The sequence below is a fragment of the Mesocricetus auratus genome, unplaced genomic scaffold (genome assembly GCF_017639785.1).
Source record: "Mesocricetus auratus isolate SY011 unplaced genomic scaffold, BCM_Maur_2.0 Super-Scaffold_100037, whole genome shotgun sequence".
In the NCBI taxonomy this organism is placed as follows: domain Eukaryota; kingdom Metazoa; phylum Chordata; class Mammalia; order Rodentia; family Cricetidae; genus Mesocricetus; species Mesocricetus auratus.
In genome coordinates, this window is record NW_024429215.1 from 8,322,690 (window position 1) to 8,390,266 (window position 67,577).

Below are 67,577 nucleotides of genomic sequence, written 5' to 3' on the forward strand. Positions count from 1 at the left end.
TCCACTGGGTGACGGTCTGAACTTTTCTGCAAGTTTGCAAGGTTTCATAATAAGATGACAAGAATTCATAGCAGAGATGCAGGGTGATCCCTAGGGGAGCAGGGCCTGAGGGGAACGTGGGGGATAGGATGAAGTATTGTGTGGGAAAATGCTGAGGCTAGCCACCCCTGACCTAGATATTCTAGATTGACGCAGGGCTCATGGGATAGTGCTTTTTGCTACCTGGGCTGCCCGAAAGGCCTATGAGTGGGAGGCCCTGGAGCCCTGAGGCAGAGCCCACCATAGATGGGTATGCCTAGAATTCTAGGGCAGAGAGCTCGACTTTAAAAAAAATGAGTTATTATTATTGTGTACAGGTGGGCGTGAATGCCCACCAGGACGCATGTGTGGAGTGCAGCGGCCTGCTCTAGGAAGCTGCTGCTCTCCTTCCATCTTTATGTCCATCTTGGGGATTGAACTCAAGTCATCAGGGTTTGTGGCAATCCCTTTTTGTCTGCCTAACCAGCTAGTGCTCCCCTTCAATTGTTTTTAACTTTTTTTTTTTTTTTTTTTTTTTTTTGGTTTTTCGAGACAGGGTTTCTCTGTATTGTTTTGGAGGCTGTCCTGGAACTCACTCTGTAGACCAGGCTGGCCTCGAACTCACAGAGATCCGCCTGCCTCTGCCTCCCGAGTGCTGGAATTAAAGACGTGTGCCACCAATGTCCGGCTTGTTTTTAACTTTTTGTTAACTTTTTTTTTTTTTTTTGAGACAGAGTATCTGTGTAACAATCCTGGTTGTCTTGGAACTTGCTTTGTAGACCAGGCTGGCCTCGAACTCACAGAGATCCACCTGCCTCTGCCTCCTGAGTGCTGGGGTTAAAGGTGTGCGCCACCACCGCCTGACTTTTATTAACTTTTTATGTAGCATACAGAAGGCCCTGGGTTCCATGGTGGCACATGCCTATAATCCCAGAATTCGGGAGGGAGGAACAGATGCAGGAGGGTCAAGAGTTCACAGTTATCCTCACATATATAGAGAATTTGGAGGCCATCCTGGCATACACGAGACCCTGTTTTAAACAAATCAAAACACAATAACCCTCTTGATAAAAGGAGTGCTTACATGCCCCAAGGACGCACTTACCGCCATGTGGCGACTCACAGATTTCTGCTTCCCAGCTTTCCCACCCGTTTCCTCTCAGTAGCTGCTCAGATCTCCAGTACAGTTTTCACATGCCTTTCTGAGTTTGTTTTAATTTTCTTTTTTAATTGTTGAGCACAAAACCCTGCAAAAGTCACCCTGTGTGCCTGGGGACAGGAGTGAGGGGAACACTCAAAGAGCCCGGGAGGTTGATGAGGGTGTCCAGGGATTAAGAGGTCGGCTCCGGGATGTCCAGAAAACCCGTTTTCCTCTTGACCAATAGGAGATGATGATAGTGTAGGCCGGGCTGGGCATCCTGGGAGAAGGAGGGCTTGGGGTATTGGGCCTCTGTGAACTCAAACTTGGGTCAAAGATTGCCTGAGGGAAGATTCTGGGCTTGCTGGGACAGCCACCTCTTTACAGAAAAGTAGGTCCTTGGTCAAGCCCTTTTCTTCCCTGTGGCTAAGTTTGCTAACCTGAAGTGAGGATCAGCTAGCATCTGCCTTCCATGGTTGGTGGGGGAGTTTAATGAGTTGGTACCCGTGGTGAGGGAGCACTAACTCCTTATAAATCATTCTTAAGGTGCTTAGCACTATGTCGGGCTAGTGCTAAGTGTCACGGTACTGGAGGTACCATCACCACGGTGTTATAATGATCACTGTAATTGTCACCACCATATTTATAATCATCACCTCTACCATCATCATCATCACTATCTTGTCAGCGTCACCGTCACCACCATCACCACCGTCATTCCTAAATCATTCCGTCACCGCCGTCGTCATCACCATTATCATCATCATCACTAATATCAACATCACCACCATCACCACTGAATGGAAGAGGAAAAGGAGAGGAAATGACTGCTCCTATGCCTGGTGGAAGGTTTATTTATTTATTTATTTATTTATTTTTTGGTTTTTCGAGACAGGGTTTCTCTGTGGCTTTGGAGGCTGTCCTGGAACTCCCTCGGTAGTCCAGGCTGGTCTCGAACTCACAGAGATCCTCCTGCCTCTGCCTCCCGAGTGCTGGGATTAAAGGCGTGCGCCACCAACGCCCGGCTGGTGGAAGGTTTATTATAGACGTGTGGCCAGAGGCAGGGACATCTGGGAGAGTCCGGAGTGAGCTGTGCCATGTGAGGAGGGGGCGAGGGGGGCGGGGACCAGCTGCCGCAGGTCCAAAGGTTCAAAGACAGCAGGTAACCGAATTGTCTGGCTCACACAGGGAACAGCAGCCCGGTCCCCTGCTTTGGCGCTCGCTTCTCAGCTGTTTCTGCCACGGCTTCACGTTGTCCCATGGCCCGTGGTCCCGGGAGACCACAGAGGATGCCCGAGGAAGGGAAGGTGAAGGGAGGGTTCGTCTGTGCAGCTAGGGGGAAGTCAGCGTTCATGCTGGGGTGAGACTTGGTGATGGGGAGGCTGTTAGGGGGTCCCCCCAGGTCCTGTTAGTAACCCCTCCCTCTGCTCTACCAGTAGATCCAGTAATCCCTAGGCTCACCGAGATGACGTGAAACTGTGACTCAGTCTTCCTTTGGAGCCCTGTTTGGGGAGGGGGAGCAGGTGTTTATCTCTCTTGCCCCCCAAAAAAAGATTCATGCATCAACCATCACCGTAACTACCATTATCATTGGAGGGCCCAGGCCCTCACCCACCCCCCTGCTTTGGCAGCTATGACAGGCTGCAGAAAAGACCCAACAACATGTGCTGAGCCCCTGACCTTGCCCAATCTTGCCCTAGCCACTAGGAAGCGAGATACCCTCCATGTTGCAAGGAACCAATCAGGAGTTTGCTGGGGAGCTCTGGATGTGCTTTACTGATAGCAGTGGGATGCAGAGCATAGCAACCACCCAGGGAGGGCCTCTAAGCATAGCAACCTTGCTGCAGCTGCAGCTGACCAATCAACACAGGACAGGTTGCCCAAGCCAGGAGGGGCACCAATCCTGAGACTGTTGCTATGCAACTAGCAGACCCCCCAGACACTCCCCTTGCTCTACCCCAATATATTCCCTGCCCCACTGCTGCTCAGGGTCCCTCCTGCTCCACCCGCTGTGTGTCACAGACCTGAGTTCATTCCAGATAATTCATTGATTATAAAAACACTTTGCAGCCGGGCGTTGGTGGTGCACGCCTTTAATCCCAGCACTCGGAAGGCAGAGGCAGGCGGATCTCTGTGAGTTCGAGACCAGCCTGGACTACCAAGCGAGTTCCAGGACAGCCTCCAAAGCCACAGAGAAACCCTGTCTCGAAAAACCAAAAACAAAAAACAAAAAACAAAAAACAAAAAAAACCACTTTGCTTTTGCATCAGATCTAGTCTCGTGGTGTTTTTGTGGGGTTCAGAGTCTGGGCACAACAGGCACAGCAATCATTACCTTCATCCTCACCATCACCATCATCAACAAATCTCTGGGGATTGAGTTGGTAAGGAAAAAAGGGCTCTTAGTCAGGTATAGTGGCCCCCACCCACAATTTTAGCATGTAGGAGGTGGAGGCAGGAGGACCAGAAAGGAGCTAATCATCACCATTGGACAGGAGTAAAGAAAGAGACAGGGTTTCTCTGTGTAGCCCTGGCTGTCCTGGAACTCGCTCTGTAGACCAGGCTGGCCTCAAACTCACAAAGATCCGCCTGCCTCTGCCTCCTGAACGCTGGGAAAAGGCTGGGGCCACTACCGCCTGGCTTCCAGGGCAACTCTTAAAAGGGAAACCATTTAGTTGGGGCTGGCTTGCAGTTTCAGATGTTCAGCCCATTATCATCATGGTGGGACAGGCAGACATGGTGCTGGAGAAGGAGTTGAGGATTCTGCATCTTGATGCACAGGCAGCAGAGGCAACTGTGACACTGGGCATAGCTTGGGCGTAGGAGACCTCAAAGCCGCCTGCTTCCGCCCTCCATCCCTTCACCCCCCACCCTCCACGACACACTTCTTCCTCCAACAAACCCACACCTACTCCAACAAGGTCACGCCTCCTGATAATGTCTTTCCCTATGGGGACCCTTTCCTTTAAGCCACCACACAACGCCGGTCCCTATCTCACCAGGAGAAGTCCTGACACCGTGACTTGCTGTTTGAGGGGTTGGTATAGAAAGTCAATGCACAGAAACGGAGGGAGGGGGCTCTCTGCGCATCCATCACTCGCGCCCAATTAACACATATTTGAGCCTGGGATATGAAACAGCGGTGCGTGCGTGCCCAGGCAGAGAAAAACTCCCGGAGATAGTCAATTAAGGGGACAAAAGCCTCTTTAGCAAGGCCAGGCCAGGCGCAGAGTCAACCTCAGCAATTAACGTTGAAGGAGACTGGGAGGAGTGGGGGGTGGGGCTGGGGAATGTTACTGGAGGTTAAAGAATGGCCAAGTCTCGGGGTGCCAGCACCTCCAGGTGTGGGTCAAGGGCTCCACCCCCTGGGTTCACACCACCCCCAGGGTTTCGTCTTTGCGCGAGGTCCAGCATCTCAGCGGGGAGCTGAGGCCCGGACGACTCCAGGAGGCAGGAACGGCTGGCTTCTGTGTGGAGGTCGTCCACGGAATCCTGTCGTTGACACGGTGGAGTGATTAGGGGGACAAGGAAGGGGTCGGAAAAAGAAAATACTGTGTTTATTTTTAAATTTTCACCTATGTATTTGTTCTGGGTCACCAGTTATTCATTTTGCGGTGCGTGCCTTGTGTGTGGCTGCCTGTTTTTGCGTGCGTGTGTGCTTGTGACAGGCTCTCACCATGGTCTTGAACTGGCAATCCTCCTGCCTCAGCCTCCCCAGAACTAGGATTCCATGCGGGTGCTATCACCTTTAGCGCAGATTAGGAGAACCGGGTTGGAACCCCAAATCTTCCACTAGCCTGGGCAGGGCTAAAAGCATAGCGATCTGGCAGGGGCAAACTGGTTATATCTCCACCGACCTCCCCAGTTAGACTCAGCTTTTAGCAGCGACCGCCACTCACGTCCTTATCGGCTCTCTATTGGTCCGATACGCTATCCTCCCGCCCCGCCGCGCTTGTGCGGACCAATCGGATTCTCTGGATGACACGCCTTAGGCGCCCCGCCCCTCACAGGGCGCTTGCAGACGCTCCGGACCGATTGGCTTGCTCGGGAGGGAGGGGCGGACACGTCAGGGGCGCGGACCACGTGTCCAAAGCGGGCAAAAAAAAAAAAAAAAAAAAAACGGTGACCCAGCCCGGAACCTGGGAGAGTCCAGCGGCGAAAGTGCGCAGAAGGCACCGGTTGGAGGGGCTGGCTGGACTCGAACCTGGTATCTCCGGGTAAGTTCAACCGCCCCTCCTTGCAGACCGGGAAACGGAAGCCTTGCGGGGTGTCCGGCCGAGGCGGGACTCCAGTTGGTGTCCGGATGGACGGTCAGGGAGGGACTCGAACCCTCTCCAGAGCTAAGTTTTGGATCAGTGTCCGGGAGTGGAAGAAAAGGTGCCCAAAGAGGGGGTGAGGCCCACTCAGACTCACACAGCCTGCAAGTCTGGGTTCCGGTAGTGTGTGCGCTTGCCGAGTTAAAGTCCCAACCCTGTCAGCAGGAGGACACTCCGGACAGACACCCCCTCTCTTACACGCCCCCCACTCTTTCTCCCTCTCAGATCGGTTATTTTCTGTCCCAAACTCTCACCCCAGGTCCCAAGTCGTGTTCGTACCATCTTACCCAGCTGGCCCGAACGTTAAAAACAAAAATGATATATCTAAAGTTGTTATAAAGTTGGAATAGAAGCCAGGCAGTGGTGGCGCACGCTTTAATCCCAGCACTGGGAGGCAGAGTCAGGTGATTTATGTGAGTTTGAAGCCAGCCTGGCCTACAGAGCGAGTTCCAGGACAGGTTCCAAAAGCCACACAGAAATTCTGTCTTGAAAAGCAACAACAAAAACAACAACACAAAAACTGGAGTAGAGGTTGGGGGCATGGTGACACATGCTTGTAGTGCCAGCATTTGGGAGACGTGAGTTTGCCAGGAGACAGAGCCAAGCGCTGGAGGCCAGCCAGGGATACCTAGCGGGACCTTGTCTCTCAAATAAAAGAAGGTTGTGCAGTGTGTAACAGGTGTTCAGTGAGGAATAAACAGAAGACTTGGTCCCAAGTTAGCAAAACCAGCCTGTGGTGGTGTGGCCGGGGTCTTCTAGGGGAAGCTGGGGTCCCAGATGTCCACACCCACACCTGGCTGAGCTCGAGTCTTCTCACATGCTTAGCAGTCTCTGTGGATTGAACCACACGCCCAGCCTTCTTTTTATTTATTTATTTATTTTGAGACAAAGATCTACTAGGTTGGCCAGGCGAGGCTTGAACTTTGGATCCTTCTGTCCCAGCCTCCCGAGGAGTGGTTAGGACGACAGGCCCGTGACACAAAACCCACCTTATTAAAGTTGACGTATTTTACAGACAGGATGTATTACCCGAGACTGGGAGATGGTTTGCACGCAAGCATGAGGTCCTGAGTTCGAATCCCAAGGACTCATGCTGAAAGTCAGGTAGCAGTCTGGCCAGACTATCTGAATCTGTGAGCTCCAGCTTCAGTAGGAGACCCTGTCTCAAAAAAATATGATGCACAGCAATAGAGGAAGACACCGGACACTGACCTCCGACCTCAGCACACATACAAACAGAGCATGTTTCTCTTTAAGATTTACTTGTTATTTTTATTTATACGTGTGCATGCTTGAAGGTGCCCCACATGGAGGCCAGAGGGCACTGGATCTCCTAGAACTGGAGTTGCAGGAGGTTTTAAGTCGCCCTGATGTCGGTGCTGGGAACCTGGGTCCTCTCGTCTCTAGCCCATGGGAACATATTTTTTAGGATAGACACCTTAATGGATTGTGGGGCAGGTAGGACCAGGTCTCATAGTGCCCAGGCTGACCTCGAACTCAATGTGTAATTGAAGATGTAAGGGATCAGATCATCTCCTGCCTCCATTTCCCCAGTGCCAGAAGGAGGCGTGTCCCGCCATGCCCAAGGTATTTGGGTTTGGGGGTGGAGCCCAGGGTTCTGTGTGTGTTAGGCAAGCGTTCACCAACTGAGCTACAGCCCCTAGAGTGGTTTCTTATTTGTTTTTCGAGACAAGGTCTCTCTCTGTAGCCCTGGCTGTCTGTCCTGGAACTCGCTCTGTAGACCAGGCTGGTTGCAAACTCACAGAGATCCGCCAGCCTCTGCCACATGAGTGCGGGGATCAAAGACGTGTACCATCACACCTGACCTGAGAGTTTATAAACAGTATCTGTGTCCGCACCACATGACTTAAAAAGATAAGTGTCACTCGGCACCCTCCCCCTCGGTGTCCCCCTCTGTTGGGTCCCTCGGTGTCCCCCTCTGTTGGGTTCCCTCCTCCCTCGGGGTCCCCCTCTATTGGGTCCCTCGGTGTCCCCCTCTGTTGGTTCCACCCCCCTCGGTGTCCCCCTCTGTTGGTTCCCTGTGTCCCACACGCCACTGAATGAATAAATGGTGAACGAGTACAAACAAATCTACACACAGTGGGGAGGCGCCGCAGAGAAAGCCCAGGGGAACCCCAGTGATGTAGCAGTTTGAGGACCCAGCGTCAACATAGCCTCCCAGGAACACTGACTGACGCCTGCCACGGCTTTGGAAGCTCAGATCCCGTGTGGATGTACACACATGACACAGGCGAAGCCCGGATCCTAGCACACAGGTTTCTCTCTTGTAAAAGTGTCAAAGGGCAGGTGACTTTGCCAGCCTTGCCTCTTCTTTTCCTGTTTTGTTTGTTTTTTGGTTTTTATCCCTGGAGCCCACATAAAGATAAAAACCAACTCCTTAGAGTTGTACACACACACACACACACACACACACACACACACACACACACACCATGCACACAAGAACAATATAATAATTTTTTTTGACTTTTCGAGACAGGGTTTCTCTGTATTGTTTTGGAGGTTGTCCTGGAGCTCACTCTGTAGACCACGCTGGCCTTGAACTCACAGAGATCCGCCTGCCTCTGCCTCCGGAGTGCTGGGATTAAAGGCATGTGTCACCACGGCCCGGTTCTTTTTTTTTTTTTCCTTAAATTGGGGGAAAATATCTATAAAATTAGCCGACGCACTTATCTGGGGAAAGGGCCCATTCGGCAAAGTGCAGCCGTACAGGCATGAACACCACGTGGAAAGCCAGCGTTGGTTCGGATGCCCGGCGCTGATATAAAAGGCTGGGCATGGTTGCATGTGCTCGCTGCCACAGCATTGGACGGCACAGAGACTGGTTTCGTGAGAGACCTTGTCTAAGGCAGTAGAGTGAGGGGCAAAAAGAGGAAGACCCCGGATAGCCTGCTGCAGCCACACGGCCACACACCCTCGGTCATGCGCGCGCATGCGTGCACACACAAACATACACGTAATGGGACAGCACCCAAGGAACAACATCAGACGTTGCCCTCCGGCTTCCACAAGTGACATCCACCCCTACCCCCTCCACACACAGATACAAAGAGAAATGGCCAGGACAGGCAAAGCCACAGACTGACGGCCAGAGGACAGGGAGGGAGGGGTTTGAGGTGACTGGATGGATGAAGGCTTTCTACTTGCAGTAATGAAAATGCCCCATACCTTCCTAGCTAGGTTAATGGTGACGGGCTCACACACACACACACACACACACACACACACACACACACACACACACACACGAATGTGCCCCCTGTGCGTTTAAGTTTTATTTAAAACATTTTAATTCATTTTGTATTGTTTAATAGCCTTTGTTTTTTTATTTTTAAAATTATGACTTTATTTTATGACTATGGATGGCTTACCTGCATATATACCAGTATACCACATGTGTGCCTGGTGTCTGCAGAGGCCGGAAGAGGTTGCTGAGTCCCCTGGAACTGGAGTTACAGGTGGTTGTGAGCTGCTGCATGGGTGCTGGGAATTGAACCCAGGTCCTCTGCAAGAGCAACCAGTGTTCTTAACTGCTCAGCCATCTCTCCAGCTCCTTCACTGGCTTTTTTTTTTTTTTTTTTTTTTTTTTTGGTTTTTCGAGACAGGGTTTCTCTGTATTGTTTTCGAGGCTGTCCTGGAACTCGATCTGTAGACCAGGCTGGCCTCGAACTCACAGAGATCCGCCTGCCTCTGCCTCCCAAGTGCTGGGATTAAAGGCGTGCGCCACCAACGCCCGATACTTCACTGGCTTTTTAAGACAACGTCTTATTCTAGATTCCAATACAGAGAAACCCTGTTTCAAAAATCAAAAAAAAAAAAAAAAAAAAAGAGGCAGGGAGGGAGAGGAGGAAAAAGGAGGGACGGAGGGACGGAGGGAGCAAACCTTTGGCCAAGGAAAGGGGGAGAAAAGGCCTGGAAATAACAGCAGGAGCACGAGATGCATGGACCACAGGACCAAATATGTGAGCCCTGGGTGTGTCCTTGAAGCCCCTCTCCCTGCCGCGTTGTGCAAAGCTCCAGTGACTGACCTTACCGGGGCAGCAAGGGCAGGAAGACACCGCAGATACCCACTTCCGGTGGGACTGAGGGTTTGCTTTTCTTGACAATGGCCGTGCAACTGTCAAAAGTCCCCATTTCGCCGGGCGTTGGTGGCACACGCCTTTAATCCCAGCACTCGGGAGGCAGAGGCAGGCGGATCTCTGTGAGTTCGAGGCCAGCCTGGTCTACAGAGCGAGTTCCAGGACAGCCTCCAAAGCCACAGAGAAACCCTGTCTCGAAAAACCAAAAAAAAAAAAAAAAAAGTCCCCATTTCCTAAAGACTTCACTTGAATCCCTAGCCATCCCCGCCTGACCCTGCCCGCTGGCCCTCTGTCCACCCCTAGGAAATGGCAGCAGCCAGGGCTAGCCTGGGCCGGCTCCTCCCCGAGTCCTCCATCCTGTTCCTATGTGATATGCAGGAGAAGTTTCGCCCCAGCATAGCCTACTTCCCACAGATCGTGTCAGTGGCCGCTCGGATGCTTAAGGTACGAACTCCGGTCTTCCTCTCAAGACCCAGGGGTTCGGGCCCAAACCTTGCTCCCTGAGCCGCAGGAGTCCATCGGCCGGCCCTCATCCTTGGGATCCAGGCCTGGTTCTTTCCCCACACAGGTGGCCCGGCTGTTGGATGTCCCTGTCTTGCTGACGGAGCAGTACCCACAAGGCCTGGGCCCCACAGTTCCCGAGCTGGGCGCTCAGGGCATTCGGCCAGTGAGTAAGACATGCTTCAGCATGGTACCCACCTTGCAGAAGGAGCTGGATGGCCGGCCCCAGCTGCGCTCCGTGCTCCTCTGCGGCATCGAGACCCAAGTCTGCATCTTGGTGAGGCCCCCGCCTGCCCCCCGGGTTCCCCATCGGCGCCCCCGGCCCTCCCTCCTGCCCTGCGGCGCTGGCTGCACCTCCTCATCCTTATTCCAAGTCCTCCCTTCCCACTGGGGCTCCCTGGTCCCGGGCTGGAAGCCCTGGTCGTGCCCTGGGTCTGGACCTGGACCTCTCTCTGCCCTTAGAACACAGCCCTGGACCTCCTGGAGCGGGGCCTGCAGGTCCATGTGGTGGTGGACGCCTGTTCTTCTCGAAGGTGACAGGGCCTCCGTGCAGGGGTGGGGGGTGGCCCCTGCCCTGTGCGTCAGGCACACGGCAGCAGGGGGACGCCTGCCCTCCCTGCTCTCTCCCTCTCTGCTGCAGCCAGGTGGACCGGCTGGTGGCGCTCGCGCGCATGAGGCAGAGCGGGGCTTTCCTCTCCACCAGCGAAGCGCTCATCCTGCAGCTTGTGCGGGACGCTGCCCACCCCCGGTTCAAGGAGGTATGGGGTCCTCTGGGAATAGGAGAAGGATCCCTCCCGCTTGACAAAGGGTCTCCTGCGTGCCAGGCTGGCCTCGGACGCACGGTGTCTGCTCCCAAGTGCTGGGATTACAGCACCACTACGCCCAGCTGGCTTCTCTTTTTCCTTCTAGAGCTCTGTACAGGGGGGGCTTCCTATTTTATTTACAGGGTGTGTGGGTGTGTGTGGGTGTGTCTGTGCGCACATGCCACAGCATATAGATGGAGGTCAGAGTTCAACTTGAGGGAGTCAGTTTTCTCCTTCACTCCTAGGATAGAATGCAGATCAGGCTTGAAGACAAGTGTCCGAAGTGTCCTTGTTCACTGGGGAGTCTTGCTGGCCCTGGCCCTTTGTTTTTTTTTTTAATTTTTAAATTTATATTTTATGTGCATTGGTGTTTTGTCATGGGTATTGGGTCTCCTGGAGCCCCGAACAGGAGTTATAGACTGTTGTGAGCTGCATGTGGGCTCTGGGAATCGAACCCGGGTCCTCTGGAAGAGCAGTCAGTGCTCTTAACCACTGAGCCATCTCTTCAACCCTTGCTGTTGTTTTTTTAATTGTTTTTCCCACCGTTTGAGACACTCTGTAGGCCAGACTGGCCTCAAACTCACGGCCTGCCTCCTCCTCCTGAGCGCTGGAATTATAGGTGTGCGGCATTGCGCCTTACCGAGAAATAGTATTTTCTGGAAAAAACCCAGGTGCAGGGCAGGCTGGACTAGCAATGTTACATCAGGTAGGGTAGAACAGACAATCGTGACCCGTCAGGAGTTCCCTACCCCCAGCCCCCTGAAATCAGTAGCGGTTATCAACTGGGAAGAGTTTTTTTTTGTTGTTTTTGTTTTTTGTTTTTTGGCTTAGTCTGTCTGATATAAACCGATGAGGGCAATTACTCCTGTTCAACCAAGAGGTGATCTGTGCGAGTGGGTTGAGAGCTTGGACCTGTGTGGGAGCCGAGGGCTTAAAGGAATGCCGGGGAGGATGAGATTGGTGAGGGAGAGGAAGGCGTGGGCAGGAGGGCGAGCCGTCCATCATTAGCCGTCCAAGGCAACCATGCGGACCAAGACGGCGGGTGGTGAGCTCAACCAGGCAGGTGCGGCGGGAAGCAGACCCGAAAGGAGCGTGAAGAGCAGGGCGGGCGGGCGTTTGCAGGGTGCATACATATGTGTCTGCGCACGTGGAAGCCTGGGGCTGGCGTCTAGGCTCTCTCTCCCTTGATCGCTCTTCCTCCGCCTGCTACATGGAGGCGGGAGTCACACTGGGCCCTGCCCAGCCGGTGTCTATGCGGGCTGTGGGCGTCTGGGCTTGGGTCTTCGCAGCTGTACACATATTTTACACCGAATCGTCTCCCCAGCCCATTCCCAGGGAAACTCTTCTTTTTCCTTTTTTAAAATCTTAGTTTAATTACTTTAAAAAGATGTATTTATTATGTATGCAGTGTCCTACCTGCACGCCAGAAGAGGGCGCCAGATCTCACTACAGATGGTTGTGAGCCAGCATGTGGTTGCTGGGAATTGAACTCAGGACCTCTGAAAGAGCAGCCAGTGCTCTTACCCTCTGAGCCATCTCTCCAGCCTTCATTATCCTTTTTTTTTTTAAAAGACAGGACAGGACTTTCTATGTAACCATGCCTGCCTCTGTCTCCTCTGTGCCTAGTACTCGGGAGGCAGAGGCAGGCGGATCTCTGTGAGTTCCAGGACAGCCTGGCCTACAGAGCGAGTTCCAGGACAGGTTCCAAAGTTACACAGTGAAACCCCGTCTCAGAAAACAAACAAAAACTTGTTTCACTTTATGCATGTAGAAGCTTTGATGTATACATGTCTTATGTACCACATGTGCAGTGCCCAAGGAGTTCAGAACAGGGCACCGGATCCTTTGACCCTGGAGTTTACAGAGAGTTGTGAGCGGCCGTCTGGGTGGTGGGAACTGACCCCAGTTCCTCTGCAAGAACAGAAAATGCTCTTAATGGCTGAGCCATCTCCCCGGCCCCCAGGAAAACATTTTTTAGGAGAGTGGTGGGCTGGGGGAAGGCTGCCAGGAGGACCAGGGAGATGGGTGCTTCTTGACTTCTGACCCAGACCTCCTCTGTCTGTAGATCCAGAAGATCATTAAGGAGCCAGTCCCAGACAGCGGGCTGCTTGGCCTCTTCCAAGGTCAGAACCCCCTCTTGCTCAACTCCAGACCCTGACCTGAGAGGGAATCATCGTTTTCCCTCATCTCTGAAGCCCAGGAGTCCACCTGGAGGCCTGCCCTGTAAGAGGGGTAGGGTGGTTATGCCTCCTGCCTCAACAACTGGACTTGGAATTGCCGATGAGACTCCTGAGGGCTGGAAGGGGTGAGGGACCGGGGTTTGACTGAGGAAGGCAGGTGGGCAAGGGACTCTGTGCAGGGCCACCCCGTGAGGTCGCAGACGGGGACCCCAGACTCCGAATAAACATTGCGGTGGCTGTGCGGCAAGCCATTGTTGGGCTCGTGGGGGTGCTGCAGGGGCTCCTGGGGTGCTGCGGGGGCTCCTGGGGTGTGCAAGTGTGAGAAGAAAATGGGGTGAGGTGAGGAGAACGGGGGTGCCTCTCCCAAGCCCCAAGCCGGGGCTAACAGGCCACATCTGCGCAGTGGGCAGCGTGTGTGTCGTGAAGAGTTCCTGGCTGCCCCCGGCTCAGATGGTACCGAATCCCAACCCTGCTGGCTCGCCTCCTTGGCACGATAACTCTTGCAACCCCGCAGGCCTTCGAATCCAGGTTCTGCTACCCCGAGGGGGAGCTGGGCCCCCTTCACCACAGCGGTAGTGGCCTCTGACGGCCCCCATGACTAAACCTGGGAGAAAGTTTCCCTAAACAACTCTTTCTCCGGAAGAGCGCCCGGTCAGCTTCACAGCATCATGCAGAGGGCCAGAGAAGAGCCTGGAACAGCAGGCCGTGTGCGGCAGGGGCAGACTGCCTTCATGGAGCCCTTGAGTGAGCAACCCGTGAGGCGATGGAGGGAAGCCCAGGTTGAGGTGGACACCAGGCCGTTGAGGATGCCCTTGAGACAGATGCGCTGTTTTCTCAGGGGAAAGTCTGTCACAAGAGCTGGCCATTTTACACCTGGTACCACTCTGAGCAGGTAAAACAAGAGTTACAGGAACACCAGCACCATGACACTGGCCCAGTCCTTCTGGTAACTGAGACGGTTACCGAGTCATTAACGGGGGAGTAGCATATACAGCATGGATACAAGAACTTGTTCCGAAGCAGTGACAAGTGGGGGCCCTAAGAGTTCATCATCCCACTCAGAATGGCTTGCAGATGGAAATGAATGGTTTATTTCCGGAATTTTCTGTGCGGTAACTGAAGACCAAGAGTGATTGTGAGAACTAAAACTCGCAACGGAGCCCTTAGATTACATGGAGAGGTCTCGTACGCCATACCCCTCAGGACGGAGCTTGCAGGTCGTAGGTGCTGCTGGCCTTGGAAGCCTAGGACCGCCACGGTCATAGGCTGTGGACACGTGACACCCCAGAGAGGGTGTTTTTGCTGAAGCAGCACCCTCTCCCCCACGCTATATCGCTGTACCCTGGGTCCCTCAGTGCCCCTCCCGAGCTGGTATTTCCTCATTCGCTTGTTAGTGGACGAGTCCTCCCAGATTCCCCAGGGACAATCTCAATGGCTGCCGCACCCTCAGACTCTACTACACAAACGTGTTCAGGAGGTTGGTTTTTTTTGTTGAATAACTGAATTTAGCCCCCCCCCCCCCCCCGCACACACCTCCCCACATCGTTGTGGGGACTCAGGACGAGGGAAGGGAAACTAAGTCTGTGTGCAGTTCCTTGAACCATAAAGCCAGCAGGCACCCAGCCCGAGCGATTCAGGGGCACTGGCGCCCCCTCGTGGAGCAGCCCCAAGCTACAGGTCCTGCCAGGCTTGACAGAGCAGGCATCACAGGTTGTGAGTTTCTGGGAGCCCAGATTGGAAGTCAGCTTCTGGGGGCTGGGCTGGAAAGAGGACGCTGCCCTAGCCACAATACTGGCTACCCATGGCCAGCATCGAGTCTGAGCCCGCCTTCCAACCCTCCAGACGTGTGGACCCCACTGCCCGCATCTCCTTAGGGAGGAATCCCAGGCCTCCCTCTGGGGGCCCGAGAGCTTGAGGACAGCAACCCCAGGCCATCTCCCAAGCCCTTGAAAGTGTGTCTAAAACAGAGACACATGGGCATACACACAGGAAGACGGGACCTGCCCTGATCGGGACAGAAAGACTAGAGAGCATCTGTGGGGGAGGTGTGACCACGCAGGCCTGCGATTCCAGCACAGCCAGAAAATCCCCAAATAAAAACTAGGTCCAGGGCTGGAGAGATGGCTCAGTGGTTAAGAGCACTGGCTGCTCTCCCAGAGGACCTGAGTTCAATTCCCAGCACCCACATGGCAGCTCACAACTGTCTGTAACTCCAGTTTCGGGGGCTCCAACAACCTCACATTCATGCAAACAAAACACTGATGTATGTAAAATACAAATGAATTTAAAACAAACAAACAAACTGAAGTCCAAGTTCTCCCCAACTCTGTGGTGGCCTGGGTGTCACCTCCCTCTACACCCTCAGAACCTCCCAGCCACACTGGCCTCCCTTAGTTCCCCTCAGAGTCCCACCTCAGGGCCTTGGGTGTGCTGTTTCTGCTCCTGGACCCCCACGCCTTCCTACAGCCTGTCTCTGCTCAGCATCGGAGCCCTTCCCTGAAGGCGCCATGTCCGGTAGCCACACTTTTCCTTTCTGTCCCAGCAAGACTCTGGAATTTCATCTTGCTGTGGAAGCTCTCTGAGGGCTCTTGCATGTGCGCGCACACACACGCGTACACACACACACACACACACACACACACACACACACACACACACCCCTACTGGAGCTCCACGAGCTGGGCATCTGGTCTACTTGGTCTGCCCTGGACCTGGCCCATAGCCGCGCTCAGCGGAACTGGGGGACTATTGAGAGAGAGCCGACACACCAGGCAGAGGAGAGAGGGGTGGGGTTGGGGGACGGGAGCGGTGTGTGCTGGGATGGGAGAAAGGTAAATTCATGGGCAGGGACGGCAAGGGGTCCTCAAAATGGACCTGGGTAGCCCTGGGGCTGGGAGCAGAACTCTGGGCTGTGGTACACAGTGAGGGGTCTGGGATTGGTTTATTTTACAGAGTTACTGGTTCTGACGCTGGGACCCAGGGCTTCCTGGTGTTAGGAGAGCACTCCACCAACTGAGCTGTATATCCTCAGGTCCCTCAAGAGGGGAGAGTTCGGTCAGGGCTGAGTTATGAATAGGTTTCATAGGGTTCCCCAGGCATCCAGGATGCCCTGAGGATCCCAGGCACAAGGCGCCGCCTCCCAGCTGTCCACCCAACCCCAGCCCAGAGCTGCAGGCTCCGGGCTTCCCCCGTGGGCATTCTGGGGAGGAGGCAGGGGATTGGGGAACCTTGGAGGCTGCATCGGGGTTGGCTGTCTCTGGTCTCCTGGGCCCGGGGCTTGAGAGATGAATTCAGATGCCTCCTGGAGAGCAGTAGCAGGGAGAGCCTGGCAGAAGGGGTCGGGGTCCACCAAGGGACACTCTGCAGGAGCGAGCAGAATGTCATCAAAGAGGTCCAGGGTTGTGGTGTCCAGCGCGGCTAGGCTCAGGCTGGGGCCGTCATCGTTGTGGGGCGCTTCCGCAGGGGCCTCGGCACAGGCCACACCCAGGAAGGGGGATGGAGGCGGTGGAGGTGGCCTTCGGGGTGATGGTCTCTGGGGAGGTGCTTTCTGAGACAGGATGGACAGGGCTAGGTGCTGGGTGGCAGCTTCAATCTTGGCAAACTGCCTGGGGGGGGAAGGGGAGGGAGAGAGAGAGAGAGAGAGAGAGAGAGAGAGAGAGAGAGAGAGAGAGAGAGAGAGAGAGAGAGAGATTCAGCTTTGCCCGCAAAAGACCTCTTTTCTAATTATTCCGCGATTCACCCAGAGGTACACGTCTCTTCTTTTCAAACCCCCCCCCCCCGGTTTTTTCTCTCCTTCCTGCTCCTTTCTTGGCCCCGGGCTCATCTTCCCTGAGCCCAGGGAAGTTTCGATTGCTGTAGGGCTGTGCACTGCACGTCTCCACAGTGAAGATTTAGCGTAACCCTCTTCCGACGTATGAAAACGAACGGTCCGGGGGGAGGAGCGCCCTCCCGATCAGTGATTGATTGCAAAGGGAGCCGTGGCGCCATGCTGATGGCTGTGCACCCTGCGTTCTGCCCACTCCCTTGTGCCCCTTGCCACCAGCTAAGGCACCCGTCTCTCCTGGCACCTCCACACCCTCAGCCGGCACCCGGATGGCCTTCATAAGCAACTGGGGCTGGATCGTGTCCCCCAGATGCTTCTATTTCTTTTCTTTTTTGGGGGGGTTCGAGACAGAGTTTGTCTGTATTGCTTTGGAGGCTGTCCTGGAACTCGCTCTGTAGACCAGGCTGGCCTCGAACTCACAGAGATCCGCCTGCCTCTGCCTCCCGAGTGCTGGGATTAAAGGCATGCGCCACCACCGCCCGGCTAGATGATTTTATTTCTAAGAGTTACATTGTATTATTATTTTAAATAACTTTATTTTTAACATTTATTTATTTTCCGTGTGTGTTTCTCTCTCCTTCCTGCCCCTCTCCCTACACCACACAAGAAGGTCAGAGGACAGCTTTCTATGGATTTCTGGTTTTAAACAACAACAAAATCTTTAATGTGTATGTATCCATGGGAGTGTGCCTGGTTGCCTGTAGAGGCCAGAGGAGGGCTATAAGTGGTTGGGAGGCACCTGGCGTGTGTGTGTGTGTGTGTGTGTGTGTGTGTGTGTGTGTGTGTGTGTGCTGACACCTGAACTCTGGCCCTCTGGAGGAGCAGCAGGGTGTTATAACCACTGAGCCATCTTGTCAACTCCGCTCCTGATAACTGACTCAGTATGTGAGGCTTGGCCAGCTGGCCCACTGTGGTTAATCTGTGTATGTATTTCTGCGGGACTGAATGTGGGTCGGGACGGGGAACCCAGAAAAGGACCACTGAGGAGGAATGAGGCTCTCAGGGAAGGACACGGGGGGGGGGGGTAACAGGGCGCCTGTGATGACTGTGGGCAGACGGGTACGAGGGAAGGTGGGCCACGGAGATGGGGAGAGGAACCAGGCGATGGGATCATCACCAACTGAACGTGTGAAAATGCCGTGGGTGGGGCTGGCGAGATGGCTCCGTGGTTAAGAGCACAGGCTGCTCTGATAAAGGACCTTCACGTGAAGGCTTACAACTCCAGCGCCAAGGGAGCTGCTGCCCTCTTCCGGCCTCAGAGGGCACTACATGGCGTGTGGGGGCGCAGACACACACGCAGGCAAAACATTCACGTACAATAATAAAATAAGCCGGGCGTTGGTGGCGCACGCCTTTAATCTCAGCACTCGGGAGGCTGAGGCAGGTGGATCTCTGTGAGTTCGAGGCCAGCCTGGTCTACAGAGGGAGTTCCAGGACAGGCTCCAAAACAATACAGAGAAACCCTGTCTCGAAAAACCAAAAAAAAAAAAAAAAAAAAAAAACCAAAAAAAAAAACAAGAAATACACTACCTCAAAATAACAGCAACAGCAACAGCATGTGTGTACACACACACACAAATCCGAAGAATAATTATTCCCGTAGGCTTGGGAATGTAGCTCAGTTAGCAGCGTGCTTGCCCAGCTCGTACAAATCCCAGGGTCAGATCCCAGCACTGAGCACACTGGGCGTGGCGGTGCGCGCCTGAATCCCGGCCCTTGGCCTGCGGAGTCGAGAGGATCAGGAGTGTGCTCACTGTGAAGGGGCACTAACTTGTCGTGAGTTAATAATCGCCACCACCGTCCTCATCAGGGCCACCGTTGCTATTACCACTATCATCGTCGTCACCACCAACGTCACCACCGTACCATCACCATCATGGTCATCAGCACCAACACCACCTCACCATCACTGTCATGACGACTGTCACTGTCACCATCACCATCATCACCGTCATCACTGTCACCATCGTGGTTATCAGCACGAACACCACCATGACAGTCACTGTCATTGTCACTGTCATCACTGTCATCACTGTCATCACCGTCACTATCGTTATCACCGTCACCATTACTGTCATTACAACCATCACCATCATCACCTTCTTTTTTATTATTTATTTTTTTTTTTTTTGGTTTTACGAGACAGGGTTTCTCTGTATCGTTTTGGAGGCTGTCGGTCCAGCCTGGCCTCGAACTCACAGAGATCCGCCTGCCTCTGCCTCCCGAGTGCTGGGATTAAAGGGGTGCGCCACCACCGCCCGGCAAACTATTTCTTGATTGCACTGTGACATGCAATGGCAAATGGATTGTGTACAACAACAGACAATGGCCAGCACAGCAGCTGGACAGAGGAGAAACTCCACAGCCTGTCCCAAAGCTAACATGGGGCAAAAAAAAAAAAAGATCATAAGTCAGTGTTCAGTGATCTTCAGCCAGTCTGATCCTCTAATATGTCGGCCATATTCACCTGACCTCTGGACAACTGACTGTCACGTTTCAAGCATGTCCATATAAGGTTTAAACATTTCTTTCTAATTAGATGTCAGGTAGGGGTGTGTGTGTGTGTGTGTGTGTGTGTGTGTGTGTGTGTGTGTAGTTGCCCATGGGGTCCAGAAGAGGGCTTCAGATGTCCATTGTAGGTGGTGGGAACTCAATTTGAGCCCAATGGAAGAACAGTTCTTCTTCTCAACACTTGAACCATCTCTCTAGTCCCTCCAAGCTTGGATTTTTACACTACAGGAATAATAAATAACCCTTATTTCTCTTTGGCAAAAATGGGTTGATTGCTATGGTTCCTGTTTGGAGTAAAAAAAAGACATGACTTTTTTTTTAAGTGTAAAAACCATACACTTAGCTGGGCATTGGTGGCGCATGCCTTTAATCCCTGCACTCGGGAGGCAGAGGCAGGAGGATCTCTGTGAGTTCGAGACCAGCCTGGTCTACAAGAGCTAGTTCCAGGCCAGCCTCCAAAGCCACAGAATAACCCTGTTTCGAAAAAACCAAAAGAAAAAAGAAGAAAAAAAAGAACCATACACCTACTAAAGGAAATCTTAGAATACCATGTATAGTGGTATTTCTCAACCTTCCTAATGCTGTGACCCTTTAATACAGTTCCTCACGTTGTTGTGACCCCAACCATAAAATTCTTTTCGTTGCTACTTCATAACTGTAATTTTGTTGTTATGAATTGTAATGTGAATATGGGATAGGCAGGCCATCTGACATCTGCTACCCGAGAAAAGGTCTTTCCGCTCCCGAACGGGTCAAGGGCCACAGGTTGAGAACCGCGGATGTAGGGAGCCTCTTGAAAAAGTGGCAGTCGGTTGTCCAGACGTCAGGTGAGCATGGCAGATGAGACAGAACCTGACAGCCCAATTCCACTTTTGAAAGTCGGATGTTTGATGAACCTACTTATAATAATTTAAAATACATGGTTCAAAAGTTCCTTTCCTACCAACCTAACAACGCACACACCTTCCCATCAATCGCCTGCCACGCCCCCACCCCCGCCTTTTGGACACAGGATCTCACTATGCAGCCCAGGATGGCCTTGCACTTCATATACAGACCAGACTGGCGTGAAACTAGAAGGAATCCTCCTGTGTTGGCCTCTGTAGTATTGGGGTTACAGGCACGGGCCACCACACTGGACCAGTGTTCACTGTCTTGCACAACCAATGCCTCTAATTAGCTCTAGGACTTTTCCATCCTCTCCAAAGGGACCTCTTACCTGTTAACACTGCCTCTCTATCTATCTCAAGCATGCCTGGCCCCTTTGTGGGGCCTCCGTCTTCATGGGATCCGGCTGGATAGCTGAGACCCCCTTTCTCCTGAATCTCCTTTTCAAGGTACATCCGCACGGTGGCGCCATCCGCTCTCGTTCATTTCTTTTTTATTTATTTGTGAGGCAGAATCTTATATCTAACCCGGCTGACCTGTTGCATGGTACAGTGAACTGGCTGCAAACTCAGCAATCCTCCTGCCTCGGCCCCAGGAGTGTTAGGATTGCGCTCGTGTGCCATAATGCCTGGCTTACATACTTATTTATTCGGGCCATTCCATCCTGTCTGCCTCCCACAGGGACTCTGTGTAGGTTGAAGAGTTTTTTGGCCTTGCTCAGTGGTGTGTTGAGTCCAGGGCACAGAAGGTTCACGGTGAATACGCGCTAACTGGTGCTAAATCCCGCCTAGGAGCCTCCTGGCTCCCACCCGGTGCCTCCCCTCATAAACCCCTCCTCACCTGCAGATCTGGTTGTATAGGAACCTCCGGTGATTGGGCCTGCGCTTGGGGGGCCGGGTACGCCTGGGCTGCAGGGCCCGCAGCATGTGGGCCGAAGCCCCGCTCACAAAGGCACACAGCTCTCGGGGCCCTGGCTCAGAGACCCCAGGGGCGGCAGGGAACCCAGGGTGCATGGTCGTTTGCGCTGCAGTCACAATGCAGATCAGAAATCACACACCCCCAAACCCGAGCTGGGACGTGAGCATGCGGACTCAAGGCCTGGCATTGCAGAATGAGAAGCCACCCTGGCTGGCAATTAGGGTGAGCCTCACGCTGTGCCAGTCCCACTACAGACGCTGGACACCGATGACCGGTGACTGCAGGTGAGGGGTTATAATAGGAAGGCGCGGCATGGGGAGGGGAGGGGGCGCTCTCTGCATCTCCTACACGCCCAATTAACACATAGCTGGGCCTGGGATATGAAACAGGGGCGCGTGGGTGCTGAGACGGATGAAAGCTCCCGGAGATAGCCAATTAAGGGGACAAAAGGCTTTTTAGCAAGGCCAAGGCAGGCGCAGAGTCAACCGCAGCGATTAATGTCGAGGGCCTTTAGAGGGAGACTTGGGGAGGGGGTTGCCGGTGGTTGGAAGAAGGGTCTCTGAGAGGGTGTCAGCACTTCCAGGCATGATTCAAGAGCTCCACATCAGCCCACCGCCCCCAGGCTCATCCCACCCCGGGGTCTACTTTCTTCCGGGGCCAGAATCAAGAAGGAGAAATTGAGATCTCCGGTCTCTGGGCTGCAGGAGGAGCCGGCTTCTCAGGGGCTCTAGGTGTGAGCAGGGGACCAGGTTCGAGTTCCCAGGAGTGGGGAGAAGAAAACACTGCTCCGGTCTCCCTCCACCCACGGGTGTTTTGCTTGGTTTAAAGATTTCTTTTTATGCGTGTACGTCTTTGTGAGGGTTTGTGCGTGCAAACACAATTCCGGGTAGAGGGTATTGGTTCCCTTGGAGATGGAGTTACAGGGTTAGGATTAGGGTTAGGGTTAGGGTTAGCTGCCGGATGTCGGTGCTGGGGACCTGGTGTTGGCTCCTGGGGCTGAGAGGCAGAATCAGCCTCTTGTGACAGGTGTCTGTGCTGGGGATAGGCAGGGTCTCCATCTCTCTGGTGCCTCGAGTTATCTTAGAAGTCTTCCTGAGCCTGGTGTTGGCGGCAGGGCACACCTTTAGTCCCAGCACTCGGGAGGCAGAGGCAGGTGGATCTCTGTGAGTTCGAGGCCAGCCTGGTCTACAGAGCGAGTTCCAGGACAGGCTCCAAAACAATACAAAGAAACCCTGTATCAAAAAACCAAAAATAAAATAAAATAAAAATAAATAAAAACCCAGGACAAGTCTCAGTACCTGTGACTCCTTCCAGTACCTCTCACCCCACTCCCCTACCCTAAACCTGTCCCTCTCAGGGGCTGGACTTCGATTCCCTTCCCCCAGTCTGGTCCCTACACAACCCAGTCATATTGTCACTCTATTGGTCCACACACTCCCTCTTGGATCCCACACGCTCCTCCCTCTGCTTCTGTGTGTCTCCCTTCTCTGTCCCTCTCCCCACTCCCCTCCTCTTACATCCTGGTTTAGTCTGGAACCTTCCAGATGCCTCTAGCTGTCCTCTCTCTCATACGCAGAACATCTTCTCCTTCAGCCATGCCAAGGAGTGGCCATGCCATCCTTTTCATTCAATAAGTAGCTGAACTTTCTCTCTCTTTTTTTTTTAAGACAGTGTTTCTCAGCCGGGCGTTGGTGGCACATGCCTTTAATCCCAGCACTCGGGAGGCAGAGGCAGGCGGATCTCTGTGAGTTTGAGACCAGCCTGGACTATCAAGCGAGTTCCAGGACAGCCTCCAAAGCCACAGAGAAACCCGGTCTCGAAAAAAACAAAAAAATAAAAAAAATAAAAAGACAGTGTTTGTCTGTGTAGCTTTGGAGCCTATCCTGGCACTAGCTCTTGTAGACTATGCTGGCCTGGAACTCACAGAGATCTACCTGCCTCTGCCTCCAGAGTGCTGGGATTAAGTGCACCACTTTCTGGTCCTCCTGGCTCCGCCTTCCCAGTGCTGGGATTAGAAGAGTACACACCACACTCCATTCTCTCAACTCCTCTCCTCCCTGTGGCTGCCGTTCCCTGTTGGTCAGGGTCGGTCCTCTGCATGCACGTCGAGCATGTGTGCACAGGCACGTGCGTGGTCACGTGTGTCACCATCTAATGATGTAGGTACAGGTGCAGTTTTCTCTGCTGACTTAAAGAATTACAAGCCAGGATGGAAATAAATGTTACCGGATCTCTTGAGGTATCCTGGCAGAAACCATCGAGATACAGGGAGGGGAAATCAGGGTCCCCTCAGGGGGTTCTCAGTTTCACTAATAAAAGAATTAAGAAAAGAATCAGATGGAAACTCAAGGACAATTTATGAGAGTTTATAAAGGGAAACCCCAGGGCAGGCAAGTTGTAGATCCCACAGTTGCCAGGTGGGGGAGGGGAACGGAGAAGAGCATGGAGGTCAGTCTTAGGACAGCAGGGACAGAGAGCTTTAGAAAAGACCAGGAAACCCAAAGCCAGGGTTATAGGGATTAAGAGCATACTCAGGCCCTGGGCTGATGGAAGAAGAAGAAGGAGAAGAAGAAGAAGAAGAAGAAGAAGAAGAAGAAGAAGAAGAAGAAGAAGAAGAAGAAGAAGAAGAAGAAGAAGAAGAAGAAGAAGAAGAAGAAGAAATAGAGCCGGGAGTTGGTGGCGCACGCCTTTAATCCCAGCACTTGTGAGGCAGAGGCAGGCGGATCTCTGCGAGTTCGAGATCAGCCTGGTCTACAGAGCGAGTTCCAGGACAGCCTCCAAAACAATACAGAGAAACCCTGTCTCGAAAAACCTAAATAAAATAAAATGTAGTTACACTTTTCTGAGGGAAGGTACGCAGACCAAGCTGAACCTCATGGTGGCTCCTGGGATTGCAGCAGTGGGCAAGAATTCCGGGAAGGAATTATCTTAAGGTGAACCTGTCTTTCTAGACCTTAAGGAAGGAGACAATGGCTTGTTTCCACCTCCAGATAGTCTAGGCGTCAAATCTTCGTGGGTGGGGGCGGGTTGGGATTCCTCTGCAAGGAGTTGCTGGAATCGTACTCTCAGGTCTCTGGAGAGCAGAATCAAAGGCACAGACTGCAAAGGTCAGCCAGGGGTCACCACTGCTGTAGCTATGACAGCACTCTTGCTAGCCCAGCTCCGGAAGCGGACTTTTGGATTCCTGGTTCCTAGGAGCCAAGAGAAACATCCACCCGCTCTCGGGTTCTCAAGTCAGGTCTGGCCTGAGCGCACACAGCGTGCCGCTTAAGGATGCTCCACCAGGGGGCGCAAGTGTACATGCTGATGTTGGGAGGTCCGGCTCAAGGTTCCAGACTCCCTTTCCTCCGGTCCTTTGTATGAGAATCTCGCAAGCTGAGAGGACCGTTTTTTTGGAAATCCTGCACATTCATATCTACTGCCGAGAATTCTCCAGGCCCTCTTTTGCTGTCCCAAGCCCTCGCTTGTGAGCATTGCAGCTCTGGCGGAAAGGTATCCTGGCAGTCTGGAGCCAAACAATAACACAAAGTCATCATAAGTGTAGCAGTTTGCAGCCAATGCAAGTGGAACAGCTCTGCGGGGGCAGGAGAGGATGTCCCGAGGGAAAGTGTTACAGCTTAGCTCCGCTCTGCGGAGGGAAAGTTTCCACAGTGGAAACAGTGTTACATCTTTTCTCAGTTACACGGAGGGTAACAACTGTCTTCTGTTGCTTCCCCAGTGAAAGTTCTGCTCCACTCCACTCTGGCTAAAGTGGTTACAGCTCTGCTGCAGAGAAGATGTCACAGGCACAACAAACCTCATTAAATAAACGTATTCAGAAGGAAGAATACAGGGGAGTGGCTGCCTCTGGTAAGAAACAGCAGCAAACTGAACAGGGTACAGAGGTTTAAGGGAGGGAGTGGATTCAGGGATTCCACACTCACTGAAGACTTAATATGCAGAGTCCCATGATGGGAGATGCCATCTGTAAATCTGTCTCTTATTGGTTGTTGAATAAAGCACTGTTGGACAATAGGGGAACAAGATAGGTGGGACTAGGAGTCAAGGAGGATTCTGGGAAAGATAGGCAGAGTCAGACATGATGTAGCTACCAGAGGAGTAAGAGGTCCGAACCCTTTCTCTGGTAAGAGACATACTTAGATTAACAATTATGGGGGTTGAATACTTAAGTCAGAGCTAGCCAGTAAGAAACAAGAAAAAGGCCAACAGCTTTATAATTAATATAGTGTCTTGTGTGTTATTTGGGGACTGCAACTGTGGCAGGGTCTAAGTGGCTGGCAAGGAAGACTATATTCTACAGCCAGCAATGGCCAGCAAGACAAGCATGGTCAGCCCCTACCTCTCAGGATCTGAGACCGAGGTGTCCATAGACAAGCAAAGGAGAAAATGCCGGCTCAGGAGGAACCCCGGAGGGCCTCCCTCAAATTAGTCAGTGCCAGGAAGGTGGGGGAAGGGGTGCTGCTTCCATAGGATGCCCTCCCCGAGAGTGTGACCGGGTCACACCTGTTTCACAGGGCTAAAATCTCACTGAGCTTCGAGTACTCTTACAGTTTCACAGGGGAGAGTTGTATCTGTGGAATCCATGGTGGCCCTTGGTCGCTCACGGTCAGCAGGACTTCTGACCTGTAGATCCAATCCTATGGAGGCCTTGACTGATGACATACAATCCAAGATGGGGCATCCTTCCTACATTAAGGTTTCTCAGAGGGCTGGAGTGATAGCCCAGTGGTTAAGAGCACTGGCTGCTCTTCCAGCGGTCTTGAGTTCAATTCCCAGCAAACACATAGTAACCAAATCTATAGTGGGATCTGATGCCCTCTTCTGGCATGCAGGCATACGTGCAGATAGAGCACTCATATACATAAACAAATCTGAAAAAAAAAACCAGCTTCCCCAGAGAAATAGGATCAATAAGATCAAGTATATATCCTTCAATCAATTGATCAGTCATTCTAGAAAGGGCATGAACAGATAGATATCTCAACACAGTTATTTTTCTCCAGGAAGAGATTATAAAGAAATAGTTTGCAGGGCGTTGGTGGCGCACACCTTTAATCCCAGCACGTGGGAGGCAGAGGCAGGCAAATCTCTGTGAGTTCGAGGCCAACCTGGTCTACAGAGCAAGTTCCATGACAGCTTCCAAAACAATACAGAGAAACCCTGTCTCAGAAAAAAGAAAAAAAGACAGGAAAAGAAATAGTTCATGGGATCATGGAGTGAAATGGAAAACCAGTGGTATTCAGAGCCCACCAGATAATGTCAGTGGGTGAGGTTGGGTATCCCCTCACCTACCACATAATGTGAGATCTTCCTTCTAGTTATAGTCACATACAGACAATCTTGGTCTTTAAATAGCACATGGAATAAGTCCAGAAATAAAGCATTCATTTTCATCTGCGTGACATTCTGAATGGTGTGATGAACTTTTTTGTTGTTTGTTTGTTTGTTTTTTCGAGACAGGGTTTCTCTGTATTGTTTTAGAGGCTGTCCTGGAACTTGCTCTGTAGACCAGATTGGCTTCAAACTTACAGAGATCCCCCCTGCCTCTGCCTCCTGAGTGCTGGGATTAAAGGCTGGGGCCACCAAACTCTTATACCATCCAACTCCTCACTGTTTTGAAACAAGTTCTTGGTCTAGTGTATCCATGCTGTAAAGACACCCCCCACCCCACCCCACCCCCCCGTTAATGGCTTGGTAACTGTCTCAGTTACCAGAAGGACTGGGCCAGTGTCATGGTGCTGCTAATCCTGTAACCCTTGTTTTACCTGCTCAGAGTGGTACCAGGTATAAAAAGGCGAGTTCTTGTGACAGACTTTCCCTTGAGAAAACAGCGCATCTGTCCTTCCAAGGACATCCTCAACGGCCTGGTGTCCACCTCAACCTGGGCTTCCCTCCATTGCCTCACAGGTTGCCCACTCAAGGGCTCCATGAAGGCAGTCTGCCCCTGCCACACACGGCCTGCTGTCCCAGGCTCTTCTCTGGCCCTCTGCATGATGCTGTGAAGCTGACCGGGCGCTCTTCCGGAGAAAGAGTTGTTTAGGGAAACTCTCCCAGGTTTAGTCATGGGGGCCGTCAGAGGCCACTACCGCTGTGGTGACAGAAGCCCAGCTCCCTCTCGGGGTAGCAGAACCTGGTTGCATAGGCCTACACAATGGAACCCTTATTGGGTCTTGGGGCTTGCACTAAGGTGTGATAGGGGATGTCCTTCTGTATGCTGTGAGTATATGTTTCTCTTATTGGTTGATGAGTAAAGCTGTTTTGGCCAATGGACAGGCAGGATGTAGCCAGGCAGGAACTATAGGCGGGGCTACCAGACTAGGAGAATTTGGGGAAGAGGAAGGCAGAGAGAGTCAAGAGGGACTCCATGTAGCTGCTGAGAAAGCAAGAGCCTGGACATCACTGATAAGCCAAGACTATGTAGCGATACACGGATTAATAGAAATGGGTTAATAGTTAAGAGAGAAGTAGCCAGCCAGGCGTTGGTGGCGGACGCCTTTAATCCCTGCACTCGGGAGGCAGAGGTAGGTGGATCTCTGTGAGTTCGAGGCCAGCCTGGTCTACAAGTGGGAGTTCTAGGACAGCCTCCAAAACAATACAGAGAAACCCTGTCTCGATAAACCAGAGAAAGAGAGGAGAGAGGGAGAGAGAGAGAGAGAGAGAGAGAGAAAGAGAGGGAGAGAGGGAGGGAGGGAGAGAGAGAGACAGAGAGAAAGTAGCTAATAAGAGGCCTGAGCCATCACTCAGTTTATAATTAATATAAGCCTCTATGTGTTTATTTGGGACTGAAGAGTTATGGGACCAGGCTGGATAGAGGTGGAGAGAGCCTGGATGACTAGGTAATGTGCAGCAAGACATGGCTCCCACCGGAAGATCTTGAGTGAACAATGCATGAAGTAAAGTTTAAGTTGTGCTGGAGACCTGAGGATGTTGAAGAGACCAAGAATGTAGAATGATCGATACAGACAGTGGCATGGAGAGGACCAAGCCTAGGCTGAGGCCATGGATATTGCATCAAAGCCCGCATGATATCATGTGCCCCATGCTGCCAGAAGCGGTACAGGATCTTAAGTTTGCCTTGTTGCTTTGCCCCTCCCCTTTTTTTGGTCCTCATCTTTCTACTCTTTCATTTAGGAATGGGAGTGTCTGCTTTGTCTTTGTATATCGGAATCGGGGAACTTTCTCTTTGACTTTACAGGGGTTCCCAGCTAAGGGCTTGCCTTGAATCTTGGATGAGACTTTAAACTTAAAAATATTTATTTATTTTCATGTGTATGGGTGCTTTCCCTGGATTTGTGTCTGTGCCCATGTGCCTGGCGTCTCTGGAGGCCAGAAGAGGGCATCAGGTCCCTTGGAACTGGAGTTACAGACAATTGTGAGACATTCTCGGAAGAGCAGCCAGTGTTCTCAAACACTGAACTACCTCTCCAGCCCTCTTAATTTTTTTTTCAGTTACTGGTCCTCCAGATGGCTCAGTGTGTAAAAGTGCTTGCCACTAAGTCTAAAAACCTCAGTTCAATCCCTGAGATAATGAAAGGCAAGAACTGATTAATAAAGGTGGTTTTGTGACTGCCAAATCTATCATGGCATACGTGTGCACACACACTCTAAATAAAATGAAAAAAAAAAACCCTAAATTTATTTACTTTGTGTGTGTGTGTGTGTGTGTGTACAGCATGGGCACAGGTCATAGGACAGCTTGGGGGAGTTGGTTCTCCCCTTCCGCCATGGGGATGTGACCTGAATTTAGTCATCACACTGGGTGGCAAGGGTCGGTACCTGCCACGTGGTCTCACCAGCCCTCTGCATGGCATTCTTTTAGCTAGGACTGCTACTGTAGGGCTGGAGAGATGGCTTGGCAGTTAAGAGCAGTTGCTGGTTTTACAGAGGATGGGGCTTTAGTTCTTAAGACCGCACCAGACAGCTCACAACTGCCTGTCGCTCTAGCTGCAGGGGATTTGACACTCTCCTTTGGTTTCCTCAGACACCAGGTACACATGTGGTGTATGGACATGCATGTAGGCACTCACACATACACAGAATATAAAAATAAATAGATCTTTAAAAACAAACAAATCTTGGCCAGGTGGTGGTGGCACACACCTTTAATCCCAGCACTCGGGAGGCAGAGGCAGGAGGATCTCTGTGAGTTCGAGGCCAGCCTGGTCTACAAGATCTAGTTCCAGGACAGCCTCCAAGACAATACAGAGAAACCCTGTCTCGAAAAAACCAAAAAACAAAACAAAACAAAACAAAAACCAAAAACAAATCTTAAAAGAATTTGTTCACCTTACCCAGGAATTAAGGGAGTGCTTCCTTAGCAATTTCTTGAGATGCAACCTAAGTCAACAAAATGGCCTTTGTGGCTAAGACAATTACTCTCCCCTAGGAGCCTGGACCTACACTTGAGTGTAGCTTATTTCCCCGCCCCACACTCTTCCTTGAGAAACTCATATCTGTGTTGGATGTCTTTCTTCTGAGACTCTTTCTTTTGTTTTTCAAGACAGGGTTTCTTTGTGTAGCCCTGGCTGTCCTGGCACTCACTTTGTAGACCAGGCTGGTCTTGAACTCATAGAGACCCTGGGATTAATGGTGTGTGCCACCACCACCCAGCTTAAGCCTTGTGTTTAAACCTATGTTAAAATACCTTTTTTTTTTTTTGGTTTTTCGAGACAGGGTTTCTCTGTGGCTTTGGAGGCTGTCCTGGAACTAGATCTTGTAGAGCCGGCTGGCCTCGAACTCACAGAGATCCGCCTGCCTCTGCCTCCCAAGTGATGGGATTAAAGGGGTGCGCCACCAACGCCCGGCTTAAAATATCTTTTAACAAAGTCACCAAATCTGTTTTTTTTCCCAAGACAGGGTGTCTCTGTGGCTATAGAGGCTGTCCTGGAACTAGCTCTTGTAGACCAGGCTGGTTTTAAACTCACAGAGATCTGCCTGCAGGGATTAAAGGCGTGTGCCACACACCGGCTAGCTGTGAAATTTCTTACAGACTCCGAGGCACATCTGTAGTTTGACCTAAGTCGAGGTCGCTAAAAGTCTAGGGTGCCAGTTCTCAATTTATGGGCTGCAACCCCAAAGGGGTCACATATCAGACAGCCTGCATGTCAGATATTACATTGCATTTCCTAACTGTAGCAAAATTACAGTTGTTGGGCCACTGTGCTGTAAACCTGTATATAAAGCTCCTCCCTCCTACAGGAGAGAGCTCTTAGCACTTGCAATGAAGACACACACATACACATTCTCTTGGTAATCAAGGCAGCACATGCATTCTCTTAGTACAAACAGCTGGATGTCTTGTATTTCTTTTCCTGATACCTTGGAGTTGCTTGTGGTTCAGGTGCCGCAATTGGAAGTCCCACCGAGATTCAGAGAGACCTGGAAAGATTGGGAAAGAAAGGGGAACCTGAGAGATTGCCCTCAGTTGGAGGGTGGATTGAGTAAATCTTCAGGCTTTTGCTTGAGGGATCATTCTCAGTTGGAGGATGGATTAAAAGTGGGTGAATTGAAAATTGGTAACAGTTAGTAAACGAGGTACTGGTATTAAGTAAAAGAAAAGGAAAAGATAAAAGTATATTAAATGGCCGGGCGGTGGTGGCGCACGCCTTTAATCCCAGCACTCGGGAGGCAGAGGCAGGCGGATCTCTGTGAGTTCGAGGCCAGCCTGGTCTACAGAATGAGTTCCAGGACAGCCTCCAAAGCCACAGAGAAACCCTGTCTCGAAAAACAAACAAACAAACAAAAAAAAAAAAAAAGAAGGGGAGAGATGTTGGGCCCCAGCCCCCAGAGGGTATAAGTCTATCCTGCTTTCTAGTCCTGGCTTCCTGCCCTGGCCTTGACCCTCTGACATCAACATCTAGCAGGAGGAAAACAACTATCTCTTTTACCTGGGTTTTTTCCACTGTGCTGTAAACCTGTATATAAAGATCCTCCCTCCTACAAGAGAGAGACCTCTTAGCACTTGCAATGAAGACACACACACACACTCTCCTGGCAATAAAGGCAGCACATGCATTCTCTTAGTACAAACAACTGGACGTCGTGTCTTTCTTTTCCTGATACCTTGGAGTTGCTTGTGGTTCAGGCGCCGCAACAGTCATGAAACAGCAACGAAATAATTTTATGGCTGGAGTTCACAATAATACAAGGAACTGTATTAAAGGGTGTAGCGTTAGGAAAACTTAGAACCACTGGTCCAGGGGAACTGCCTGAACTGCTGACAAGGGCAGTGTGGAGCTATGTTGTCATGGCTTTTCCCAGCAAGAGCTAGGCAGAGGTGGATTAGAGATAAAAGAGTCTTTTGAGTAAGCACAGAGAATAGACTGTTGGAACCCGTTGTGCCGGTGCACCCCTGTAATCCCGGCATCTGGGAGACAGAGGCAGGAGGATTAGGAAACAAGAGTCCAGCATGGTGCTGGTGGTGTGTGTGTGAGGTTCACAGTCCAGGAGTGTTTGACTTGCGGTACTGGATTTCAACTAGTGGATTTCTGAAGCATCTCGAGGAACTGGGTTTGTCATCAGGTGTGTGCTTGCATAGGGCAGTTCCACGGGTGACTCGTGGGCGCAGACTGAAGCTCGGCTGGCCACAGCACAACGCACAGGAAAACTCCCACGAAAACCAACCAACCGCAGCCCCAACTCATCTCAAGTGAGTACGCAGGAACGCGCGCTTGCAATGCAATCCCAGCTCTGGGGAGCTGGAGGAGTAGGATTATGAATTCAGGACCAGCCTGGGATGCATCCTGGGGAACCTACATGAGCCCGCGGCCTCCAAAAAGATAATAATAACGACAATAAAAAAAAAAAGAATCTGTCCCAATGCCGCACGTGCCCTGGCCGCGAAAGCCATCGTGAGCCACATCCCGGAGGCCAGCAGGCAGGGGGAAGCAAAGCAGGCTCGTGGGGGGCGGCACCCCGGACGCCCCGCGAGCCCCAGGCCCCGCGGGGAGGCTGCTGCCTCAGTTTCCCGCCCGCGGGAGCCGGGGCTGAGCCCCCCACGCGCGCCCCAGGCCAGGATCCCCCCTCCCCGCCCCGGGGGAAGCACTGTGCGCACCTGGAGCGCCCGGCGGTGGGCGGGGCCGGGCGGGCGCGGCGCGTGGCGTCACGACGCACGACGGCGGCGGCGGCGGCGGCGGCGGGGTTTGTGTGCGCTCGGGAGGCCGCCGCTAAAGGTTGAGTGCCGCGCGCCGGGGGCCGTGGGGAGGGAGCGCGCCCCCGCCCCCTCCCGGGCCGCGGCTCCCGCAGCCGGCGCCGTGCCGGGCCCCGCTTCCCGTCGGCCCCCGCGGGGAGGCCCTGGGGCTCCCCTGGATCCCCCCGTCCCCCCCCAGACCGGGGCCGCAGGTGAGAGACCCGGAGGGCGCGGCGGGGGGCGGGCGTGGGGGGAGGGGAGGGCCGGAGGGCGGAGTCGTCGGGGAAACGGCGAGCGGGAAACCGGAAGGGGCGTCTTAAAGGGATGGTCGCTGTTTGGCCTCCGAGTTTGAATCTCTTAGACCGGCTCCGCCCTCTTAAAGGGGAAGGGCGCTGTGCTTAGCGATGCGGTTTTTTGCAAAGCTCTTTTCTTTTTCTTTTTCTTTTTTTTTTGGCCTCTCCTTTCTTTTTAAAAGAGGTTTGTTTCCTTAAGAGCGGGTGACAGTTTCCCAGACATTGGAGGGGAGATTTCACAATCCTGCTGGTCCCTGTCTGACTGAGCAAAGGCAGGGACGGGTATTTTAACCCCTTTTTTTTTTCCTTTCGAAGCCTCATGTAGCTCAGGATGCCCTCAGACTTACTGCATAGCCGAGGATGACCTTGGATTTATGGCCCTCCTGCCTCCCCCCCACCTTCTACGTGCAGGGATTGCAGGCCTGGGCCACCATGCCTGCTTTTGCGCTGTACTGGAAATAGATTCCAGAGCTCCGAGCATGCTAGTCATTAACTAACAACCCAGCTGCATCCCAAGCCCCCCCAGAGCATCACAGCCCAGCCTTTTAAAGGGGACTCACTGAGAAGCTGGGTCCCTGTCCCCTTGGGCTTCTCGTGTTAAAAGATGTGGCCTGACCCCAGAGACACACGTAGCTTCTTCAGCTCGTTGGTCGCTTACATGGCAATGAGAGACGCGTGTCGTTTAACAACAGAAGTCTTCCATAGCCTGTCAGAAACAGTGGCCCAGAAAGGGGCTTCCTGTTTACATGGGGTGAACATTAGAACAGAACAGGCAGCTAGAGGGCTGAATCTGGATGGGACTCTCCTTGAGGGGGACACGCTGTAGCGGGGACTCAGGATTCACCACGGAAGGGTCAAGCCGGTGGTGGTTTTTGTTGCCGGTGGCATCCATCGGGTTGACAGGTCGGGGACCCTGCCAGGCACCCGACGATGTGTGGGCCCAGCCCCTCTGACCGGAGGGGGACCCATCCTCAAATCTCTCTGCTGCTGAGGTTGAGGAATCCTGACTGGGTAGCCCCTGAAAGATGGTGAGCCCCCTGAGGAGGGGACCACTCGAGGTGTCCGAAGAGAGCAGGGCGTGCTGAAGGGATGGAGTGGGGTGGTCTGAGGCGGGGTCTCTCGGGTGATTTCAGAGACGGGGGATTGTGGATGGTGGAAGGCAGGGCATAGCAGATGGGACCCCTGGGGCCCCCAACGTGGGGAGGGGTCAGCTCTCCCTGCCTGGTTAACGGGCTGGAGAGACAGGGGGGAGAAGTTTGTCGTGAACACTTAGCAGGCTGCTGCTGTGAGGGGTTTGTCTTCTGTTTTCATGTAGTTATGACTGCTACCCAGGCTGGTCTCCATCTCCTGTGTGCACAACCTAGTGTATGGGTCCAGATGCAGGGTTCTGTGTTTGTTATGTCTCCAGGGCTGCTCTTAGATATTCCTTCCATAGGAGGGCGTAGAAGGAAAAACAAACCCTGGAGTTAGAGTTTGATTAAGTGTGGGCTGTCGTAGGCACAGGGGCACGAAGCTTGTGGGGCAAAGGAGAGCCGTGGGTTTTGGAGTCCTTTATTTGCAGTTCGTGCAGTCCTAAGAGGGGGTGAGGGCTTCCAGAGAGAGGGGCAGATGGAAAGACAGCCATTCCCGACTGCGATCTAACTCGCCCTCCAGGTGTAGACCCTGCCCCAAGGCCGAGACGGTGACAGGGTTAGAGTCAGCCATCTGACTAGGAAATATTCCTAAAGGAAGGAGTCAGCAGCAAGGGACTGGCGCGTGGGGGCGACAGGTGACAGAAGCCAGTCAGAGGAAGAACAGGTTGACCCTCTTGGCCTGTGTGTTTGCTGCTGGGAGTGGTCAAACTGGAGGATGCTACAGGAGGTCAGAGGCCATGGCGCAGGGAATCATGAGTGTGTGTGTGTGTGTATGTGTGTGTGTGTGTGTGAGACAGAGAGAGATCCTACCATTCCTCAGCCTTGTGGTGCTGCTGTTTTAGACTGGATCTTTGCGGGGGGCGGGGGGGTTCGTCCTGTGCACTGCAGAGTATTGAAAAGCACCTCTGTCCCCAGCACTTTACAAACAAGCAACAGTGAGCACCCCCAAGCATCACAAGATGTCCCCTGATCGGGAAGACAGTTGGCCCAGCTGGGAACCACTGGTTCAGTGATCGGAGCATGAGGACATTCTACTCTGCTCGATTTTCTTTTTCCGGTCACTGCAGTGCACGATGGGCTCAAGGTCACTGCTAGGAACAGGGGAGCAGGAGGATGTCAGGGGGAAGAGACATGCCAAGGGTTACCACCCAGGGCGGGTAGGGGCCAGAGAAAGCGCCGCGTTTGCTGAGGAGCACGGGCAGTGTTGAGAATTGAGTGCTCGAATGTGTGCACAGTGACATAGGCAGGCAAGTCCAGGGTGTGCCAGCGAGGAATGCACAGGCCAGGTAGTGCTGGTAGTCATGGCGTGAGGGCAGGAGTAACATGTGTAGTCATGCATGAGGGCAGGAGTAACGTGTGTGTAGTCATGCATGAGGGCAGGAGTAACATGTGTAGTCATGGCGTGAGGGCAGGAGTAACATGTGTAGTCATGCATGAGGGCAGGAGTAACATGTGTAGTCATGCATGAGGGCAGGAGGTAACATGTGTAGTCATGCATGAGGACAGGAGTAACGTGTATGTAGTCATGGCGTGAGGGCAGGAGGTAACATGTGTAGTCATGGTGTGAGGGCAGGAGGTAACATGTGTAGTCATGGTGTGAGGGCAGGAGGTAACATGTGTAGTCATGGCTTGAGGGCAGGAGTAACATGTGTAGTCATGGCGTGAGGGCAGGAGGTAACATGTGTAGTCATGGCTTAAGGGCAGGAGGTAACATGTGTAGTCATGGCGTGAGGGCAGGAGTAACATGTGTAGTCATGCATGAGGGCAGGAGGTAACATGTGTAGTCATGGTGTGAGGGCAGGAGGTAACATGTGTAGTCATGCATGAGGGCAGGAGGTAACAGGTGTAGTCATGGCTTAAGGGCAGGAGGTAACAGGTGTAGTCATGGCGTGAGGGCAGGAGGTAACATGGGCAGTCATGGCGTGAGGGCAGGAGTAACGTGGGCACTGTAGATCCTGTGGGAACGGGAAGCCATCACTGATTTGGGGACCCACGAGGGAGTGGGGGCAGTGTGTGGTGGGATGGGATGTTCGAGGCTCGGGTCACTGAGTCAGACTGTTGAGGGTCTGTTGGGTGGGGACAGGCGTTGAGATGGAGAAAGGGAGGGGTTAGCTCTTCCCACCACGGCCGGAAGCGAAGTCAGACTTCCTCAGAGGGAACCAGTGCCTCCTGAAGGCAGTGTCCATTAGAGACCTCTCCCTGGACCTCATTGGTTCTTCCCAGAGGAGCTGGCCGACCAGTTGACACCCCGGGTTCCCGTTGTTTCTCTTAGCCTGTCATAATGTGAGCTACCCCAGGCTGTTGTAAACTCTGGCCCCAAGGCAGAACGCCTACAGTGTGGGTGACGCAGGGAGGCTGCCGTGTGGCTTCAAGAGCTAGTGAGTGGCGACAGTTCGTGCTAGCCCACTGATCAGAATCCTCCCAGCAGGTGTCATGGCCGGCTCCCACGTGGACATGGCTCCAGCTTCCGCCACGGAGGGCAGTGGGGAAAAGCCAGGCCCCACTGCGCCAGCACCCACCCCTGCCGCCCAGTATGAGTGCGGGGAGTGCGGCAAGTCGTTCCGGTGGTCATCTCGGCTCCTGCACCATCAGCGCACGCACACGGGCGAGCGGCCCTATAAATGCCCGGACTGCCCCAAGGCCTTCAAGGGTTCCTCTGCCCTGCTCTACCACCAGCGGGGCCACACGGGCGAGCGGCCTTACCAGTGCCCGGACTGCCCCAAAGCCTTCAAGCGCTCCTCCCTGCTGCAGATCCACCGCAGCGTGCACACGGGCCTGCGGGCCTTCACGTGCGGCCAGTGCGGCCTGGCCTTCAAGTGGTCGTCCCACTACCAGTACCACCTGCGGCAGCACACGGGCGAGCGGCCCTACCCATGCCCCGACTGCCCCAAGGCTTTTAAGAACTCGTCCAGCCTGCGGCGCCACCGGCACGTGCATACCGGGGAACGCCCTTACACCTGCGGCATTTGCGGCAAGAGCTTCACCCAGAGTACCAACCTGCGCCAGCACCAGCGGGTGCACACCGGGGAGCGCCCGTTTCGCTGCCCGCTCTGCCCCAAGACCTTCACGCACTCTTCCAACCTGCTGCTGCACCACCGCACGCACGGCCCCGCCCCCGCCCCCGCGGAGGACACCGGCCGAGCCAGCGCCAAGGTCCTGGTCTCGGATGCCTACCTGCAGCCCCACAGCCCGCCCGCGCCCCAAGCCCCGCCCCCGCCGCCGCCGCCGCCGCCCGTAGTGCCCGAGCTCTTCCTGGCTGCCGCCGAGACCACGGTGGAGCTGGTGTACCGCTGCGACGGCTGCGAGCAGGGCTTCAGCAGCGAGGAGCTGCTCCTGGAGCACCAGCCGTGCCCGGGGCCCGCCGAGGCCGCGCAGCCCCACGAGGCGCCTGCCGAGCTGCCCCAGGCCGACCCCGCCCTGCCGCAGCCCCCGCCGCCCGCCACCGCGGGCCCCCCTAACTTCGCTTGCCTGCCTTGCGGGAAGTCCTTCCGGACCGTGGCCGGCCTGTCCCGCCACCAGCACAGCCACGGCGCGGCCGGCGGCCAGGCCTTTCGCTGTGGCAGCTGTGACGGCGCCTTCCCGCAGCTGGCCAGCCTGTTGGCTCACCAGCAGTGCCACGTGGAGGAGGCGGCGGCGGGACGGCCGCCCCCAGGCCGAGGCTGCGGAGGTCACCTGCCCCCAGGAGCCCCTCGCCCCGGCCACCCCTGCCCCTCCGCCTCCCCCCCCTCCCGCCCCTGTTTCCGCAGAGCGGCCCTACAAATGTGCCGAGTGCGGCAAGGCCTTCAAGGGCTCCTCCGGGCTGCGCTACCACTTGCGGGACCACACCGGCGAGCGGCCCTACCAGTGCGGGGAGTGCGGCAAGGCCTTCAAGCGCTCCTCCCTGCTGGCCATCCACCAGCGCGTGCACACGGGCCTGCGGGCCTTCACGTGCGGCCAGTGCGGCCTCACCTTCAAGTGGTCGTCCCACTACCAGTACCACCTGCGGCTGCACTCGGGCGAGCGGCCCTACGCCTGCAGCGAGTGTGGCAAAGCCTTCCGGAACACGTCGTGCCTGCGGCGCCACCGGCACGTGCACACGGGCGAGCGGCCCCACTCCTGCGGTGTGTGCGGCAAGAGCTTCGCGCAGACTTCCAACCTGCGGCAGCACCAGCGCGTGCACACGGGCGAGCGGCCTTTCCGCTGCCCGCTCTGCCCCAAGACCTTCACGCACTCTTCCAACCTGCTGCTGCACCAGCGCACCCATTCTGCCGAGCGCCCTTTCGCCTGCCCCATTTGCGGCCGAGGCTTCGTCATGGCCGCCTACCTGCAGCGGCACCTGAGGACGCACACGCCAGCCACGGCAACCTCGGGCGCCGCCGGCCCTGCCGCCCCGCAGCCCCCTGCCCCATTGGCTGCAGCGCCAACTCCGCTGGCCGCCCAAGATGTTCACGTCGTCCCCCACCTGCAGGCCACACTTTCCCTGGAAGTAGCTGGGACCACAGCTCAGGCTACGCCCCCGGCCCCGGCCGTCCCCAACTCCCAGACGTTTCTCCTGGTACAGACTGCCCAGGGCCTCCAACTGATCCCTAGCAGGGTCCATCCCCCGACGCCCCCGCCCCCGCCCCCCAAGCTCATCCTGCTGCCTCCCGCCAGTGCTGGGGGTCTGGGCAGTGGTGCTGCACGACAGAGCCCTCGGGCCGTGGGGAAAGCTGGACAGGGGTCAGGGGTGGTGTGGCTTCCAGGCCCGAGCGGTCTGGGGATGCAGGGCGGGGGCAATGCGGGGGCCAGCGGCGGAGGGCAGAGCCTCATTGTTCTGCAGAATGTAGGGAGTGGGGAGGCAGGGCCGCAGGAAGTGAGTGGGGTTCAGCTTCAGCCAGCACAGGAAGTGACCACGGTCCAACTCCAGCCTGCACAGGAAGTGACCGCGGTCCAGCTCCAGCCGGCACAGGAAGTGACCGCGGTCCAGCTCCAGCCGGCGCAGGAAGTGACCACGGTCCAGCTCCAGCCCCTGACAGGCCAAGTCTCCAGTTCTAACGGAGGAGCCGTGGCAGCGGACGCTCCGAACCTGCTGGTGGTTCAGAGTGGGGCTGCTGAGGAGTTACTCGCTGGCCCCGGAGCCGGCGAGGTGGGGGACAGCGAGGCCAGCGCCAGTGTGGTCCAGGATGTACTGTTTGAAACCCTGCAGACAGACGAGGGGCTGCAGAGCGTGCTGGTGCTGAGTGGAGCCGATGGCGAGCAGACCAGGCTCTGTGTGCAGGAGGTGGAAACCCTTTCCCCTGGGCTGACAGAGCCAGCTGCCGCCGCCGCCCCGGCGGGACAGAAACTCCTCATCATTCGCAGCGCTCCGGCTACTGATCTGCTGGAGAATAGCGGCGCTGCAGGAGGCGGCGCCGCCACACTGCAGCTCCTGGCCCCGCCTGCCCCTGGCCCGGCCTCTGCCCCTGTGGGGGTGCCTGTAGCTCCCCCCTCCCAGATGGTACAAGTGGTCCCCGCCGTGACTGGCCCGGGGGTCATGGCTCCGCAGAGCTTGCCCTCGATCCAGATCGTGCAGAGTCTGCCTGCGGTCCAGTTGGTGCACACGTTTTGAAGGGACTCACTAGACAGACACTCCCCCCTCCACACCCCACAACTAACTGTTCTCCTCAGCTGGGCTGGGGTCAGTCCCAGAGTCAAGGGGGCCGCTGGCTGGGCTTGCTAATAAAGACAGAGTCTCTTCTTGGTGGTGTTTTCCTGGGGGGAGAGGATAGTCGTGGGCGGAGCTGCTGCCTAGGATGCGGAAGTCTTCATCCTTGCCTCCCGGTTCTGAGATGACTTGCTTTGTACTCGGAGGCTAACTGCTTCTCCAGGGTGCAGCCCAGTTTCCCCATCCCTTAAATGTCTTAAGAGTTTTATTGTGTGTGTGTCAGGGATATGCCTGTGGAGGTCACAGACTTGGCGGGAGTCTGCCTGCCGTGTGGCTCTTCATTTGGCAAGCTCTCTTACTCCCTGAGCTAATTCTCCAGTCCTTCCTTTCCCATCTTTTAAAGGTGCGTGTGTGTGTGTGTGTGTGTGTGTGTACACCTCCTCAAGCATGTGTCACTTTAGCAGGGAGGAATCAAATTCCGGATTTTCCTGTAAGTCAGCCTCACCTTTACCTTCCCTGAAAGGTAGGTAGAGGGATAGTATTGATGCAACGCGATACCCCAGGTGCCACCGGGTTGAGATAAAGGTCCCTGTGGATGGGGTGCTCAGTACTGCCCCCACTCCTTACCGCAGAGACCCAGGCGCCAATGAGACTAGGTTCTCAAGCAAAGTCACCTCCCACTGATGCTCAGGTCGCTTAGCAACGAAGGGACGGGACCGGCAAGAAAGGAGCTGTGCAAAACCGTCCACGGGCAGGCCGGGTAAGAAACCCTCTCGGCTCCCCACCGCCTTCCCCTTCCCCATGGCTCTGCCACCGGCCTCCGGCAGGCCACAGCTTCTCACTCGCCCCCGCAGTTCCCCCATTACTCCCAACCCCAGCCCCCTGGTGGGGGAAGCATGGCAACAGTTGCTAAGGCGCCGGCCCCGCCTCCAGTCGGGAGTGTGGACGTCACTTCCGCCGGTGACCCCTTCCTGACCCTGCTCTCCCTTGCTGTCAAAGAATTCGAGCAACCCCGTGGAGGTGCTGCACGGGGCGGGGACCCCTGCAGGAGACAGGCTCCTGGAGTGTGGGGGAAGGAGCGAGTTTACAAACAGTGCTGACTGCCCTCCCCGGCGTGGGGGAGATCGGGGAGACCTTGAGCCCCACTGGGCATGGGGGCGCCCGAGCTGCCCCTGGGGCAGCTCTCTTTGGTGCTGCCCCGGCGTCCTTGGTGACCTGGGAACTGCCGCGTCCCATCCCTCCCAGGGCTCTGAGGACGCAGGTGCCCACCTCACACGGACCTACTTGCTTTCGGCAGGTGCGCGACGCCGGCTCCCTTCTGGGGGAGCGGCGGCCTGGGGGCTCCCATGGCCCCCAACCACCTGTCAGTGCGGGAGATGAGGGAAGATGAGAAGCCCCTGGTGCTGGAGATGCTGAAGGTGAGAGGGCCGGCAGGGGCACCAGCGAGCATGCGCAGCTACTCGGGGCCATTCAAAGTGGGTTCCACCTGCCCCGCCCACCCGCCTGCCCTCCCGGGGACCGCCAAAGGGGGAACTCTTGGCCTCGGCTGTTTGAAACGGTTCCCTTTCCTCCAGTCCCTCCTCCCTACTTACATCTCAGCTGCTGTGGGGGCGGAATGCTCAGGCCTCCTAACGGCCAGCCGGCCCCGTTTACCAGCCCCCCAAAACGAGAGGCGCTCTCGTCCCCCAGACCCTCCTGGGAGAGCCCACAGCCTCACCTCCCCTGGTGCTTTATCTTAGCGTGCCTACCCTCCAGACCCTAATTCATGCGTCGATCCATCCATCCAAACCTCATTCAATCACTCAGCCCATCAGCTGGCTTCTCTCCCCACTTGGGAAGTCTCCCTCGGGAGCTGCAATGAGATGAATGGCTGAGCCCCTACCCCCACCCACAGGCCGGTGTGAAAGACACGGAAAACCGTGTGACCCTCCACGCCCTGACGCGTCCGCCAGCCCTTCTCCTCCTGGCTGCAGCCAGCAGCGGCTTGCGTTTCGTCCTGGCCTCCTTCGCTCTGGCCCTCCTGCTGCCCGTGTTTCTGGCCGTGGCCGCCGTGAAGCTGGGTCTGCGAGCCCGGTGGGGCTCACTGCCTCCGCCAGGCGGCCTGGGGGGGCCCTGGGTGGCTGTCCGGGGCTCGGGCGATGTGTGTGGAGTCCTGGCTCTGGCCCCTGGTGCCAACGTGGGAGACGGAGCCCGGGTCACCCGCCTCTCTGTCTCTCGATGGCACCGTCGCAGGGGCGTGGGCAGGAGGCTGCTGGCCTTTGCTGAGTCCCGAGCTCGAGCCTGGGCTGGGAGTATGGGGGAGCCTCGGGCTCGGCTCGTGGTCCCAGTGGCTGTGGCCGCCTGGGGGGTGGCAGGGTTGTTGGAGGCCTGTGGCTACCAGGCCGAGGGAGGCTGGGGCTGCATGGGCTACACGCTGGTTCGGGAATTCAGCAAAGACCTGTGATCATAGACCATGCCCGCTGGGGAGATGGGCGGGGAACCAGCATCTAAGGAGCACCTACTGTGTGCCAAGCACTTTAGACCCCCTTCCTCCGTGTCTACCCAGTCTGCTGGGCTGACAGGGAGGCACTGAGGTTGAGGGGCTCACACGCCCACAGCGGACCTGCCAGGTGCAGTGGGGACTCTTCTTGATCCTCTGGGGCCACTAGAGGTCACCCTGTCCACTCCTTGCCCCCTAGTTTGTATGCGCTGAAAGAAAGCAAAACAAACAAACAAACAAAACCAGCACCAAGCTATGATTCTGGCTCTACAAAGCCCCCACTATGTGTGTTTTAGGTCTGGAAGGGATATTTGGGGAGAGTGAGAGGCAGAGTTAGAGTCTGGGACAGGGAACCCCCCCCCAGGGGACAGATCATCTGGGAGTGGGTGGGGTTGAGTGTCCAGTCTCCAAGCCCATCTGTTTTTTTTTACAGTTTGTTAATAAAGTCTGAGACTTCTGTGCGCCTGTCTCCTTTTCTGATGCGTTTTCCAGCTGCTCCCTCCAGACGCCCCTCCCTCCGTCTGCTCCCCCCCCCCGAGTTGACATTAATTGCTAGGGTAGATGCTATGCACTGTGCCGGGAGAAGGCAGTGAGCTCACAGCGGCAGCCCAGTCCCTGCCAGGCTTTCTGAGTCATGTTCCCCATTACTGCATTTTTCCCCGTCACAGCTGTCTGCTGTGTGTGCGTGTGTGTGTGTGTGTGTGTGTGTGTGTGTGTGCGCGCGCGCGCACGCGCGCGCACCCCCTCCAGTCTGAAGCCTTGACCCCTTGGTGTCTCTACCTCTCATACCCTTGTTCTAGGAACCGCTAAGTTCAGACACCTTCCTCAGATGGGGACTAGAAGCTTCCCATCCACATTTAGCAGAGTGGGTGTCAAGTGGAGAGAGATTTTCTTGTTTTTTTGTTTCCTTTCAGTTTCCCAATCTAGGAAGTCCCTCCTAGTGTCTGGCTGCAGGCCTTCTTGCTACTGCAAGACCCCCCCATCTGTCCACTCCCAGCTGCACTCCCCTGGCGGGATAATAGGAGGCAGGAGGGTGTGCCCTCAGCCTTGTCCCCCCCAGACACCCTGCCCCTTCTCAGAGCTGCCATCCCCATAAGCATCTCTGAGCACGTGGCCCTCTGGAGGGACCCTGGCTGGCTGCCTCCCTCCAGTGTGGGTGTTTGTACTTGAACACCTCCCTCTGCCTGCCCACCGCCACCCCCCTCCAGCCTCAGCTGCGGCCAGCCCCCTCCCCCTCTCGCTCCTGGCAAAGCCTTCAGCCCAGCCTGTTCCTAGCTGTCCAGGACGCCTCAGCAGCCACAGCCCTCCCTCCCTCCCTCCCTGGCTGCCTCCTTCCCCCTTCCCCCCCATCCCCTGCCCTGGACTCTGCAAACATGAGGGTCTTGACCTGCCTCTTTGGTGAGTGACCCATTCCCTTTGGGGGGGGGAGGTACCTTAGGGGGCTGGATTTCCACCTCTGACCCTTTAGCTTGTCCAGTTTAGGGGCTCGGGCTTCAGGGAGCCAGCTCTGGTCCCTGGTGCTCTGGGATTTCCTGACATCTGGCCAGCCCCTCTAATACCTCAGGGACCCAGCCTTTGGCGTGTCCTGCCTAGCAACCCAAAGCGACCTGTCCTTTGTTGCCCTGAGATTTGCACTGTGGGGGCGTCACTCCCACCATTGAATCTGGTCCCCAGCCCTGTCTTCAAGGGGCAGGGATCTGGGGCCCCACCCGGCCCAGGGACCTGTAACTTATCCCAGCCTCCACCCAAAGCCCGTTGCCCCAGTGGGGCTTCTGACTCAGGGGTGTGAGGAAGGATATGGATGTGAGTGGATATTTCTCACTGAACTTGATCCGGGAGGGAAACGACCCCTCCCCCTTTGACTCACCCTTCACTCTGTCCCCTCCAACCTCCTTTGCAGCAATACTGGTGGGGAACCAGGCTACTGGTAAGTGTCCTGACTCCCGACTTGGCCTCACCCAGCTCCAAGCCTCCTGTCACTCCAAACCTGTCACTCTCCTGCTGGTCCCTGCTACCCCGGGTCTACTCTGAGCTTCCACACATCCCCCAGCATCTCTAATAAGACATTCCTGTCACTGGACCCCGAGTCTGGATCCAGGGTCCTCTCTCTAGGGTAGCTGGCTTCCTGGTGGCACCTTGCAGGACAGCCCCTTGACCTGACTGTCACCCTAGCTCCAGGCTACAGTGCTCCTGTCTGGGGTCACCGTTTTTTTATTTTTGCTTCACCCCCTCAGAGCGGCTACGCCTGGCTGATGGCCCTCACAGCTGTGCAGGACGCCTGGAGGTCTGGTACAGCGGGCGCTGGGGCACCGTGTGTGACGATGGCTGGGACCTCCGGGATGCTGCCGTGGCCTGCCGTGTGTTGGGCTGCGGAGGGGCGCTGGCCGCCCCCGGGGGTGCCTTCTTCGGGGAGGGCACCGGGCCGGTGTGGCTCAGTGAGCTGGCCTGCCGGGGCAGTGAGGGACAGCTGGGTCTCTGTCCACACCGGGGCTGGAAAGCCCACATCTGCTCTCATGAGGAGGACGCAGGCGTGGTTTGCGTAGGTAAAGAGACTCAAACTCCTCATATGGTGATGGCCCCAGGAGCCCCCAAGTCCTTAGTACTTGCAGAAGCCGAGAGATGCCTAATTCCCTATCCCCATCACCATCCTCCCAACTTCGCTCCTCTCCCATAGGTCAGCGTGCAGCCAACTCTAGAGAAGATTCAACGTCCCTGCTGGATGGGGACCTGTGGCAGCTACTGTCTGGGGAGCTGAGTCCCAGCTCAGAGGAGCCCCCCGTGACTCACAGTAAGCACAAAGGACTAGGCCGCCCACCCTGCGCCCCTCGTCTGTCTCAGCTATGGGGGACGGTCATCTTGCGGTAGATGTTTTCCTGCGAGCTAATGTCCATCATTACCCAGGAATCCTTAAACACTTCAGACCCTCACGCAAGAGATCCCTAGACAGCCACTAAGGAGTCAGGATAGCTCAGATCCTGACTTCCTGGTCACGTGTCACTTCCCCAGCTCCCCAGCCAGCAGCGAACTCCCAGAATGGCCCCCGCAAGAAGAACCCCCGGCCACCCAAGCAGACCAAGTCTACGCGGGCCCCTGTACTGACAAATGGAGCTCCCCGCCAAGGTAAGTCTCCTCCAAATCGCCCTTGTCTTCCTGATCGGAGTGCCATGAGACCATAGGCCCAGTCAAACTGAGGATCCCAGACCTCCATTCTGCCTGTGGCCCTCCAAGGAGACCAGTTTTCAGTGCCTTCCCTGAGGATTCAGTCCGGGCTGGCCACGCCCCCTAACTGCTCTGCTCCTTCCTCCAGGGGTCCCGCCAATCACAGTCGGCAGACAAATCTCAGTCCGCTGACCCTCCTGGGCCTCCGTTTCCCCACGGGGAGAAACGAGAAGCTGGCATTAGACATAGCCTCTTGACAGTCTCTCTTACTCTCTGTAAAACCCGCAGAGCGCCTGCGCCTGGTCTCCGGTCCCCATGGATGTGCCGGCCGCCTGGAAGTCTGGCATGGCAGCCGCTGGGGAACCGTGTGCGATGACGGGTGGGACCTCCGAGATGCAGCAGTGGCCTGTCGGGAGCTGGGATGCGGGGGAGCGCTGGCCGCCCCCGGGGGTGCCAGATTCGGACCTGGTGCAGGACCGGTGTGGATGGACGATGTGGGGTGTGGAGGAGGAGAGCAGACCCTCCGGGACTGTCCCCGAAGCCCCTGGGGCCGGAGCAACTGCGACCACACGGAGGATGCAGGGCTGGTCTGCACTGGTATGCTCGCCCGTGCTAGACTCCCACAGCCTTAAGGCTGTCCTTGCAGATGCATTCTAGTTTCCCCTCTCGGTATAACTCAGCAGCAGCTCCTCGTCTGTCCTAACTTTTTGTCACCCTCTTGTCCGCTGTCCTCCTAAATCCAGGTCCTGCACCGAGGCTGCGCCTTGCTGATGGTCCCCACGGCTGCGCTGGCCGCCTGGAGGTTTGGCACGGCGGACGCTGGGGGTCGGTGTGTGACGATGCTTGGGACCTTCGTGATGCCACCGTTGCCTGCAGGGAGCTGGGCTGCGGGGGCGCCCTGGCCGCCCCAGGGGGCGCCTTCTTTGGGGAGGGGGCTGGACCCATCATCCTGGACGATCTCAGGTGTCGGGGGAATGAGACAGCCTTGCGATTCTGCCCTGCCAGGCCCTGGGGCCAGCATGACTGTCACCATCGGGAGGATGCTGGTGCCGTGTGTGATGGTAAGGGTCTGAGTGACGTCAGTGGGGAGTATGAGGCAGTGGGTGTGTGGTCACCTGGAGTGCATGGGGAAGACGAGTTGTCCCTGCTCCTGCTTCACTTCCTGTGTGTGGATTTCCCTCTGTCCTCATCTTACATTCTTTTATTTTTTTTTTTAAAGATCTACTTATGTATTATGTATACAGTGTTCTGCCTGCGTGTATCCCTGCACGGCAGAAAGAGGGCACCAGGTCTCGTTGCAAATGGTTGTGAGCCATGGTGTGGTTGCTGGGAATTGAACTCAGGACCTCTTAACCTCTGAGCTTAAACAGTGCTCTTAACCTCTGAGCCGTCTCTCCAGGCCCCTCCTCCCATCTTATATTCTTTTTTTTTTTTTTTTTTTGGTTTTTCGAGGCAGGGTTTCTCTGTGGCTTTGGAGGCTGTCCTGGAACTCACTTTGTAGACCAGGCTGGCCTCGAACTCACAGAGATCCTCCTGCCTCTGCCTCCCGAGTGCTGGGATTAAAGGTGTGTGCCACCAACACCCAGCACCCATCTTATATTCTTATGTGAAACCTTGGTCCAAGTTAACTAGCAGTGACTTGGTCTCCCTGGTGTTTCATGCGGTGACCTTGTTCCAAGCCAATCTTGGCAGTTTAGGGGTGCCTCCCCTCTTCCCTCTCATGTCTAAACTCCCCCCCCCCATCTCACGCTCTCTCTGCTCACGATCCTCATCCACTTCTTGCTGTGGGTCAGGGATGTGGAAACCTTGGGCCTCATCTGTGCAGACAGCAGCCCCGGGAGATGGTACTAACGTCTTCTGCCTTGACCTAGGCATGCCTCTCGGCGATGTGCAACCCACGGCCCCCGCAGCGGGCAGCAATACCTCAGTACCCAGAATTCTGTCTACCTCAGCGGGTCAGACCCCAGGCCCAGCAGGCAGGTGGCCGCCTCCTGTTTCTCCTACTGCCCCTCCAGAGCCCGGGCCCGAAGCCGGTGAGTCCCTTTCTGCCCTGGCTGCGAGACTGCCCCATGGAACCTGCTCGCATAAAGGAAGGTGGCTTGTGCCCCTGCTTAGGAGGACACACGCTTGCTTTAATGCTCTGCCGATCTCCTAAAATCCAGGCTTGTGTTTGCTCCAGAGTCCCACCTTCTGCAGCCAGCCCCGAGCAGGGCGTCCTCTGGCTTGTCCCGAGGGACAGTGCAGCTTCAGAATTGTTTTGACCTGACGAGGATTAGGGAGACAGCTAAGTGGGTAAAGCGACCCGAGGACCTGAGTTCAGATCCCCAGCACCCAAGGAAAAGGGTGGCTTGGCAGTGCACACCTATGGTTGCCGGGCTGGAGGAGCAGAAACGGGAGGGGCCCCAGGGCTCGCTCTAGCTCCAGTATGAGGGAGGGAGAGACAGGAGGCCCCACCCCTCCGGGGCTTGTTCTAGCTCCAGTGTGTGTGTGTGTGTGTGTGTGTGTGAGAGAGAGAGACACACACACACACACACACAGAGAAAGAGAGAGAGAGAGAGAGAGAGAGAGAGGAGGGCACCTTGGGATGGCCGCCCTATCAGTTGAACCAAATCATTGACCCCAGGTTCGGTGAGGGACCCTGCCTCAAAAAAGAACTTGGAGAGTGATGTCCAGCTCTGGCTTCCACACGAATGCACACACACTCCCCATGGACACACACGCATTCAGCCACAGAAACATACAAGAAATCCCTTGGGACCAGAAAGATGGTTCAGTGGGTGAAGGCACTGGCTGCCTAGTCTGACAACCCGAATCTCATCCCTGGGACACACATTGTGGAAGGAGAGTACTAACTCTCACACATTTTCCTCTGGCCTTCACATGCACGCACGCCACATGCACGCACGCCACATGCACGCACGCGCGCGTACGCATGCACACACACAATAAGTAAATAAGCGAGTGTAATATTTAAAAAACTCTAAAAAAGTAAAGCAATTCCTTTGGTTCAATGGGCCTGCTTCTGGTGGTGTATTCCTGCAATACCAGCTCTTGCAAAGTAGAGGCAGGAGGATTATGAGCTTGAGGCCAGCGTGGGCTGCACTGTGCATTCCAAAGTGCACTGCAAAGATCAGTGCCGTCTTCTGTGTAGCTGCCCACACGCTGAGGGGCACCTCTGAGTTATCATGATTAGGATGGCCATTTACATCAAGTGTATGTTAACGTATCCCTTCCGTTTTAAAAAGTCGCGTTTATCTCTGTATGGGTATGCACGTGTGTCATGATACCACAGGTGTGGAGGCCAGAGAATGCTTTTTCTGCCATGTGGGGGGTCCCGGAGATCAAACTCTTTGTGTCATCAGGCTTGGTGGCAGGTACCTTGCCAGTCCCCTTTCAATATATTTTGGGTATATTCCTAACAGTGGAATTTTTGTATCATATGGTAATTCTTTTTTTTTTTTTAATCCTGAAACATGGTTTCTCTGTGGCTTTGGAGCCTGTCCTGGAACTCACTCTGTAGACCAGGCTGGTCTCGAACTCACAGAGATCCGCCTGCCTCTGCCTCCCGAGTGCTGGGGCTAAAGGGGCGTGGGCCACCACCGCCTGGCTGGTAATTCTTTGTTTAGGTTTATGAGGAGCCATCCAGACAGGGCTGCCTCTGTAGTTAACGCAGAAGAGACCTGAATGAACACCTCTGTCTGGAAGGATTGATGAGGAAAAGTCTATAGTGGGTAGACGGACAATTGGAAAGGAAGGCAGAAAGTCGGGGAGATGAAAGGTTAGCATGCCGGATGGGCTCTGACCCTAACACTTGACATTTTTTACCCTCTACTCCAGGGTCTCCCCAGTTGCGCCTGGTGGCTGGACCCAGCAGGTGCTCTGGCCGCCTGGAGGTATGGCATGACGGCCGCTGGGGGACGGTTTGTGATGACGGCTGGGACATGAGAGACTCAGCTGTGGTGTGCCGGGAGCTGGGCTGCGGGGGACCTCGGCAACCAGACCCTGCGGCTGGCCACTTCGGCTGGGGCGCGGGCCCCATCTGGCTGGATGACGTAGGTTGTGTGGGGACGGAGGCTTCGCTCTCAGAATGCCCTGCTGCTTCGTGGGGGAAACACAATTGTGCCCACAATGAGGATGTCGGGGTTACCTGCACTGGTGAGGACACGTTAGCTGCCTTCTCGTTCTAGAAGGGCTTCCTAGAGGAAGGAATTGAGAGTAAGGGTGCCTTGACTTGGCCCAGTGCTTACTAAGTAACTTTGCTACGTGAGGTGTTGGATCCCCTGGAACTGGAGTTACAAACAGTTGTGAGCTGCCGTGTGGGCTCTGGGAGTTGAACCCAGGTCCTCTGGAAGAGCAGCCAGTGCTCTTTCCCCCGTTTTCGGGAGTCTGGTCTCCAACTCCAGTGCTAAACCCTGAGCTAGGAGCTGGGTGCTCAGGACGGAAGGAACATAGTATGGGTCTTTGCGAAGTCCATGACTCACGGAGGGAGAGACACAGGAAGCTCTTGCAAACCAGTGTGGCGAGGTAGAGTTCGGGAGGTCTCCGAGACCACACTGAGGTTCAGTCCATTGCTAAAAGGACGCCCGAGAGAGGCCGTTAGGTCGGGGTCGTGTTTCACCACGGTGAAGGTCATCCAAAGGAAAAGGTACATGGCGTGGATTCAGGTGTGAGTTCCCAGTGGGGGGTTGGGGGCAGTGCTGAATGCTCCCAGCAATGTGTGTGACGACATGCAGGAATGGCCAGCCATGCATGCTGTCTTAGCTTGACGTCAGCTTGACATCATAGATGTGGCTGAACATGTACACGGATGTTCAGAAGTCACATTGTCATTGTAGGCTAAAGTGGCTCAAGTCCCCAAACACACAAAGAATTTCTTGGTTTAGTATTAGCCCCCAGCCAGTACTTTTTAAAAGATTATTTATTTTATTTGCATTAGTGTTTTGCTGGCATGTGTGTCTGTGTGAGGGTGTCGGGTCCCCTGGAACTGGAGTTAGACAGTTGTGAGCTGCCGTGTGGTTGCCGGGAGTTGAACTCAGGACCTCTGGAAGAGCAGCCAGTGCTCTCAACCCCAGTCATCTTCCTGAAGGTGGGGGCAGGGTCACCCCAGCTTGTGTGGGCATGGCTCCTCCTAGACTGCCCATGTAGCCTAACCGGAAAGAGAGAGCATGGATAATGGTGACTCCAAGGAGGGAGTCATCAGCTCTGCCGGCCTCTCTTCTGGGAGAGCCGCAGAAGGTTGGGAAACAGGCACGTGGCCTGGTAGACTTCCTGCCACTCTTGAAGCTGATGAATATGAAAAAAAGCCACGCCGGGCGTTGGTGGCGCACGCCTTTAATCCCAGCACTCGGGAGGCAGAGGCAGGCGGATCTCTGTGAGTTCGAGGCCAGCGTGGTCTACAGAGTGAGTTCCAGGACAACCTCCAAAGCAATACAGAGAAACCCTGTCTTGGAAAAACAAAGAAAAAAAAAAGAAAAGAAAAGAAAAGAAAAGAAAAGCCAGGGGTAGTAAGGCATACCTGTAATACCGGCATTTGCGAGGCTGAGACAAGAGGGTTCTTATGAGTTTAAGGCTAGATTGGGCTATAAAAACACTGTCCATAAAAGAAAGGAAGGAAGGAAGGAAGGAAGGAAGGAAGGAAGGAAGGAAGGAAGGAAGGAAGGAAGGAAGGAAGGCAGGCAGGCAGGCCGGGCAGTGGTAGTGCATGCCTTTCCCTCCGGCCAGAAGAGGGCATCAGATTCTCTGAGACTGGCATTACAGAAAGTTGTGAGCCGCCATGTGGGTGCTAAGACTCAAACCCAGGTCTTCTGTAAGACCAGCAGTGCTCTTAACCACCGAGCCATCAGATGTGTGTGTGTGTGTGTGTGTGTGTGTGTGTGTGTGTGTGTGTGTAGAGGGCTGAGGATATGGGTTAGCGGTTCATGGTAGCGACCCATGAGTCCACCATCATGGTTTCTACATCTTCTCTTTCCTCCCTCCCGGCCTCCTAGGGACCCCTGGCCTGGATACCATCTCAGACCCCTTCAGCTGGAGCTGGCTCCCTGGGCTGGGTAGAGATCAGGATGCCTGGCTTCCGGGAGAGCTGGCCACCAAGCCCTCCCCGAGTCTCACCTCCAGTGTGCCAGAGAAAACCACAAAGTCTCCAGGGAAGGCACCCAAGAGTACCAAGAAGTGGGTGACTAAAAATGCAAAAAGACCAACCACTCAACCCCCCGGGATACCAACCACTAAACGCTCCAGGGTCCCAGGTACCCCAAGCACCCCAAATCTAACCCCACGTACCTCCGAGTTACCGAAAAGATTGACCACGGAGGCTCCCCGCAGACAGACGTCACATACCACTGTAAAGCTGACTCCTAGGGTCCCCTGGGAGTGGACCTCAGAGACTGCAACATCCCAGTCCCCTCAAGATCCCCAAGACCTGACCTCGGAGGCCACCATCACGCAGACCCCTCAGGCCTCCTTGGAGCCATCTGGTGAGAGCCCAGAAGCTTCCCCGGAGTCATCCCGAGATCCAGCCCCCACCCCATCTGCTGGAGCCCCGATGCCATCAGGTAAGCAGTGGCGGGAACGGCAATGAAAGGGATTGGGCCCCGCGGGGCAGCGAGGCAGTGCCCTTACCACCTCCTAACCCGGGGGCCTCCCACCCCCCAGGTCCCTTCCGGGTTCGTCTGGCTGATGGGCCCAACAGTTGTGCTGGCCGGTTAGAGGTGTGGCACGCTGGCCTGTGGGGGACAGTCTGTGATGACAGCTGGGACCTTCGGGATGCCACGGTGGCCTGCTGGGAACTGGGCTGTGGAAAGGTCCGGCCCCGAGTGGGCAAAACCCACTACGGCCCTGGGACCGGGCCCATCTGGCTGGATGACATGGGCTGTAAGGGGACTGAGACCTCCCTGAGTGACTGCCCCTCGGGGCCATGGGGAAAACACAACTGTGACCACGAGGAAGACGTGGTGCTCACCTGCACTGGTACCGCGGGGGGGGGGGCGGGAGGGCGGCTGAGGGGGCGGGGTCAGAGTGGGGCAGCATAGCAGCGTCATCTGGGGAACTGGGTGGTGCAGCGTCATCCGGGGAACTGGGTGGGGAGGCCCTGTAGAGCCATTGCAGGAAACTCGGGAAGGGAGTGGCAGGGACCTCAGGTCGCAGAAAGGGACACATACCACCTAGTCTCTCTCCCCAGGCTACACAGATGACGACGATTATCCCTCCTGGACTTGGGACCCCACTTCAGGAGAGGACCTGAGCAAAGGGCCCACTGTGGCAGCACAGCCTGGACATGCTCCTTCCTGGGCTGCCACTAGAAACCCTCAAGTCCCCTCCGCAGGAACTCAGAGGCTTCCAGACACAGGTGAGGGGCTTGACCGGGAACTTGTGTGGGCGCGTATGCCGAGCTGGCCTTCCACCACAGGGGCCTCCCCGGAATCAAACTCAGGCTGTTAGGTTTGGCAGCAACACTTTTATCCACTGGGCCACGTGGCCCACGCTGTTTGTTTTCAAAATGGCACGTGTGTGTTCCCAGACTGGCCTTGAACTCGCTACGTAGCCGAGGTTTGCCTTGAGCTCCTGGTCTTCCTGCCTTCCCCTCCCAAGTGTTGGCATTACAGATGCGTGTCGCCATGGTCAGCCATACAGGTCCCTCTGACTGGGCCGGCAGAGGTCTCCAAGGCCCTGCAGGCTTTCCCTGGATCCGTCCAGACGTCGTAAATGTGTTCCGTCCTTGGGCTTGACAATGTTCATCTTCTCCAAAGTGGAATGAGACATGTGTCTGAGGGGTCGGAGGCCATCAGCAAGTCCCCGGCCACCGGGAAGTGGCGGTGACACACCGGCCCGACCCCCCGGATCCAGAGCATCCGTGGAAGTGACCAGAACCCTCAGCTTAGGGCTCTGCTGTCAGCACGCGCTCCCTACCCCAGCTACTGGGAGAGTGAGCAGATTCCTAGGCGTCTGGCGGCCACACTCTGTCCTTGTCACAGGCAGGGACCCCTGGGGCACTCCTTCCGGTCCCGCTCTCCCCATCCACCCGGCAGGTCATTGTCTCACACTACAGCTGTCCGTCTCTCCGCTGCTCCACGGTGGCTTCTGTCTCGCTATTGTCTGCCAACACGGGCATCTCGAGTCACCCTGGCCCCGGAACTGCCACCCAGTGTGTTCTCCCTTCCAGCAGGCACTTCCGGCCTCCACGGACGCATCTCTCTGCCCCTGCCGCCCGCCATCCTTTCCCTTATCAACTCCTTGACTTTATTATCTACATCTTTTGTTTGTTTGCTTTCTTTTCGAGACAGGGTTTCTCTGTATTGTTTTGGAGCCTGTCCTGGAACTCGCTCTGTAGACCAGGCTGGCCTCGAACTCACAGAGATCCGCCTGCCTCTGCCTCCCGAGCGCTGGGATTAAAGGCGTGCGCCGCCAACGCCCGACTGTTTCTGCTTTTCGATCCACTGTTTCCCTCAGTCTTCTCCCTCGTTTCGCTCTCTCCACTTTTAACTGTTAGCCATCACTGCCCCTGTCGGTGTATCTCTCTGCCTGTCGCTGCTGGGAAGATCATCCTGTATCCTTTCTCCAGCCCAGCGAGCACAGTGAGGCCTGGCCGGGCAGACACCTGCTCCTCTGCCCGGCACGACAAGCACAGTGAGGCCTGGCCGGGCAGACACCTGCTCCTCTGCCCGGCACGCACCTCGTTACATCAGAGTGCTGAGCATTTTGATTGATTGGCCACCCGGACCCAGCCTTGCTACCTGTAGAGTCTAGTGAGGGAGCAGGCTCCGGGACTTGTGACTTGGACCTGGCAGTATCTCTTGGTGAGATTAGGGTTGGTCATTGGGATGCTGGAACCGGAAATGATCTCCTAGAGACCTTGTTCCTCGATGGGGTGCGGCCGGAGTTCCAGAACCTTTGTTCTGGGCTGTCAGAGCGGTTTTCCTGTCCCTCAGCGCCCCCTCGTGGTGGAAGTGATCATATGCGAGGCACCCTCCCCCACCGTAGAGTCAGCTAATCCCAGAGGCAGGGGGATCTTCTCCAGGGGAAAATAAACACAGAATTACAAACGGTGCAAGGGGACTCTTGGGACAGCTCCATGTAGCAAGACTTAGGAGAAGGTATGGGGTGTATGTGTGGCCAGGATGGAACTCCGTTTCAAGCAGTTTACATGTATCTTATGTATGTGTGTAAGCGTATGACATGCTTGTGCATGTGCCTGCAGTGTATGGACAGTATATGTGGAGGCCAGGGGACAACCTCTGGTGCCATCCCGCAGGTACTTTTTATTCTGTTTAATATTACTTATTATATATACAGTATTTTACCTGCATGTATGCCTGCATGCCAGAAGAGGGAACCAGATCTCATTGTAGATGGCTGTGAGCTACCATGTGGTTGCTGGGAATTGAACTCAGGTCCTCTGGAAGAGCAGCCAGTGCTCTTAACCACTGAGCCATCTCTCCAGCGGCCCCCCCCCCGCAGTTACCGTCTAAACCTCGTTTTTGTGAGACAGGGTCTCTCAGTGGCCTGAAGCTCCGCCCACAAGTCTAGGCTGGTGCTGGTAAGCCTGGGTGATCCTCCTGCCTCTGTTTCCCCAGCACTGGGGTTGCGAGAGGATCCAGAGCACCCAGTTTTTTGTCTTCTTTAAGGGTGTGCTCTGGGACTCACAGTCAGCTCCTTGTGTTTGCTGTGCCTTGGGAGTGAAGTACGACGTCCAGGCATTGAACTCTCAGTGGTAGGATTGCAGGCAGGCACCACGTTGGGCTGGGGTGGTGTGTGCTGTCACTCAAAGTACAAGTCTGGGGTCTGACTCACTCAGCGGGCTCCAGTCTAGACTCCACGGGGACTGGAGCGAGATGTTTGACTTCATGTCCCGTTCCAATGTACAGAATGCATTGTGGGTAGAGAGCTACCATTCCAATGTACAGAATGCATTGTGGGTAGAGAACTATACAACAGCCCAGCAGTGCGGGTGCCAGAGTTGGACCGACTGCTCACGGTAGAGAAACCAAGAAAAACCTCCTAGGAATGTGGCATTATCCTCAGCAGAGGAGAGCAGGAAGGGAGTTGTTCTTAAAATTAGTTCGTGAGTGTGTGTGTGTGTGTGTGTGTGTATGTGTGCGTGTGTGTGTGTGTGTGTGTGTGTGTGTGTGTGTGCGTTAACTACAGAGGCAGCCCTGTCTGGATGGCTCCTCATAAACCTAAACAAAGAATTACCAGCCAGGCGGTGGTGGCCCACGCCCCTTTAGCCCCAGCACTCGGGAGGCAGAGGCAGGCGGATCTCTGTGAGTTCGAGACCAGCCTGGTCTACAGAGTGAGTTCCAGGACAGGCTCCAAAGCCACAGAGAAACCATGTTTCAGGAAAAAAAAAAAAGAATTACCATATGATACAAAAATTCCACTGTTAGGAATATACCCAAAATATATTGAAAGGGGACTGGCAAGGTACCCGCCACCAAGCCTGATGACACAAAGAGTTTGATCTCCGGGACCCCCCACATGGCAGAAAAAGCATTCTCTGGCCTCCACACTTCTTCTTCTTCTTCTTCTTCTTCTTCTTCTTCTTCTTCTTCTTCTTCTTCTTCTTCTTCTTCTTCTTCTTCTTCTTCTTTTTTAAAAAATCCTAGCCCTGGGACTATTCAAGTTTTCTCCCAAAGGCTGTTGGGTCTCTGAGAATTCCCCTCCTGGGGCCAGTGAGGAGATGGCTTAGTGGGTAAACAAGACTGTTGTAGACCTGATGACCTCCACGAGTGAGCCGAGGCGCAACTGGGGAGACCCTGGAGTAGAGGGTAAAAAATGTCAAGTGTTAGGGTCAGAGAGCCCATCCGGCATGCTAACCTTTCATCTCCCCGACTTTCCGCCTTCCTTTCCAAATGTCCGTCTATAGACTTTTCCTCATCAATCCTTCCAGACAGAGGTGTTCATTCAGGTCTCTTCTGCGTTACCCACTAAGCCATCTCCTCACTGGCCCCAGGAGGGGAAGATTTGTTTTATGTCTGGATGGTGGTGGCACACGCCTTTGATCCTAGCACTTGTGAGGCAGATGCAGGTGGATCTCTGAATTTGAGGGAAAGCTACACAGAGAAACCTCGCCTTGAAAAAAAAGAAGAAGAAGAAGAAGAAGAAGAAGAAGAAGAAGAAGAAGAAGAAGAAGAAGAAGAAGAAGAAGAATTTATTTTATGGCAGGACAGTAGTGGTACACCGTCTTTAATCCTAACACTCCAGAGGCAGAGGCAAATGGATCTCGGTGAGCTTGAAGCTAACCTGGTCTCAAGGAAGTTCCAGAACAACCAGAAATGCAGAGACCCTGTTTCCAAAACAATAGTTTATTTGTGCATGCACGATTATACATACACACACTTAAACACAGAACCCAACGAGACCAGAAGATGACATCAGATCTGAAGCTGGAGTTACAGACAGTTGTGAACTACCAGAAGTGTGTGCTGGGAACCCAACTTGGGTCCTCTGCAGGAGTGAGAGATGCTCTCCCACCCTGATAGGGGTAGGCTTTAAACTCCAAGAAGTGCCGTTATGACATCACTACAGATCCAGTGGCTTAAACAACACAGGGTCATTTTCTTGATCTTCTGTAGGTCAGAGTGCATGAGTCTCGTTGAGCCTAGGTCAGGGCACTGGCAAGGCTGGTCCTTCTGGGAAACCACATTCTCCACTTTCCCAGACATAGATCCCGCCTTGTCCAAAGCCAGCAATGATGTCTTTCTCTGGCCTTAACCATGTCTTTATTTATTTATTTATTTATTTTGGTTTTTTCGAGACAGGGTTTCTCTGTATTGTTTTGGAGGCTGTCCTGGAATTCACTCTGTAGACCAGGCTGGCCTCGAACTCACGGAGATCTGCCTGCCTCTGCCTCCTGAGTGCTGGGATTAAAGGCGTGCGCCACCAACGCCCAGCCATGTCTTTATTTTTCCTTGTTCACTTCAGCCTGGAAAGGTTTCTGTATTCCGAGGATTTATAAAATTGGGGAATTTGGTTTTTCTTTTTATTGCTTATTCGTATTTACTTATTCATTTACATTTATTTATGTTTGTGCATGTGTGTGTATGTCTCAAAAGAAAAAAACACCCGGGCCATGGTGACACACTCCTTTAATCCCAGCACTCAGGAGACAGAGACAGGCAGAAAGAAGAAGCTGTTTGGGACAGCATGGTAGTTCAGTTATTATGAGGGCTTGCATGCCAGGTCAGGAGCTCCGGGGAACGGAAGTAAAGCATGTATTTCCTTTATGAGGTAATTTCATCAGTTTCTGCCTTTAGTAGCCAAGAGACCCTGACTGGCGGCCAAGGTGACATAGGCTGTCAAGGAGCTGAGTGATGGTCATTTGCCGTGGGGGGGTTGAAGGTAGAAAGGAAGACTCAACTCTCTCCCTCACACACCTGCAGATGACCAGGGTAGTTACGAGCTCTCCGGGACGCCGGAAACTCCTACGCGAAGGGGTGTGTCCAGAGGGACGTCCACCACAACCAAGCCCCGACCCACTGTCGCCAGCGGCACTGGCAGCAAGAGTCCGGGCCACCCCTTTCCGGCTCCGAGGGCCCGTGCAGACGCAGGTGAGGCATGGGTAGAGCAGGCGCCTGGGGAAGCTGTGTTGTGGGGGGCAGAGATGGGCTCCAAGTTCCCCGGGGGGACCCAGGTCTCACCTCAGAAAGACCCACCACAGGGATAGCCTACAATAAGGAGTCATTAGCTAGAGATGACTTGCCTGAGGGAATTAGAATAAGCAGCACACAGTGACAGCTAAACACGTTTGGGGTCACCATGACTAGGGGCAAGACATCTACCCAATGACCCCTAAACACCTTTCTTTCTTTTTTTCTTTGTGTGTGTGTGTTTTGTTTGTTTGTTTTCGAGACAGGGTTTCTCTGTGTAACAATCCTGACTGTCCTAGTAGTCACTTTGCAGACCAGGCTAGCCTCGAACTCACAGAAATCCACCTGCCTCTGCCTCCTGAGGGCTGGGATTAAAGACACTGTCCTAACTTTTATTTCTTTATTTATGTTTTTATTATTATTGGGAGGAAGGACCAGGGGATCAAAGACACATTGCCAGGCTTTGTGCTAGGCACTTTTAGCTCCCGAGTCTGTCTAATATTTTTCTTTATGGTCCTAATACCAAACCCAGGCCTCTGCCTGGGTAAGTGCACTGCCGTTCCCTGCATCCCTAGTGTTCATTCCATTGGCGCTTAGCGGGCAGAGGCCAGGGGTGGTGCTAAACACCCCGCAGCCCTTGAGCTATGCCCGCAGCAAAGTCACGCAGTCCAGAATGTCAGCAGCTCTGGATCGTCACTGTGGCAAATCAGAAAATGGTAGAAAAGGCTTCCTCCAGAATTCCTCCCTACTTGTGTCCCTCGGAGACCACCAGGTGGCGGCAGGAACCTCACAGGGGACTAGGTGGGGGGCACTAGGGCCTGGTGAAGTCTGCCGGTGACCCATGACGTCACGAGGACCTTTGCCTTCCCATTGGTCAGCTTCTCAAGGGGTGGTGCGGGACACGGTGGGCAGGGCATCCTGACCTCAGCCGGATCTGCTCCCCCTTTCTTTCTCCTCCAGGTTCCCCAAGGAAGCCAAAACCCGAGCGCCGGCCGCTGCGGCCCACTCCAGCCAGGACAGCACCCACCAGCTCATCCCCAGCTGCCTCCCCCGCGCCAGGAGCTTCCGGCTCACGGCTAACCTCTGGCTCCTGGCCACAGTTCATCCCTTACAGGGCCCCAGAGCGGGAGAGGACCGCAGGCGCCCCCAAAACATCTCCGCCCATCCCGGGACGACCTCTGACAACCTCCGACGTCGCCTTGTCCACTTCGGACGCCGGTTTGCTTCCCACCGGGACCCCAGAGTCCTCACGCAGCCCAACACCCTCCTCCCCGAAAGGGCTAACCTCTGACTCCTCTGCGCTGTCAGGAGCGACCAGCCTTCCCCCTACCTCGGAGCTGACCCCAGGATCCGTCACAACCCCGGATTTGGGCACAACACCCGAAATAGTCCCAGAGAGTTCTGGTACCTCAGACCTCCCCATGAGCCCCAGGACCCCAACACAGCCATTAACTGCCCCTCACCCCACCACGACCTCTGAACCCACCACCGTCCCTGAGCCCACCACCACCCCCGAACCCACCACCACCCCCGAATCCACCAGCGTCCCTCACCCCACCACCACCCTGAAGCCCACCACTGCCCTCGAACTCACTACTACGCCTGAACTTACCAGCATCCCTCACCCCACCACCGCCCCTGAACCCACCACCACGCCTGAGCCCACCACCACCCCCGAACCCACCACCACCCCGGAACCCACCAGCGTCCCTCACCCCACCACCACCCTGAAGCCCACCACCATCCCCAAACTCACCAGCGTCTCTCACCCCACCACCACCCCTGAACCCCCCAAAGCTTCTCATCCTACCGTGACCCCCCCTCAACACACCACAAACCCTCAGTTTCCTAGGACCCCTCACCCTACCACAGCGTCTCAACCTTCACCCAACCTGTCTCACGCTTCCTCAGCCCCCGCCACCGCTGCCAAGTCCCTTCCATCCTCCCCGGAGACAGACTTTCCCTCCCTCGCTCCAGAGCCAAGGGTCGAGCCTGGCCCACACCCGGGGCTGACCTTTGTGGGACCCCCTCTCACAAGCACATCCCAGATGCACAGCCTAGAGCCCTCTGCAGCCTCCGAGACTGGCCCCTCCGGGTCCTCCCCAACCCCAGGCATGGACCCGCTATCCACGGAGGTCTTCAAACCACCCAGTAGTCAAAGCCCCAAGTTAACCTCTCCATCTGTCCAGACCTCACGCTCGGCCCCAGACCCAACTGTGGCCCCCGACCTTCACCTCGCTATGGCTCCCCCGCTGGAGCAACCCCCCCCTGACCACCTCACTCAAGGGCCACCCCCTCATCACAACCCAGGTCCCCTTGGGCCGTGCGTGTCCCCAGCACCCCCGGTAAGGGTCATGGCTTGTGAGCCACCTGCCTTGGCGGAGCTGGTGGCGGCCGTGAGGGAGGTGGGTGACCAGCTGCAGAGGCTGACTCGGGTCTTGGAGCAGGACCGGCAGGAGCGCCAGGTCCTGGGGCTGGGCCTGCTCCGCTTGGCAGAGGCTGCCCAGGGCCTGGGGCAGCTGACGGAGACCGTAAAGAGACTGGCAGAAGCCGCCCGGCCCCCCAGCACACCCGTGCCCGCCTTCACCACCACCACGGAGGAGGAGAGGCCCCTAAGGGGAGATGTGTGACCCGTTCTGAAATCCGGGGTGCTAGAGATACAAACAGACAAACCAAAGCATCTACCAACAAAGTGTGGGTGTTGTTCCTGGGAGAAGTGGGGGAGACCAGGGAGGGACAGAATCGCGAAGGTGACCCTGACTTGTCCATACCGCGTATGCTGAATTAGGGGTGCTGCTGCTGCTGAAGGCGGCGCTTGTAGCGGCTGCTGACGGGGACGGTGATGATGGGGTGATGGTCGCGTTGACGGCGGTAATAGCGGGGTGCTTATGATGGTAACCCTGGTGATGCTGGTGCTGATGATAAAGGCGATGGCGATGGTGACGGATGCTGGTGAAGGCGGTGATGGCAGGCTGGTGACAGTGAGGGAGTTGACCACGATGGAGAGGTGTTGTTGATGGCATAGCCACGGAGGCGGTGACTGAGTGCTGGTGTTGATGACGGCGAGGGTAATTGTATGGCGACCGGGGAGGGTGGTGGCCACAGTGACATAGCGTTGATGTTACTGGTGGTGGTGAAGGTGACGGTCGTGGTGACTAGGGACAATGACGGTGGCAGGGAGCGTGATGCCAGTAGCCACGGGTGACGGAAGATGGTGGTGACGGAAGGTGACCGTCAGGGATGGCGGTGACAGCGCAGACGTGAGGATAACACCGATAGGCTGGCCATGCTGGCGATAACGTTGATCATGCTCGCCGCGACCACAATGAACCCGGACCGTGATGAATCTGTGCCAGCAGGAAGCTGTCTTAGCCGGGCTTTACAAACAGAGCACACGCCGGGCGGTGGTGGCGCACGCCTTTAACCCCAGCACTCGGGAGGCAGAGGCAGGCGGAGCTCTGTGAGTCCGAGGCCAGCCTGGTCTACAGAGCGGGTTCCAGGACAGCTAGGGCTGTTACACAGAGAAACCCTGTCTCAAAAACCATCAAGAAGAAAAACAAAACAAAAGCCCAACAGAGCACATGGTCCGTAAGTCTGAATGGGTGGCATAGCGTCACCACCACAGGGACTAACACCCGTGCCAGGCTCCACTTACAGCCGTGCTCAGCCTTCCTAACTCTGCGACCCTTTAATACGGCTCCTCGTGCCGTGGTGACCCCCAACCACAACATCACTTTCATCTCTACTGTAATTTTGCTACTGTTATGAACCGTAATGTAAATATCTCATCTACAGAACGGTTTTAGGGAACCCCCTTGAAAGGCAACAGGATTGCGGCCCACAGGTTGAGAACCACTGGTTTAGCGGCTCCGCAGCCGGCTGTTACTGCATCTCCATTACCACCGGCTGGGGAGGGTTCTGTTACCAGAGCTCAGAGGAGACGCACACTGAGCCTGGACGCCGCAGAGGAGCCCTGGCTAGGGGCAGTCCTGAGCCAGCTGTCGAGGCTGAGTCTCCGCTCCCCACCTACAATCGGGGATAATAATAGTGTCTGCCTCATGGGCATGCGGAGACGGCTGGAGGGTAACACTGGTTCTGAGGGTGCTTAGGCTCTCCGCGCGCACCAGGTGAGTGACTTCCGTTACCACCATCTTGAGCCCCGGGCCGTTGGCAACCCACGCCTGTGTGCTCCACACCCCTCTGAGAGAAGATCGTCTCATGCACGCAGCCCAGTGGGAACTTTCCTTCAGCGCGCCGTGGATGCCCTTGAGCTCCTGACCCTCCAGCCTGTACCTCCGGAGTACCGGGGTTAGAGATGTGTCACACCCGGTTCTATGCACCATTGTGAGTTGAACCTAGGGCTTCGTGAATGCTGGACAAGCATTCCGCCAACTGAACTTCATTCCCAACTCAGGGGTCTTGCTCTTCAGATAGTATTACGTGGCAACGTCAGATCAATTGGACTTGTTCCAGGCTTGGCTGTGGGCAGCCCGTATCACTCTGGTTTTTTTTTAATTTATTCTTTTCTCATAGCCTTAGTTTTTTCCTCTGTAAAATGGGAACATTACTCACATCAAGGGGTGAGGATTACCTATGGGCAGAGATGGTATGCGACATATGCCCACATACCAAGAGTGAGCCCAGACCTAATGAGATGACGTATTTGGATAGATACTTACTATGTAAGCCTCGATGACCTGGGTTTGATTCCCTGGAACCTAAATAATGGAAGGAGAGAACCAACTACCAAAAGCTGTCCCCTAACTTCCATATATGTCACCCGTAAAGTTAATGAATTGATGGAAAAAAGAGCGATTCTTCCCAGACACACCTAATAGCCGCTTTGTGCCTAACGGTGTGGGGTGTGTGTGTATGGGGGGGGAGGGAGATGGGGAGAGAGAGAGAAAGAGGAAGAGAGAGAGAGAGGAAGAGAGGGAGAGGGAGAGAGGAAGAGAGGGAGAGAGACAGAGAGAGAGGGAGAGGGAGAGAGAGAGAAAGAGGGAGGGAGGGAGAGGGACAGAGAGAGAGGGAGAGGGAGGGAGAGAGAGAGAGAGAGAAAGAGGGAGGGAGGGAGAGGGACAGAGAGAGAGGGAGAGGGAGGGAGAGAGAGAGAGAGAGAAAGAGGGAGGGAGGGAGGGAGGGAGAGGGACAGAGGGAGAGGGAGGGAGAGAGAGGGAGAGGGAGGGAGAGAGAGAGGGAGGGAGGGAGGGAGAGGGACAGAGAGAGAGGGAGAGGGAGGGAGAGAGAGAGAGAGAGAAAGAGGGAGGGAGGGAGAGGGACAGAGAGAGAGGGAGAGGGAGGGAGAGAGAGAGAGAGAGAAAGAGGGAGGGAGGGAGAGGGACAGAGGGAGAGGGAGGGAGAGAGAGAGAGAGGGAGGGAGAGAGAGGGAGGGAGGTAGTCCAGACCGGCTTCAAACTTTATAGTTGAGGTTTGAACCTCTGATCCCTTCCTTGGGTCCTGGTATTATGGGCGTGTGCCACCTTGAGGAGCTTGGACCTGCAAGGGAGGAGCCTTGATCAACAGAGCAGTCTAGCACCAAAGCCACACGGTAGAGCTGGGACCCAGCCCCAGAACAACGACAGACAAGCCTCTGCTTTAACCTTGTCCTGGGTTCCAGATGAGGGCTTCCACGGCTTCCCCTGTCTTAGTGACCCGAGCAGGTCCCTTCCTATCTCTGAACCCATCCTTACTGGTCTGTAAACCCGGGGATAGCTTGGAAGACACCACCCACCCCGCCCCACCCCCAGCACTCCAGTTTCTGACCCCTGCAGCCTTGGCCAGGAAACTGGTCCCTCCTCCTCTTCCCAGATCACGGCTCAGAGGTCACTGAAGGTGATGGAGCCTGGCGCCCCTGCACTCCTGCAAAGGCCAGCGGGGTCCAGTTACTTGTTTGGGCATGGAGCGGGATAATGACCGGGGGTCTTGATGGATGGACACCCTGATCTTGCCAACAGGCAAAAGCGTATGCAGGGAACTCTGTGGTCCTGAGATCTCATTAAGCCAGAGACTTAAATAACTGCTGACAGCTAACCTTGGGAGAGTAGGGCTTCTGTGCTTTCCCCTTCCTGTCCTGGCTCACTGGGTGTCAGGGAGCAGCACCCCAGCTTGGAAGAAACAGTTGTGTCTATCCATGGGTGGGATCAGGTGGACCCTAGCTGTGGGTCATCTCTCTGAAAGTGCCAGAGAGCCCAGGTTGGGGTGCAGCCTTTGGCTTCTCTGCAAACCAGAGGTGCGTGGGTGTGTGATAGGTGTTCCGGCCCAAGATCTCTCCACCCCAGGTACCTTCTGCCAGCCCAAACAGGCGGGCACCTAATTACTCAGTCATTCTATCTCCGTTTGGCTGGGCAGCTAAGCCCAAACATCTGGCCCTGGGGCCTACAGCCAGGATGGGTAGCCAACCCCACCCGCTGCTGGCCCTGACCCTCCACACCTCCCTTTGGGACAGCTGAGATCCATGTCTGCTTGCCAGCTTGCGACAAGCCCAGAACAGTAGCTGCATAGAGCCAGCAAACTCAGCGGGTGTTGATAAACTCCACACTGGAACTCCATTAAACACGCCCACAACACAGGCACACACACCACACACATACACGTACCACGCGCACATACACACACACCACGCGCACACACACCACACACATCAATCAAATGCGTGTCTGTCATCTTCCACCTGGGATGTTGATAGAGAAAACTCTAAAGAATGGAGTGGATAAATAGTGATGCCAGGAAATCCATCCAGAACACTGGATGCATACCGTAACAGTACATCCTCACACCCCTCACACCCCTTACACCCAGCATCCACCTCTCTGGAAGCCAGTCAGGAACAGACCCCCGAGACCCGTCAAATCACAACCTATGGCCTAGCCCACCTAGTTTACCTGGGGCTGGGGCTAGGGTTAGAGGGCTTGCCTAGCATGCACAAGGTCCTGGGTTCGATCCCAGCACTGTATTAAAAAGGCGTGGTGGTGTGTGCCTGTGACCCCAGCACTAGGGAGACGCAGGCAGGAGGATTAGGAGTTGAAGGTCATCCTTGGCTACATAGGAAGTCTGAAGTCAGCCTGGCTTACATAAGACTGACTCAAACAGACAAACGAGCAAAACAGCTAAAACTTTCCTATGAGAAGGGCCCCTGGGCCTTCGTATCTCTGTACTAGTCTCTAGGCTGTAAGTCTTGACCCTCTTTCCTGCAAGAGGTGTGGGTACAGAGCAATTTCTACTAAAAAGAAAGTTATTCTTGGTGGCACACACTTTCAATGCCAACACTTGTGAGTCAGAACCAGGTGGATTTCTGTGAGTTTGAGGCCAGCTAGGAATACATAGTGAGACCTTGTCTGAAAGAAAGGTAGGTAGGAAGGAAAGGAGGGAGGGAAAGAGGGAGGGAGGGAGGGAGGAAGGAAGGAAGGAAAAAAGAGAGAAAACTTGGCCTCGAACTCACAGAGATCCTCTTGCCTGGCGTGTATATGGGTATTTTGCCTGCATGTATGCCTGTACTCTATGGGTATGCCTGATACCCAACGGAGGCCATAAGACATCAGATCCCCTGCAACAGGAGTTACAGGGGTTTGTGAGCTGCCGTGTGTGGGGAACTGAACCCTGGTCCTCTGCGGAATCAGCAAGTGCTCTTAACTGCAGAGTCACCTCTCCAGCCTCCTGGCTGTGAGCATATGAAGATAACCAGGCAGTGCCCATCATAACCTGAGAACATGCCCTGCCCTCGAGACGGAAACCCATGGCCCTCAGCAGTCACTGCCGCCCCGGAACCCAGTTCCTGCCCCACCAGCTCCTTTACGACTACCGGTGGTCTGCTCCACACGTTTCCTACGAATGGAGTTGCCCTCTGTGGTCCCGTGACTACGTCTTTGACTTAGCATTGCCGGTTCAAGGCGTCTCTGTGACACCCAGGATGTGAGCCCGTTTCGTTCCCTTATCGTGACCTGATAGTATGTCACTTACAGGTGAGTCACGCTGTGTTCCTGCATTGCGTCTTTGGAAGTCTGCATCGTCTCCACTCTCTGGGTAACGTTGCTGTGAGTGTGTGTGTGAGCATGTGTGTGAGCATGTGTGTGAGCATGTGTGTGAGCATGTGTGTGAGCATGTGTGTGAGCACATGTGTGTTTGTTCGGAAGCCAGGAGTCAATTGTTCTCCACTTAAAAAAAAGAACTGACAGTTTCATCCATGTATATAATGAACTTTGGTCATTTTCGAACCCCCCTGTCCCCCTTACACACCCTTTCTTCTTTCTTCGTGTTGCCTGGGTCTTGGAAAGGATGGTTTAGATGTCCAGCTGGGGGCTGAACACTCAAGTCCTTGTTCCTGGCATATTGACCAGTTGGGGGTTCCTCCTGTTAACTACTGCCCATTGCAAAAACCTACCTGCTTTTTCTTCTTTAAATAGGATTTCTCACCAGCCTTGGCGCTCACCCAGGGGTTGGCTACGGGATCTCCCCTGTCTACGCCTCCCTGGAATTGCAGGCACATTCTGGCTGCACACAGCTGTTTATGTGGGTACCGGGCACCTGCACTCAGTCCTCACGCTGGCTGTACTCCGTGTGGCCCTCTGCCCTGCCCTGTCTCCTGGATGTGTACCTAGGAGTGGAATTGCTGGGTCTGGTGTAGCAGCCCATTCGTGGCTGTTACATATATGATGTGGGGGGGGGTGGCGGGGACACATGTGTAGAGGTAGGAGGACAATTTGCAGGAGTTGGTTCTTTCCTTCCACCCGGTGGGACCCGGGCATGGAACTCAGTCTTCGGGTTTGGTGGCCAGCGCCTTCTTCACTGATGACGCTGAAAAGCCTGCTCCAGTGTGTGAGGGGGCACAGCTCACACGCCCTCGCCTGTCTGTCCCTCGACTGTGGCCATGCTCTCTGGTCTAAAGTGTTTCCTGCTTGGCTTTCAGTGTTAACCAATCAGGGTCCACCACTCAGGGAGGGGTGAGCTCCTCGGTGACACAACTGCATTTTCCCCGCCTCACTCTTAAACAGCCCCCCATTTCCCTCCGGATCTGAGCTCGCTCGCGCCCGCCCAGCCATCCTCACACGCCCTTGCAGGCCCGCTGGCTGCTCTCACGCTCGCACCTTGGCTTGCTCAACGGCTTCTCACACTCTTACGCACACCACACTAGCGTGTTACGCGTGCCCACGCGTTTGTGTCCACACCCATAAACGCTTGCACGCTGAAGTTCACGCTCACTCCCGCGTGCCTGACACCCGAGGACACACCTGCACATTCACACTCATTCCTAACCCCCACGCCCTCACAGCTCACGTTCTCACACACACACCACACACACACACACACACACACACACGATCCTGTACAGACGGCATGCGCTCTTGCATGAACACAGCTATAGAGCACCCTCATGCCCATGCTTGTTGACGCTCACACGCATGTGAGCACACATCTTCGTGCCTACCCCACATTTCATAGTCACACTCGTGTTCACACCCTCCTTCGGGCACAAGACCACACATTCATGGCCACTCTAATCCTAGCTCTCACCTCCACACCCACGCACTCGCACGACGCATCCGTGCTCACACCCACACACTCACGTCTCTGCTTTACTCACACTCACCCAGACGGATCTTATGCACACCGCTTTTTACTCACCTGTGTTCGCTCTAGCACGCATAATCAACCTCTCACTCTCACACCTGCCCTCACCCTCACACGCACACTTCGTGTTCACACATATTCATGCTCCTGCACGCAGTGAACACTCTTACATGGACACACACACACACGCGTGCACACCACACTCTTGTCCCGTCTCACACTCAGATGCACACTCCTGGCACACATGAGCAGACTTTCCACTCCCACCCGCACTTGATGTTCGAGTTTACCTTCACACCGCCTGGCTCCCTCTTGCGTGTGTGTGCACACTCATGTTCACACCCGCCTTTACACGCAGCCACACCGATGACCACCTCTGCACCCACGTATGCACACTCACGCCCGTCTCCGTTCCCACGCTTGGGCAAACTCACACTCACACC

The 67,577-nt window shown here is 55.0% G+C and overlaps 5 protein-coding genes across 11 annotated transcripts; 4 read left to right on the forward strand and 1 right to left on the reverse strand.

Moving 5' to 3' along the window:
* Positions 1-5,236: 5,236 nt before the first annotated feature.
* Positions 5,237-13,302, forward strand: LOC101839073 (isochorismatase domain-containing protein 2A). Its single transcript, XM_040733887.1, has 6 exons — positions 5,237-5,372; positions 9,875-10,015; positions 10,140-10,349; positions 10,535-10,605; positions 10,713-10,830; positions 12,941-13,302. Exons 2-6 carry the CDS (start codon positions 9,878-9,880, stop codon positions 13,031-13,033), a joined length of 630 nt encoding a protein of 209 aa, XP_040589821.1. The 5' UTR covers positions 5,237-5,372; positions 9,875-9,877; the 3' UTR covers positions 13,034-13,302.
* Positions 13,303-15,981: 2,679 nt separating this feature from the next.
* On the reverse strand, positions 15,982-33,832 carry CUNH19orf85 (chromosome unknown C19orf85 homolog). Of its 4 annotated transcripts, none has more exons than XR_002385845.2 (3): positions 33,177-33,832; positions 30,514-30,573; positions 16,539-16,660 (listed from the first exon to the last, which is right to left on the reverse strand). XR_002385845.2 is itself a non-coding variant. In XM_040733886.1 (2 exons), the coding sequence occupies exons 1-2, from the start codon at positions 31,293-31,295 to the stop codon at positions 16,135-16,137; spliced, it is 564 nt and encodes a 187-aa protein (XP_040589820.1). In that variant the 5' UTR covers positions 31,296-32,220; the 3' UTR covers positions 15,982-16,134. The 4 variants fall into 4 exon arrangements, 2 of the variants coding, with proteins under 2 accessions (XP_040589820.1, XP_040589819.1); XR_005872477.1 differs by lacking the exon at positions 33,177-33,832 and adding an exon at positions 32,249-32,341; XM_040733886.1 differs by lacking the exons at positions 30,514-30,573; positions 33,177-33,832 and adding an exon at positions 31,258-32,220 and having other exon boundaries at positions 15,982-16,660.
* On the forward strand, positions 32,409-39,443 carry Znf628 (zinc finger protein 628). The gene is given in 3 exon segments (XM_040733884.1): positions 32,409-32,535; positions 36,178-37,399; positions 37,401-39,443. Coding segments are annotated over 2 exon segments (3,132 nt in total). The 5' UTR covers positions 32,409-32,535; positions 36,178-36,182; the 3' UTR covers positions 39,316-39,443.
* Positions 39,444-39,586: 143 nt separating this feature from the next.
* Nat14 (N-acetyltransferase 14 (putative)) lies at positions 39,587-42,291 on the forward strand. Of its 2 annotated transcripts, XM_005084117.4 has the most exons (4): positions 39,587-39,874; positions 39,984-40,111; positions 40,649-40,769; positions 41,246-42,291. In XM_005084117.4, exons 2-4 carry the CDS (start codon positions 40,035-40,037, stop codon positions 41,792-41,794), a joined length of 747 nt encoding a protein of 248 aa, XP_005084174.2. In that variant the 5' UTR covers positions 39,587-39,874; positions 39,984-40,034; the 3' UTR covers positions 41,795-42,291. The 2 variants fall into 2 exon arrangements, with proteins under 2 accessions (XP_005084174.2, XP_012979183.1); XM_013123729.3 differs by lacking the exons at positions 39,587-39,874; positions 39,984-40,111 and adding an exon at positions 40,150-40,371.
* Positions 42,292-43,097: 806 nt separating this feature from the next.
* On the forward strand, positions 43,098-60,258 carry Ssc5d (scavenger receptor cysteine rich family member with 5 domains). Of its 3 annotated transcripts, XM_013123641.3 has the most exons (14): positions 43,099-43,228; positions 43,731-43,757; positions 44,065-44,373; positions 44,505-44,618; positions 44,837-44,950; positions 45,278-45,586; positions 45,733-46,050; positions 46,861-47,022; positions 48,827-49,144; positions 50,977-51,540; positions 51,641-51,955; positions 52,167-52,334; positions 57,364-57,531; positions 58,531-60,258. In XM_013123641.3, the coding sequence occupies exons 1-14, from the start codon at positions 43,204-43,206 to the stop codon at positions 60,198-60,200; spliced, it is 4,581 nt and encodes a 1,526-aa protein (XP_012979095.1). In that variant the 5' UTR covers positions 43,099-43,203; the 3' UTR covers positions 60,201-60,258. The 3 variants fall into 3 exon arrangements, with proteins under 3 accessions (XP_021091026.1, XP_012979095.1, XP_040589967.1); XM_021235367.2 differs by lacking the exon at positions 51,641-51,955 and having other exon boundaries at positions 43,098-43,228; XM_040734033.1 differs by lacking the exon at positions 44,065-44,373.
* The last annotated feature ends 7,319 nt before the right edge of the window (positions 60,259-67,577 follow it).

Excerpts from the sequence above, each read along its gene's own strand:
- LOC101839073 (XM_040733887.1), top strand. The coding sequence starts at position 9,878 with ATGGCAGCAGCCAGGGCTAGCCTGGGCCGGCTCCTCCCCGAGTCCTCC. Across the intron at positions 10,016-10,139 it reads TGGCCGCTCGGATGCTTAAG|GTGGCCCGGCTGTTGGATGT; the intron begins GTACGAACTCCG and ends TTCCCCACACAG. Across the intron at positions 10,350-10,534 it reads AGACCCAAGTCTGCATCTTG|AACACAGCCCTGGACCTCCT; the intron begins GTGAGGCCCCCG and ends CTCTGCCCTTAG.
- CUNH19orf85 (XM_040733885.1), bottom strand. The coding sequence starts at position 21,290 with ATGCACCCTGGGTTCCCTGCCGCCCCTGGGGTCTCTGAGCCAGGGCCC. Across the intron at positions 16,661-21,117 it reads CTATACAACCAGATCTGCAG|GCAGTTTGCCAAGATTGAAG; the intron begins GTGAGGAGGGGT and ends TTCCCCCCCCAG.
- Nat14 (XM_005084117.4), top strand. The coding sequence starts at position 40,035 with ATGCTCAGGTCGCTTAGCAACGAAGGGACGGGACCGGCAAGAAAGGAG. Across the intron at positions 40,112-40,648 it reads ACCGTCCACGGGCAGGCCGG|GTGCGCGACGCCGGCTCCCT; the intron begins GTAAGAAACCCT and ends TGCTTTCGGCAG. Across the intron at positions 40,770-41,245 it reads TGGTGCTGGAGATGCTGAAG|GCCGGTGTGAAAGACACGGA; the intron begins GTGAGAGGGCCG and ends CCCCACCCACAG.
- Ssc5d (XM_013123641.3), top strand. The coding sequence starts at position 43,204 with ATGAGGGTCTTGACCTGCCTCTTTG. Across the intron at positions 43,758-44,064 it reads GGTGGGGAACCAGGCTACTG|AGCGGCTACGCCTGGCTGAT; the intron begins GTAAGTGTCCTG and ends TCACCCCCTCAG. Across the intron at positions 52,335-57,363 it reads TCAGAGGCTTCCAGACACAG|ATGACCAGGGTAGTTACGAG; the intron begins GTGAGGGGCTTG and ends ACACACCTGCAG.